General features: G+C 32.9%; 3 protein-coding genes across 3 annotated transcripts; 2 read left to right on the top strand and 1 right to left on the bottom strand.

Moving 5' to 3' along the window:
• The first annotated feature begins 21,565 nt into the window (after positions 1-21,565).
• On the top strand, positions 21,566-23,207 carry LOC120084488 (dormancy-associated protein homolog 4-like). Its single transcript, XM_039040284.2, has 4 exons — positions 21,566-21,798; positions 21,896-22,159; positions 22,379-22,457; positions 22,974-23,207. The coding sequence occupies exons 2-3, from the start codon at positions 21,904-21,906 to the stop codon at positions 22,453-22,455; spliced, it is 333 nt and encodes a 110-aa protein (XP_038896212.1). The 5' UTR covers positions 21,566-21,798; positions 21,896-21,903; the 3' UTR covers positions 22,456-22,457; positions 22,974-23,207.
• LOC120085517 (acyl carrier protein 1, chloroplastic-like) lies at positions 23,176-25,804 on the bottom strand. The gene is made up of 4 exons (XM_039041535.2): positions 25,579-25,804; positions 25,248-25,358; positions 23,587-23,706; positions 23,176-23,488 (listed from the first exon to the last, which is right to left on the bottom strand). The coding sequence occupies exons 1-4, from the start codon at positions 25,678-25,680 to the stop codon at positions 23,360-23,362; spliced, it is 462 nt and encodes a 153-aa protein (XP_038897463.1). The 5' UTR covers positions 25,681-25,804; the 3' UTR covers positions 23,176-23,359.
• A 19,128-nt stretch (positions 25,805-44,932) lies between these two features.
• ASIL2 (sequence-specific DNA binding transcription factor) lies at positions 44,933-47,839 on the top strand. The gene is made up of 2 exons (XM_039042982.2): positions 44,933-46,794; positions 47,569-47,839. Exon 1 carries the CDS (start codon positions 45,650-45,652, stop codon positions 46,772-46,774), a length of 1,125 nt encoding a protein of 374 aa, XP_038898910.1. The 5' UTR covers positions 44,933-45,649; the 3' UTR covers positions 46,775-46,794; positions 47,569-47,839.
• The last annotated feature ends 24,250 nt before the right edge of the window (positions 47,840-72,089 follow it).

Here is a 72,089-nt window from a genome sequence, read left to right as displayed (position 1 = left end):
ATCAGAATGGAATTCGAACTTCTATTGAATTCCAATTTGAATTAAAATTTGAAGAAGATTAATTTGAAATTTTCATTACAAAATCAAATCATTTTAGAATTTCAAATTTACCTCAAATAAAAATATGACACAATTCATTTTTGCCTCAAAATTTATGGAAAGTTTTATATTAAACTTTAGGCATATTTCAAATGTTATCCCCAAACTTTTTATGCATTTAAAGTTTACCTTAAATAATAAATTTTGGGCATACTTCAAATTCTACCTTAATCAAAGCTTGAATAGAATTTGGATAAAGTTTGAACCTAGCTTCACTTTTAAATTTTGAATTAAGTAGAACATAAACTTGTATTTTGATTTTAAACATTTCTTTTTCGAGATTCATCCACCCATACATGTGCATAAATCTTGAAAAATGGACATTTTTTAGTGTGAAATTGTGGACCAATCACAAATTGTCATGTCATTTACCAAATTATTGGCAAAATTATAAATAATTAAATTTGGGACTAATTAACAGTTGACATGTGTCCTAAATTGAAATTGAAGACATAAATTGGTAAATTTCGATGATGTCGCGTCTTTTCGTCATGACAATTGGATTCAATAAAATTAGTTTAGTCCAATTTGATATTATAAATTGGGCTAAAGTTTAATTGAGTTCAAAAATAAGTTTGACTTGGCCCAAAATTCTAAATTAGGCCCAAATCCAATTAATTGGACCTAGAAGTCAGGTCTATGAACCAACCAAGTCCAAGCCCACAAAGCGCACTCGAGAACTCTACAAATAGAGGAGTTCTTTTCATTTGTGGAGGTAAAAAAATTTAAATTTCAGAGAGCCTAGAGAGAATTATCTACAATTAGAAGACTCATTGACTCTAGAAGTTGACGACACTTGAAGACTGAAGTTCTTTGGAGATACAAGCATTCTTCCAAGACTCCAACTTCAAAAACATCCAAACGCTCTGCTTCCATACATCAAGTGTATGCATTTAATCGATAAAGAATCAAAAGATCAAGTATTAGAGATCAAACCACATCCACATTATTTCTACATCAACACAAGTTTAGCTCCATGAAGTACATTTCTCCGAAAGCCTCATGCGAACACTGATCCTCCAAAAAGATCATCAAGCTCAAACGTCGATCATCTAAGAATATCATCAAGCCCAAAGGCCGATCATTCAAGAATATCAACAAACGCAAAGGCCGATCATCCAAGAAAATCAACCAACTTAAAGATTATAGTTTATTTTGAAAGCATCAAAGGATTATGTATTGAAGATTGTACTCGCTATACTGAAATTCATACAAAAACCAAGTTCAACTCTACGATACTATTGGGGTTGATGCCCTAAATCTCGTAGGGTACTATAGTTTGTAAACATTGTATGAACAAACTCATTTTGTATTTAATAAAATATATGATATTTTATTCATTATCTATAAAATATGTGATATTTTAGTTGCATTAACCATAAAACAATAAACTAACATCCAAGGTTATTTTTGTAACTTAAACATGTATGTGGAGACATATGGGTGGATCATGTTTAATTGATAACTTAAATGGTCTATAGTAGATGGATAAGGTTGGGTACCTTATCCTTGTGACACTACGAGTATGACTCGCTTTGTAGGTTTTACAATTGTTGTAAAGTGCTACAAATGATCTGATCTGATCCTGATCATTCATGTATTAGACATGCGAGCGGGAATATTCTATATAAAGGAGTTTGTATAAGACTGACCACGAAATGTTTAGTCTCATTATATAAAATCATCCATAATAGAGACTTACATTTCACCAGGATGACCATAGGTAACATAACCTGAATCCAAAGTGAGTTGTGAACTCCTTCCTATGAGGATGGTCATTTAATTTGTATGGGTAAGAGTGGCAGATCGTCGACTCAAGCTTACCACTTTGAGGATTCGTCTGATTGGGAGCTGGGAACACAGCTACACAAGATGGAATTCACTCCTTCCCTAAAGTAGGAGTAAGTAGATAAATTGCTCCCCTAAGGGTTGATTCTGGGTCTTGAACAATGTGGCACTACACTCACTCCTAGACCAAGAGGGGTTTAGACATAGTGGGACTATGATCTATTGTTCATTAGAGGGATCAATGGTACTGAAGGAGTTAGATGTAATTATAGAGGAAAAATGGTAATTTGGCCTAGATATTCTTACGAGCAATTTGGGAAGGGTCATCGTATTATTGATTGGTTATATCCAATGGACACAGAAATATATCTGTAGTGTGAAGAGTGCATCTGTCGATCTTTAATGAAGTGTCCGACAGTTAATGGATGGTGAATAATGTAATTAAAGAGTTCAATTAATTAGTCATGTACTATTGAAGCTTCAAGCTACAAGTCCATGAAGTCCCCTTAGTAGCTCAAAAGGATTTAGTTGAGAATTAGTTTTTTGATTAATTTGAATTGTTCAAATTAATAAAGGGATTTAATTATATATGATACAATTAAATTGTTTCAATTATATGTGATATAATTGTCATAATGTATTTGATACATTATAGCTTAATGGGAGGAAATAAATATTTGAATGAGATTCAAATATATTTTTTATGAATGTGATTCATAGTTGTTAAATTTAATATAAATATGATTTATACTAAATGCCATATAATAGAGAAAAGAATCTATAATTTTTATTCTATGTGATACAATACTAAAACTATAGGTTATATATTATATTTTATATAACATATAATTAAATATAAATATAATATGATAATTTAGTTATCATATTTATTTATAATATATTATTATTATTTGAATAATAAGAAAGGGAGTTACAATTCCCTTCCCCATCTTTTCTCTCCACCCACTTTAGTGGGTGGTTATGTTTTTTATGGCAAAAGGAATAAAAAGAAAACTAAATTTTCTTTTTCTTCTATTGTATGATTGCTGTTGAACGATTGAAAGTGTTTTTACAAAAAAGTTCTGTGAGTTTGTATTGTGAGAAAGCTCTCAATCTTCTTCCTCCATCTTAAGACTTTTCCCTTCTAACCAAAATAGTCAGAGCCCACCACTCCTGGGTTCTCACCCTAAGAATATCGAGGATTCTATTGTGGTAGTGTCTAGTTTTGGTTTGAGTTCTATCTTGAAGAAGGTCTTCAGGTTGTACATGGTTATTCGAGGGAATGTCGCGAAGAAAATGTTCTTCAAAGGTAATATATCTTGAACCCTTTTCTTGTAAAAGCATGCTATAATTTAACTTTAAATGCATATCTGTTGTATGTTTTCTATAAACCTTACATTCGATAATTTATGGAATTTGGCCGATCTACTTTTGCTCAAAGTTCTCCTCACCAGAGTTCCTTCAGTTGGTATCAACGCTAGGTTGTTAGTTTTTTATTCCAAATTCCATTCTTGTATTGAATCACTTACAGTACTGGTGGATTTTATTATCTGCATTCTATTTATGTGATAAATGTTTGTGGATGGATTTGTTGATGGATGTTTCAGGATAGAAATCCCAGTTTAAGGAATGTTTTTAAAATTACAAAGTTGGTTTGTAAGGGCCCCTGCATTTTTTAGCATTAATTATTGTAATCGATTCTGTAAATTTATAAGTTTTTAGTCGCTCGTGGTGTTCTGGAGGCTTCAAAGAAGGGTTGCAGTAGTTGTTTCGATGGAGAAAATGAAACAGAGGTTCCAGATCGTGTAGCTAGAGCTAAACGATCGGGTAGCTTTTGTTATGTGCTTGTGTAGCATTTGCTAAACGATCACATAGTTAATGCTACGCAATCGTATAGAGTTTGCTACATGATCGTGTTGCGTTGGCTACATGATCGCATAGGTGCTTGCTTCCTGATTGATCGTGCGGTATTGGATACTCGTCGCATGCTTAAGTGCTACACAATCGCATAGACTATCATGCTTATCGCATAGTCGTTAGCTACGCGATCACATAGAGTTGCATACTCGACGCATAGTCGTTCGATGCATGGTGCATTTACTCACGATCAACTGTAAGGTGTTCTTTGAAGAGCGGTTTGGGTCGAGCGGTTCAAACCTTGATTCACCTATTCCGAACCGGTTGACTCAAAAGTTTGTAATAGATAGCCTTTTAATTTCTTGTTTAGAGAGTTCTTATCCCGGTCCATCAACTTTTAGTATAAATATACATGTGATGTATGTTTTTATTATATGTCATAATGTATGTCATATAGCTTTAAAACCCACCATAGGTTATGCATTTATTTTCATGCTTCATTTTATATTATAAGTGTTATAATATACTAGTATACATGATTTAAATTACATAAAGCACGCTCTTGCATCATATAATATAAGAGTTATAGTATATGTATGCATGCATTATAGCATATCCATGCATCATTTATATTATAAGTATTAAAACATATGGTTGAATGGTTGTATGGAATGTATGGAATGTATGCTATAACATGATTCATTACTTAGTTATATAATTGTTATATATTAGTAATGAATGAACATTACATGAAGCATAATATTACCTAGGTTAATTTATAAATGTTATAAATAACTTATGTATGTCTAGCATGCAATGGTTGGTTTTAATTGTTTCATTTATTTATAATTGTTATATTAAATGAAATTATAATTAAAATCAATAATAAAGAATTGCATGCAAAGATAAGCTATAATCATTTTTTAAAATTATTTTAAAATATGATCGAGATAGACCTAGATCATATTTCTAATGAGATTAGAAATCTAGGTTTAATCTTTTAAATTGGTTTAATAGGATTAAATTGATTCCTAATACAAGATTAAATATGTAACAAATGTATCTATAAGGGACCTTTTGTCTAAGGCGGGTTCTGGCTAGGCCGGGTACTTAAGTCGATGGAAACGTCGCACCCCTACCTGGGAACTTACCTGAAAAGGTGAATTAGATAGATTTACTACATGCACACAAGTTTGATGAAAGCCTATTAAAGAGTTTGATGAGACTTGAATCAAAATTGTTTAATCATGTAAGACAAGAGTTGTTTTTTAGCAAATTAAACAAACACTAAGATAAAATCAGTAGCCAGATTTTCCTAAGTTAATTAACCCTAGGTAGAACACTTAATAGGAGGAAAATGGGGTATATGATACTTCATTTTTGCCTCTACACGTTTCTCCCTAAAAGTTCATACTGTGAGATATACTTTTTGTCTCGAGGCACCATGGGGGCCCCCTACGGGTGGCATTTGGATAAGTCGATACTAAGGTGAATGAAGAGAGTGTTTATAGTAAGTAGGAGTGGGTGTGTGACAACACATCCCTTGGTCTCTCTCATTAGTTGAATAAAGTTTCATGCATCGCCTCGAGGCATCATAGATGACCCCCTAAAATATGGTTGTATTGCATGACGCTTTATTTAATCTCCAGAAAAGGGTGAGGTTGCTTTAGTCTCTTGTTCCAATCGGCTTTTCCCTACAGTTGCCTCATTGAGGCGAGACTCTAGAACTTAAAATGAGGGATTACACTTACACATAATTGTTAAGGATGTTAACAAATTATGGATTGAACAATGGTGACTATTAGTTATAGTTACAAGGAGCTGTTTCTATTTAATAGTTGAGAATGTCTCATTTGAGTGAAAGGGCACTTGATCACCCTATGGTGGGAGTCAGAATGTCTCGACAGCTTTGAACCCACCCACGACTCAAGTTGATGAGAAAGTGATGGAAGCAAGAATCGGAGAAGCTATGGCATCATCCCTAATGGAAAGATTACAATACCTGATCCATAGTGCCATGATAGGGCAAACCGTTTAGAACCAGACTTAGCAAAAGCGATGCCACAAGTTCAGTTATAGCAGACCCAGCCGGAGAATCAGAACATAGAGGACCTGTCCCTTGAGGCTAAACACTTGAGGGATTTAAGAAAGTTTGACCCCCGCCCCTTCGATGGATCGTTAAGGGATCCTACGAAGGTAGAGATGTGGCTATCCTCGATCGAGACGATCTTTCGCTACATGAGGTGTCTGAAGGAACACAAGCTCCGTTGTGCAGTTTTTATTTTGACCAACAACACAGAGATTTGGTGGCGTTCATCAGAGAAGATGATTGACACCACTGGGGGATTTGCGACGTGGGAGTAGTTTAAGGAGTGTTTCTACGAGAAGTATTTCTCTGCCAACACTCGACACAATAAGCAAGTTGAGTTCTTGAATCTGAAGTAAGGGGTTATGTCAGTGGAAGAATATAAGTATGAATTTGATAAGTTGTCCCTCTTTGCCCATTAGCTAGTAGCCACAAAAGCAGCAAGGATAGAGAGGTTCGTTCAAGGTCTGAGGAGTGAGTTGCAAGGTATGGTGCATGCCTTGGACCTCAAGACGTACGTCGCAGCATTACGAGCCATCGTGAGGATTGATGCTGACTCCCAGAGAGAGAAGAGTACAGGAAGTCATTTGAAATTGGCACTTATGTGGGTCAGAAAAGAAAAGCCAAGCTGAGGGCTCCCGAGCCTCAGTAAAATAGTCAGAATATTGGTAATGCTTCATGTCCGTGGGGGCAGCAGGACCCTTAAGCTACATCTATCAGGGAGGATAAGCTGGTCTGTTCAACCTGTGGTAGACGTCATTACAGACATTGTCTGGCTCGTACTGGAGTTTATTTTTGGTATGGTCAGAGGGGACACATGTCAGAGAAATGCCTAAGAAGGAATGCATCTAAGAACAAGGGTCAGCCTTCGAGCTCATTTAGGAAGGCCCAAACCGTCAATAATAGTAGGATAGAGTGTTTTCTACCACTCGGCATGAAGGCGAGACAGTTGTGATAGGTATGCTCCCCATCTTGGAATATTATGCGTTAGTTTTATTTGACTCTGGTTCATCGCACTCTTTCATATCTTCAGCATTTGTAAAGCACGCCATGTTAGGATCATAACCCTTACAGTATGCCCTGTCAGTTTCCACTCTATCAGGAGAAATCATGCTAGCTACTGAAAAAATACAGACATGTCAAGTAGAAATAGCAGATCATGCATTAGATGTGACCCTGATAGTTCTAAACATGCGAGATTTTGATGTGATACTGGGTATGGATTAGCTAGCTGCTAATCATGCCAGTATAGACTGCTCCCGTAAGGAGGTTATTTTTAACCCTCCTATAAAAACCAACTTTACGTTTAAGGGGACTGGAACCGTGGTCCTGCCCAAAGTGATTTCAGCGTTGCAGGCCAATAGTTTCTTTAACCAAGGTGCCTGGGGCATCTTGGCCAATGTGGTTGACACTAGAGAGGTTGAGGTCTCCTTTGTTGGGGATGATGCCTTAAAGTCTCGTGTCCTGTAGTTTGTAAACAGTTTGTACGAACACTTGTGATGTATAATATATGATATTCATTTCACTTCTTGACTTTGCACTTTTGGATGTTTTATTTGCTTTACCACAAAACAATAAACTAAAATCTCAGGTTGTCTTTATGTAACTTAAGCATGTATGTGGTGACATACAAGTGGATCATGTCTTAAGTGATAACCAAAGTGGTCTGTAATATATGGATATAAAAGGGAAACCTTATCTTGGTAACGCTACGGATGCAGCCCACTTTGTGGAATAGTTACAAGTGTTGTGACTTGTCACAGATGGTTTGATCCTAATCATTCGTGTAGGGGACGTGCAGGCGGGCGCATCCTATACAAAGAGTTTGTATAAGACCTGACCATGAAGTGTTAACGTCCCGTTATATAACACCGTTCATGACAGAGACTTCACTTCACTAGGATGGCTATAGGTAACATGACCTCAATCTGAGCGAGTTAGGAACTCCTGCCATTGAGGGCGGTCATTTGATTTGCATGGGTGCGAGTGGCCAGGCCGCCGACTCAAACCTACCACTTTGGGGATTCGTCTGATTTGGGAGCTGGGAACTCAGCTAGACAAAATGAAATTCACTCCTTCCCCGAAGCAGAGGTAAGTAGATAGATAGCTCCCTTAAGGGCTGATCTCGGGGTTTGAACGATGTGGCACAACACACATTCTCTTGGCCTGAGAGGTGTTCACACATAGTAGGACTATACTGTATTGTTCATCAGAGGGATCAGTGGTACTTAAGGAATAAGATGTAACTACAGGGGCAAAACGGTAAATTGGTCCAACTATACTTATAAGCATCTGTGAAGGGTTATCGTATTGATGATTGGTTATATCCGATGGATACATAAATATATCTGTGGTAAGAAGAGTTCAGAAGTCGGTCTTTAGTAGAATGTCTGGTAGTTAACGGACGGTGGATCTTGTGGCTAAAGAATTTAGTCACCTATTCACGTACCGTTGAAGCTTCGAGCCATAGGTCCATAAGGTCCCCTTGGTAGCTTGGATACAAGTTGAGAATCAGTTTTTGGGTCAGTTTGAAATGTTCAAATTAATAAGAGGGAGTTCGATTATATATGATATAATTGAACTGGTTAATTATATATGATAAGATTGACTAAATGTATGAGATACATTAATTTGGAAGAAATTGGATATAAATATGTTTTATATCAAGTAGAGGAGAAAACACTAAGGTTGATATATGATATCAAACTATAGATTATGAATATAATATGATTATATTTATTATTTTATTAATTGGACAGTTATGAGATAATTGCTTGACATTTTCTCCAAAATCATGCGTTAGTGGGAAGTTCAATTCATTAACTGAAGAATAAAATAAAAATTGGTTTCATTTTGCAAGTGATATGCATAATTGCTCACGGTGTGTTTTCCAATCGACCACATAGTACTTGAGAGCTTATACGATAGCGCATCGCGTTTACTAAACGATAGCACACCCGCATGTGCATTCTCTAAACGATCGCTTACCATTTCCTAGACGATCGCTTAGCGCTTGAGCTTTACAAAATGATCGTATAGACGATCGCCTAGTTTTTCCTACACGATCGTGTACCTTGCCTAAACGATCAAGCACCCCGACTATACGATAGTCTATCTCTTCTCCCATTTGCTTGATCTTTGTACACGATAGCCTTTCCTCCACACCTCTACCAAATCCGAACAAAGCCCACACTTTGGATTCTCACTCCGGGAATACTAAGGGCTCCGAGTGGTGGTATCGTCCCCATTTCCTGTTGTTTGTGCGAAGCCAATCGTGTAGACGACTAGGGTGTTGCTGGACGATTGCTTACTGGTCTAGCGAGAGCGAGAGGAGTTCATTCGTGGAGAAAGTGTTCAATTGGTATGTTTACTTGTTCGCTTGTCATTTATTCTTTAAGCATGCCAGTAATTTAGTGTTGTTAATACATATTTGTATGTTTGAATGAATATGTGGAAATTCTGTCATAATGAACTGGAAAGATCCGCTTCCGCTCATAGATACTCTTATATAAGAGTTTCTTCATCCTTGACTTCAGAGTCAGTAGTAAGAGACTACCCATATGTTTTTATAGAGGATTTCCCCAGCTTGCACCCTAGCGAGAGATAGATTTGCTATCGAGTTAGAGCTAGGCACAACTTTTATCTCTAAAACCCTGTACAGAATGGCACCAACAGAATTGAGAAAGCTTAAGACTCAGTTACAAGAGTTGTTATATAAGGGTTGCATACGCTCAAGTGTGTCACTGTAGGGTGCACCAGTGCTTTTTGTGAAAAAGAAGGATGGATCATTGTTTCTTTGCATTGATTACAGGGAATTAAATAAAGTGACCATAAAGAATACGTACCCGCTTCCCATAATTTATGACGTGTTCAACCAGTTGCATGGAGCTACCATGTTCTCCAAGATTGATCTCCGGTTAGGATACCATCAGTTGAGAATAAAGGACAATGATATACCCAAGACAACTTTTCATTCAAGGTATGGGCATTATGAACTCATCGTAATGTCGTTTGGTTTAACGAACGCTCTCGCGGTATTTATGGACCTAATGAATACAGTGTTTAAGGAATTCCTCGACACTTTTGTGATAGTTTTCATTGATGATATCTTGGTTTATTCCAAAACCGAGGCAGAAGATGAGGAGCATTTACGAAAAGTTTTGGAGATGTTAAGGGAAAATAAGTTGTATTCTAAGTTTTTGAATTGTGAGTTTTGGTTGAGGCAGGTGTCCTTTATAGGGCATATGGTGTGGAAACAAGAAGTCTCCGTGGATTCTGCAAAGATTGAGGCAGTTACGAACTGGCCCTGCCCAGCCACAGTCAGCAAGGTTTGCAGTTTTGGGTTAGCAGGATACTACAGGCGATTTATGAAGGATTTTTCTCGTTTAGCCACTTCTTTGACTCAGTTCACTAGGAAGGGGGCTTCGTTCGTCTAGAGTGAGGCTTGTGAAGGTAGTTTCTAGGATCTCAAGTAGAAGTTAGTTTTAGCCCTCGTTCTTACAATGCCAGATGGATCAGGTGGTTTCGTTATTTGTAGTGACGCTTCTAAGAAAGTATTGGGATGTTTGCTGATGCAGCAGGGTATAGTGGTTGTTTATGTTTCTCGCTGGTTGAAGAACCATGAACGGAATTACCCCACCCACGATCTAGAGTTAGTAGTAGTGGTTTTTTGCTTTAAAAATCTAAAGATATTATTTATATGGAGAGAAGATATAAATTTTCACCAACAACAAGAGTTTAAAGTAATTCTTCACTCATAAGGAGTTGATCATGAGACAGCGTGGGTGGTTGGAGTTAGTGAAGGATTACGACTATAGGATTTTATACCATCCGGGAAAGGTGAATGTACTGGCAGATGCTCTAAGTAGAAAGGTAGCTCATTCAGCAGCCCTCATTACCAAACAAACTTCTTTATACAAGGACCTAGAACGGCAGAGATTGTAGTAGTAAGTAGGGGCAGTCACGGCGCAGTTGTCGGTGCAGCCGAGTTTAAGGCAGAGAATTATAGATGCTCAGCAAAGTGATCCCTACCTGGTTGAGAAAGTTTGCAAGGTAGAGTTAGGACAGGCTAGTGAGTTCTCTGTGTCTATTGAAGATGGTCTTCTCTATTAGGAATGCTTATGCGTACCAACAAATAGTGACCTTAAGAACGAATTGTTGTTAGAAGTCGATAATTCCTTATTCTCGATACAACCCGAGTACCAAGATGTACCAGGACCTAAAGAGTTGCTACTGGTGGAATGACATGAAAAGGGAGATAACTGAGTATGTTAGTAAGTGTTTGTGTGTCAGCAAGTAAAAGCCCCGAGGCAAAAGCAAGTAGGCTTGTTGCAGCCCTTAAGCGTACCAGAGTGGAAGTTGGAGCATGTGTCTATGGATTTCATTGTGGGGTTGCCCCGAACAACAAACAATTTCACCAATATGGGTAATAGTAGATAGGCGCACTAAGCTAGCACATTTCATATCAGGGAAGTCTACCTTTTTAGTAAATAAGTGGGTGCAAATATACATGAAATAGGTGGTGAGATTGTATGGAGTACCTGTGTCCATTGTGTCAGATAAAAACCCTCGTTTTACATCCAACTTTTGGAAGAGTCTTCAGGCACCGTTGGGTACTCGGTTGGATTTTAGTACCGCTTTTCATCTGCAGACTGATGGATAGACAAAACGTTTGAACCAGATATTGGAAGAAACGTTGCGTGCTTGTACGATAGAATTCTCAGGAAGTTGGGATTCTCGCTTGCATTTTATGGAATTTTCTTACAATAACAGTTACCGGGCTACTATCGGCATGTCGTCATTTGAGGCCTTTTATGAAAAGAGTTGCAGGTCTCCTATTTGTTGGGATGAAGTAGGAGAGAGGAAGTTGCTAGGGCATGAGCTAGTACAAACCACAAATGAGGCAATTCAGAAGATCAAAGCTCGTATGGAAACGGCCCAGAGCAGACAAAAAAGTTATGTCGATGTTAGGGGTAAGGACCTAGAATTTAAAACTGGTGATAAGGTGTTCTTGATTGTAGCACCCATGAGAAGTGTTCTGAGGTTTGGAAGGAAAGGAAAGTTGAGTCTGTGCCTTTTAAGGTATTTGAGCGATTTGGACCAGTAACTTATCAGTTAGCGTTGCCATCGTTACTCTCCTCAATTCATATTGTTTTCCATGTCTCGATGTTGAGGATGTATGTAACAGATCCGTCACATGTGGTGGACTATGAACCATTACAGTTGAATGAGAACCTGAGTTATGGAGAGAAGCTAGTAGGAATTCTCTCAAAGGAGGTGAAGACGTTATGTAGCAAGGAGATAGTGCTTGTGAAAGTCTTGTGGCAAAATCACCAGTCCAAAGAGGCCACATGGGAGCGAGAGGATGAGAGGAAAGCCCGGTAAGGAATGAACTTTCAAGGACGAAAGTTCTTTAAGGAGTGAAGAATGTAACATCCCAAGCTTTTTATAATTAAAATTCTACATTTCTGCAAAATTCAAGGACAATTTTGTTATTTTCAAAATTCAATTTTGTTTAAAGGGAAGATTTAGAATTATGTCACAATAAATTTAATTTTCAGTAATCTAATTTTTAGTTAATGTCAAGAATTCAATTTAAATTTGGAAATTTTAATTTGATTGGAATTTGAAGAGAAAAAGTGAGAGTTTTAGAAATAAATATAGTCATATTTATATATTTGTATGGAAGAAAAGGATAAAATAAAATAATTTTAGAATAAGATATAATAAAATAAAATTTTATTATTTTTATTTATTTATTTTATAATCCCTTCTCCTTCCCTCTCCTTCCCCTAGTTAAAGCCAGCCGCCGCGCTCTATCTCTGTTGAAGCTGACGCCGCTGTTTGCTTGCCCTCGTCAGCACTGTTGAAGCTAGCCGTCAGGACCAAGCCGAACGCCAGCCCAGCTGTGCGTCAGATCTGCACTGCTCAACAGCTGTCGTGTCTCCTCCAGCAGTTCGTCATCAGTTTGGGTTCGTTCTAGGAGTGCCGCTTGCCTATAAGCCGTTTGTGGGTGTCGATCACGCTGCAGATCTAGACTGCAAAATACTGCCAAACTTCACTACTGACTTTGTCGATTGTCATTGCACCATTCAGCAACCAGTTTTTCGTGTATCTCGTTGGATTTTGGAATTTTGGGTAACATTTAATATTTTGTTTGATTCTTATCGAATAGGTTTCGGATGCCTAAAGAGTGTGTGCCTAATTTCATGTTGCCCATAATATTTGAGCTTTAGCTTTGATCTTTTGAAGAATCTCAGAGTTGAAAGCGGGCTGTCCAACACCTTCAAAGATTTTTTTTTTTTTTTTGTGGATTTTGGTGAGTCTTAAGGCATTGTCCCATTTTGGATTAAGATTGATTGTTGAATGTTTATTTATTAATTTCTGGTTGTGACCTCTATTCACTCTCATTAATCTTGAAACCATCTACAATTGAAGCAATGCAAAGACTGTGTTAAACTATCTTAAAATCCTTGTGTTCGACCTTGGACTTACCAGGAAGCCTGAGTTAGATTTATACTTAGATCTGATTTAGGAAAGCTTGTACGCATTACACAAGTGTGCTACATCCACTTTGATGCATCACCTACTATTCTCACATACAGATGCAATTCGTCATTCATTTTTATTCATCTAGTTATCATCTTTCACCCTCATTTATAAGCACTTTTAGATATAAATCACGAGGCGAAACATTTCCCTTGAGAGAACAAAAAGGCATAGAGCCAACAGGACAAGAAGGTCGTCAAATATGTTTGGTCCCACCATTCCTCTTCAATGTGATCACGAAACAAGTTTTCCTATTTTTCTGTCCAATTGCGATATCAAATATTCATGCCATCTAGGTTGTAGGTCGAACTGGAATGAGAAGTTTTCTTTCGCTTTCGACGAGGTGGCTTTTCGTATTTTTGGTCACCCTTAAAACAAAAGGAAATTCAATAACTGGTTGAAATATGAGAATGATCGTGAGCAACATTTAATAAGCGTGAAAAAGATATCCACAATTCTAGGGGAGATGTCTACCTTCTTGCATTGAGCCAGTCAACTATTCGGAGTAAGGGATGACCTCTTCTTAAAATCTTCATCTAATGGGTAGACCTCCCAAGTTCCAAAGGTCCCATAGGGAGATAGATAGTTCTCCACCTTGGGTGTGAATGGTGTTAGTTGTTGGACACCAAGCTTCGTAGAAAGCACAAACCATGTCATTGGTACGATCGTAAGTATAGAAGGAGGCCAACACTGCATCAAGTCGATGAGATTTATAGGCAACCTCTCATTGCAACCAACGACAAATTTTGACCACTCCTATGAAGGAAAATTTCCCATGAATGGTTAACACAGATCCTCATCGTGCAGCACCATCTATTATACAACGCCCAATGTTCACTCAGGGTTCAAATTGGGCCCTTGATTGTGTATCGAATACTTCAAAAACCACACTTTAGGAGTCGAGGTTGAGTTTAAGGATTTTCTTATGGACCAGTCTACTAAGAAAAGAAATCCATACAAATCGGGTCACCTGCCTGGAATATTACCTGACGAGGTTCCTCTATTAAAAGACTGACCCCTCTTCTTGCAAATTAATTATTATCTCCCAAAATAATTAAATGCCTCTTGGAATGATGAATACTTTCTTTAAAGTGCACCATGACTCTAAAAAATAAAAGAAAGAAGGGTTTAATTAATTTCGTGTTAAAAGAAAGGGGAGGGAGAATAAGATAGAGATAATGGTGAGTCTGTAATTTATTTTTTTTTATAAAAAAAACGCATAAGGGTGCAGTAGCTTCATAACAAAGGATGGGCTAATGTGTCCCACCCTAAGTTGGCATAAGGGAATACAACTCTACAACAAAGGATGGGTTAGTGTGTCCCACCCTAGGTTGGCACATAGGGATGTAAAAGCTTAACAACAAAGGATGGGCTAGTGTGTCCCACCCTAGGTTGGCATATGGGGATACAACAACTTCACGATAGATGATGGGCTAATGTGTCTCTCCCTAGGTTGCACATGGGGATGCAGCAGCTTCACAACAAAGGATGGATTAGTATGTCCATCCTAAGTTTGCACATGAGGATACAGTAGTTTTACAATAAAGGATAGGCTAGTGTGTTTCACCTTAGGTTGACACATAGGGATGCAACAACTTCACAACAAAAGATAGGTTAGTGTGTTCCACCTTAGGTTGGCACATGGGGATGCAACAACTTCATAACAAAGGATGAGTTAGTGCATCCCATCCTAGGTTGACACTATTGGGATTGGTGTCCTAAATCTCTTTATTCTTGTAGTTTGTAAACTCGTATAAACAAATTGTTATTAGTAAAATAAATTTTATTTTATTTGTGTATTAACTCAATCCAATAAACTAAGAGGTTATTTTATGTAACTTAAACATGTATGTGGTTGACATACAAGTAGATCATATTAAAGTAATAATCTAAATGGTTTGTAGTATATGAATAAGGTTGGGTGTCTTATCCTGGTAACACTACGGATACGACCCACTTTGTAATTGTTACAATTGTTGTAAAGTGTTACAAACAATTTGATTTTAATCGTTCATGAGGAGACATGTGATGCGGATATCCTATATAGAGAGTTTGGATAAGACCGGACCGTAAAATGATTAATCTCTCTTTATAACACTGTTACTTGAAGAGATTAACATTTCAATAGGATGATCATGAGTGACTCAACCTTAATCCTGTGTGAGTTGTGGACTCATATATATGAAGCCAATCCTTTAAGCTGTATGGTTGAAAGAAGCTAGATACTTCGACTCAATATGTCTACCACTTTGGAGATTTGTTGGAGTAGGGAGTTGGGAACATAGCTACGCAAGATGGAATTCACTCCTTCCCGGTCCTAGGGTAAGTGGAGAAATTACTCACTTAAGAGTTGATTTCGAGTCTTGAACAATGAGGGCCCTCACCCTCCCAATAGAGGAAACTAATTTATAATTGGACAATGACTAATTGTTCATTAGAGGGATAAGTGGTACTTAAAAAGTTAGATGTAACTACATGGGTAAAATGGTAATTTGATCTAGCTGCAATTATGAGCAATTCAGGAAAGGTTAAAAAATACATCTACAGTACAAATAGTGGAGTTGTCGATCTTTAATGAAGCAACCAATAATTAATGAATATTGGTTAATTAATTAATCTTGTATCATTGCAACTTCTGATCTTTAGGTTCATTAGGTCCCCTTGCTAGCTCACTAAGGATAAAACAAGGAATAAATGGTTTTAGAATAATTTAAATCGTTTAAATTATTTAAGGAAAATTTTATATTAATCAATGCATATTGATACATTATAATACATAGTTCATTATGAATATGGATTATTATTAATACTATATACAAAAGAGATAAATATTTGAATGAGATTCAAAGTAATGTAGATTGATACATTTTAATACATAGTTAATTATAAATATGATTTATAATGAATACTATATAATAAATTAGGATAATATATTTGAATAAGATTTAAATATTAATTATATGAATGTGATTCATATAAATGTCATAGGTTAAAATTAATATGAATGAGATTCATATTAAAACTATAGGTTATATAAGAGAGTATCATTGAATATGATTCAAATTAAATTAAATATATGATATTTAATTATTAATTAATTAATGTTATTAATTTGTTTATATATGATAAATAGGATTATTTAATATATATATTAAATTAATTAAAGATAAGAGTTACTATACATTAAAGGGAAGGGAGTTATGATAACTCTCCACCATAACACTTACTCTCACAGTGGTTTTTGGGATTTTGTAATGGTTACAAAGTGTGATTCCACACAAAAAGGAAAAAAAGCACTGAAGCTCTCAATCTCTCTAAAAAAAAAAAAAAAAAGAAATTGTCCTCTCCCAAAATTGAAAAGGAATCTCACAATTCTATATTCCTTGTCGAAGAATAGCATGGAAGTCGAAGTCATTGGAGAAAAAATTGGTGTATGTTGAGATCGTGCAAAGGAGTTAGAGGTTGTTCGAAGCTTGTAGAGGAAACACAGAGAATAGTGTCTTCAAGGGTAAATTTCCTCGTGATCTTTCTTCTTCTCCTCCTCCTCTCAGTAGATAGCATGCTTATAGAATTTATTGATGTTTATCCTATAAATGCATATTTGAGTGTATGTTTGCTTCTCTGTATTTTGAGTGTTTCAAAATTGAATTACGAGTTCATGTGCTTTCGGAAAGGAATTCTATACCTTCAGACACATGGGGATGCAACAACTTCACAATAAAGGATGAGCTAGTGTGTCTCACCTTAGGTTGACATATAGGGATGCAGTAGCTTCACAAAAAATGATGGACTAGTGTGTTCCACCCCAAGTTGGCATATGAGGATACAACTCTACAACAAAGGATGGGCTAGTGTGCCCCATCCTAGGTTGGCACATGGGATGTAGTTGCTTCACAACAAAGGATGGGCTAGCGTATCCCACCCTAAGTTGGTACATTGAGATACAACAACTTCACAATAAATGATGAGTTAGTGTGTTTCATCCTAAGTTAACATATGAGGATATAGCTCTACAACAATGGATGGGCTAGTGTATCCCATCCTAGGTTGGCACAGTGGATGTAGCATCTTCACAACAAAGGATTGGCTAGTGTGTCCCACCCTAGGTTGGCACATGAAAGGATGGGCTAGTGTGTCCCGCCCTAGGTTGGCATATGGGGATGTAGCAGCTTCACAACAAAGGATGGGTTATTGGCACATGGAGATGTAGCAACTTCACAACAAATGATGAGTTAGTGGGTCCCACCCTAGGTTGGCTATGGGAATGCATTAATTTCACAATAAAGGATGGACTAGTGTGTCCCACTCTAAGTTATAGCTCTACAACAAAGGATGGGCTAGTGTGTCCCACCCTAGGTTGGCACATGGGGATACAACAGCTTCACACACAAAGGATGGGCGACTATGTCCCACCCTAAGTTAGCACATGGGATTCAACAGATTCACAACAAAGGATGAGTAGTGTGTCCCACACTAGGTTGGCACATGGGGATATAACAACTTCACAACAAAGGATGGGCTAGCGTGTCACAAAGGATGAGCTAGTGTGTCCCACACTAGGTTGGTATATGGGGATACAACAATTTCACAACAAAGAATGGGCTAGCATGTCCTACCCTAAGTTGGCATATGGGGATGCAATTCTTCAACAAATGATGGACTAGAACATTTGAAATTGAGCATGAGTGTTTGTATGTACCTGCCAAAAACAAAAAAAAAAAAGTACATTATAAGAGGATAAATTCAGTTACCTTGGATTTACCTGTATCAAGTAGTGATTGGGCTTTCAATTCTCAAAGTAAAGAGAATCTACCAAAAAAAATGTTAATAAAAAATTTGGGGTCAAGAAAAGAAAGGAAAAAACATAAAAAGGAAAGAAAAAGGGAAAAAAAAGGGAAAAAAACGTAAAAAGGAAAAAAGAAAACCCTAAAAAAAGACAAACCCTATAAAAAAAGGAACCCCATATTTTCTTCCCACTTGGCCGCCGCCCCTCCCCCCTCAAAATTTCTTCTCTCTCTATGCCAACTCTCTCAAATGATGCTCGTTTTCTCTCTACGGTAGTGACCCCCACTGCGGCACCTAAGTAATGGCGACCACCACTCAACTTACCGTTGATCGGTGCTCCACCACTCAATTCCAGTGATATTCAACGTCGACGACAAGTGACTTCTCATTCCCCCTCGTTTTCGGCCAAGGAAAAGCCAAGCAAAGTTGTGCTTTACGAGGACAAAACAAAAAAAAAAAAAAAATAGCGAGGGGCTCCGGCTGCGAACACCGATGAAGGAGTAATCATGTAGGCGGATGGTGGCGGAGTTCACGACATCAAGGTGCAGAACAAAAAAAAAAAAAAAAGAAGGCAGTGTTTCCAATCCTAATTGAAGTTCTTGATGGCGGAGTTACCTTCCTCTTCTGTGGCTGCAAAAAAATTGAAGTTATTGGTCCAATTTATAGGGACAGCGTTTCCAATCCTAATGAGATTTGAAATCAAACTAAATCAAATAGGATTTTTTTTCCCAATCAAAGAATCTAATTATATATAAATCGGTTCATCTCGTTTGTTTAAAAATGAAAATATTTAAGGTGAATTCATGGGTTAGTTCAAAATCAAATTTAAAAGTTATCCAAATTTATTTAAATTTCATATAAGTCTGGATATATATACTAAATTTTATTTAAATTCAAATCACTCAAATTCAAGTTTTTATTCTCAAGCCAAGATAAATGAAGGATATGACGTCAAGTTTATCTCAAATAGATAAAATTCAAATCATCCAATTTAGATTCTTATCTCCAATCAGGTTAAATTAGAAATAAAACCTCTAATTTATCTCAAATTTAGATTGGGACATAATCTAAATTTTATTCTAAAGCAAAATGGAGTGAAATTCAAATTTCATATTCACATTTATTCCAAAGTTCAAGCCAAGCATTTGGATAGAGATTAATTTTGCTCCAAATGCAAATTTTGAGTTACGTAGAGCATGAACTCTACTAAAGTTCAGATCCAATTTTATGGCAAATAGAAAAAAAAAAAGGCAATCAAAACATTGACCCCAAATTCATGTTTTAATAAGTTGGCATAAAAAAAATGTGTGTCAAATATACAAAATTCAAATCGAACTTATATACCAAATTTATAGTTTGATTATTTTGACACATTAGATAGAGTCAAAATCAAGAGCAAATAACTTGTATTTTGATTCTAACTTTATCTTTTTCATGATTCATCTACTCATAAATGTGCCTAAATCTCAAAAAGGCAAATTACAAATAATTGAATTTGGAACTGACTAAAAGTTAACATGTGTCCCAAATTGAAATTGAAAACATAAATTGGTGAATTCTGATGATGCCATGTGTTTTAAGCATGAGTATTGGATTGAATAAAATTAGTTCGATCCAATTTATTATTATTATTTGGACTAAAGTCCAATTGAGCACAAAAATAAGCTTAGATTAGCTCAAATGCCAAATAGAACGCAAATCCAATTAGTTTGGCCAATGGGCTAAGTTCATGAACCAAGCAAGTCCAAGCCCACAAAGCCCACATAAGAATACCTACCTAAGAACTCTATAAATATAAATAGAGGAGTTTTCTTCATTTGTAGGAAATAAAAAATTATGTACTAAAGACTCCTAGACCCTATGAAGCACATATACTTCATATGAGGCAAAGAATCCATATTAGATACCAATACTTCCATACTTCCAGATACGTATCCGACACACGATTTGACGTATCTATTTCTACGCTTACATTTTTTTAATTAAAAAAAGACAATCAACTTATTTAATCTTTCCCAATATAAAACTAGGTAACCTATTTAAAAAGCTCACTACTCGAGTCCAAAACTAAAAGGAAAAAAATAAATAAAAGACCAAACCCTATAATCATCTAATCTTCATCTTCGAGTCCCCACAAAGTCCACCAAAATATAAATCATTTGGATATCTTCAACAATTCAATAAAAAAGTTCTTCATTTATCTTCATACTTCTCCCTTTTTCTTTGTAACATGAGTCACTATTCTATTGCATTTTATTAACTATTGTACTTCAACATCTTAGATGTTGTTTTTTTTGTATTGTATTTTAGTGTTTGTATTATATTTTGTGCTATTGTTATTAACTTGTATGCTAAATTTATCTATATCTTATATTTTTTTTAAGAAGAAAAAAAAATGTATCTTAAATGTATCAGTATCCTCGTTTTTTTAGAAATATATATGTATATTAAAAAATATATAAAACAAATGATATCTGTATCTGTGCTTTATAACCCAAACCCCTGAAGCTACAGATTCTTTCAAGACTCCAACTTCAAGAACATCACGCATTCCGCTTCCTTAAGTCAATTGCAAGCATACACATTCAACTGAGTATTAGAGGATCAAACACTAAAGATCGAACCACATCCAAATCAAATCAACATCAACACAAGTTCTACACTACGAAACACGTTTCTCCAAAAATCTCGTGCAAACAGTGATACATTATTTTCAATTAAAACGTGTTTTTTTATTTATGGTTGATAAAAAAAAAAAAAATTGGTGGGTGAGCTGTCCCATCATTCCTTTTAATTGTATCAACTAAATAAAGTTGTTTGGTAGGGAGACAATATTTCCCAAAAAAATCTCCTGTGATCTTCGAAATTTAAAAATGACAAGCATTCGGTCTATGAATTTTCAAAATGTATTGAGTTTTATGAATACATGCATACGGATGTCGAGTTTTTAAAGTACATATTTTTAATCATCAAGTTTTCAAAATATAAATTTTTAATCTTCAACAGTAGGTGTATATTATTGATCACAAACAACCTCATTGAGACAACTTACATTTTTAAACAACACAATAAATAATCAACATAATATGTCAATATTCGATTATTTGACTTTTACTTTAAAAAACAAAAATACATTGTCTTATCTTGTTACATTGGGTTCATTATCAAGTACTAAAACATGATAAGTTATCTAAAACATTTAGTTTCTATTTCATAAAATCTTTTAACTAATATGATTAAATTAAAAAATCACTTTAAATTGAGATTTGAAAGCTCGATCTTCCACCCTCATATTTATTTATTATACTAAAAAAATAGAAATTACTAAAAGATATGTACATATATTTGGTCAGAAAAAAAGGGAAAAACAAAATTTAAAAGGCTAAAAATCCAAAAGGAATTAAGATTAAGAATTTTAAGACCTCTCCTTTGGATAACCATGGTTTAAATAAAGAATTGCTATATTAGCCGGAACTGAGCAACCTTCGTTCTTCCTCCAATATAATTCCCTCCAAATGTTTTTACGGTTGTAAGGGAAGAACCCTAGAAAACCCTTTCTCCTCCTCCGTTGCGTTTTCTATTACAATTTCTTCGTCTTCAACCTCTCTTTCCGTAACCGTCGCAATTGTTTGCTGGTACATTTGTTTTATTTTCGATCAACAAAATTCTCCAAAACCTGCACATTGTATTTTATATAATTCTTTGTTTGCGTCTTCTGGTTTCTTGCTGCAGAGGAAATCATGACTACTTTTCTGCATAAGTTATGGGACGAAACGCTTGCTGGCCCTACGCCAGACACCGGCCTCGGAAAGCTTCGCAAGTATGACCCTGTTTCGGCCTCGGAATCGCCTCCGGTTAAGATTTCCGGTGACATTCCTGTAACTCGGAGCATCACCATTCTCACGAGGGGCAACTCCGGTTTCAGGAACTTCTTGGATGATCGTAATGGAAGGATGATCGATTCTGGAATAACCTCGCCGCGGACGCCTCTAACTCGTGAGTTTTCATGTTTTTTGGATCTATCAGATTGATCTTTTTTGCAATTAAATGTATGCATATTCAGATTTTAAATATTGCCTTCGGAAACCACCTGCACAGATTGTGTTTCCCGGAAAATTGAAGAAATAACGGTTAACGCTACCGACGGAATGAAAGTTATTCAGAAATTTGACCAGTTTGTTATATGTGTAATTCTGTTTCTTCTGTTCCATGCAGCGGGGACGCCTGAATGTGATCTGAAGAGATTCCCATGGAAAAGATCGTCGGCTGAATCATTGGAACAAGACGATTAGAAGTAATGAGTTTAGACATTTAGTTTCTTGATTCACTTATCGCCCGTTCACTTACAAACAATTTGCATCTACTGTACTCGGATTTGCATGCATCGTTTCTTCATCTTGATCGAAATAAGATTTTAAAAGATATGGCTTCAATTGATAGATTCCTCTGTAGAATATGATTCATAACGTTCTCTTTGTTTGAATCATACAATATAAAATAATTATGCTCATAATCTAACGAAAGGAAAAATGTCCGCAAAAATGCTTTTAAAAGATAAAGTAATTAAGTCTTAAGGATACGGTTTATTCATCTTTGAGTTACTAAATAAATTTCTTCCTTCTAGTTTTTAAGGAATATAAATAATAAAATATGTTTCTATCTTCGAAGAAAAAATTTCTGTTTCTTTGGAACCCTCTAGATTTCCTCTTTTGATAGAGATATCAAAAGGGTATCAAGAGTGTTCTATATTTTTGTGAATTATTATGGAGTCTGTATAAGATTAACGTTTAGTCTTTTGCATATATTGCAGGATCTCGATTAAGTGTCTTCGTATGGATTCGATCATTGAAGGGGAAGGGAAGCAGCCAAATAACTGTATATAAGATATAAATGTATATATACGTATATAATATCAACCAACCTGGCATTAAATATTCTTCACGGAGAGGGAGGTTGAATTTCTTAGTGTTCTGTTGGCTCTTAGTAATCTATAACAATAAACTTGTGAATTATGTGTATATAATGTATAGTATTATTTCATTCAGATTGCAACTCTTCTTTCTTTTGTTTTCCATGTCACTTTGAATCAGTTTTGAACCACAAACAACTTCCTTGAATTAAAGATGAACAAAACCATAAATCTAATGCAAAATTATTGGGATTTGAAGGCATGAATAGATATGTTGCTGTGTTGGTTTAACTTGCAGAGGATGCCTTGACTTTCTCGATCAAATCGACAGCGTCTTGAACGGTAGAGATGCCCTCAGCTCCACCTTCTCCAATGGACACTCCAAACTTCTCTTCCAAAGCCATCATGATCTCAACCTGTGAGTATTCCTTTCAATGTTAGTAATGGGTTTATAGTATAAGTTCGGTTGTTTTGTAATCGTCTGCTGTTGGTTTAAAATTTAGAGTTCACCCACGGTGTCAAGAGAATCAGCTCCCAAATCAGAAAACTTCGTTTGAGGGATCACTGCGCTTTGTTCCAGAGAGAGTTGCTTGGCAATTATTTCTTGAACAACTTGCAGTGTTTCTGGTTGGGCCTGCACATATATACATCACACCCATCTTAATTTCCACCCTTAACTAAAAAAACAACCATTTTTTGTTTTTGTTTTTTTTTCTCTCTCCTTTCTGTTATGTTCCCATTTGGTTCTTTTTGTTTATAACTTTTCATGCCCATTCATCTTCAGAAGCTTTTTCTTTTCCCTTTCTTTATTTTCTTATTATTTATTAATTATGGTAGCAGTAAATAAACAACTTTTTATCTCAGCAATAAGCATGGTTTTTAAAATTTCCATCCAATTTTTTATCGGGGAAATTTTCTTTTTACCCTAATTTCGATGAAATTTTCATATTATTTGGAGAATATTCTGAATCCCCCGAATCAATGAAATTTTGAGATTTCAAGAAAAATTCAATTTTTTTAATTGACTACGTTAGTCCTACACACAAATCTATAGTTTTATAGGATTAAGTCTTTTTTTATTGGTTACTTTTTCTAATTTTCAATTTTTTCTAATTTTTAGATTTATTTTCGATCCAAAATTTTCATTTATAAAGAAATTGAATTTAAACCTGATTCAAACTTTTTCATTAAACTCAATTGATGTGAGTTTTTTTTTTCTTTTATCTATCCAAAACTTTCATAATTTTTACATCATTTAACCTCAAAATAATCCTAAATTTTATATTATTTTGTAATTATTTTTTATTTCTTTTTTAAATTTCTGCTCTCACATCAACATTTACACAAACATTTGTAATAGACATCTAAATATTGTGGTTAAAAATGGTTAACTAGTCTAATTAAGTCAAATCAAAGTTCCATTATCTAATTATAACAATTTTCTGAAAATTTTCATAGATAAGAGAGGATTATTGGTCAGGGGGATTAGAAGTTTTTACTCTTCCGTTTGGTCCATTTTCTTTTATTTTTCATTAGTAAAACAAATTCATTTATTTTTTTATTTTTTTTATTTTTTGTAGTAGTAGTTTTTCTTTTGCATCTTTGTAAAGTATATTTGAAACTTAAATTTTGCCTAATATAAAATTAAAAGAATTGAAATCTTTAATATAATGAAAATTATATTTTCAGTTCTTTTTTTTTAAAAAAAAATATTAGATTGGAAAGTTATATAAATAATTGACTGATTTTTTAAAGTTCTTATACTTCAGTTAGATTTTTTAGTATGGATTATCTATCTATATATCTATATAAAATGAAAAAAATAGAACAATGACTTGTTTATCCAGATTCAATTATTTTGTTTTTAGATTCATTAAATCAAAGAAATTTATTAAATTATTGTTTGGTCAATTTGTATTGGGATTGCATTTAAATACACTGTGACCTAAAAGTGTAAATTTTGCAAATATCATAGCCATAATTTTAGTACTTCAAATTCTGAATTGTTTATAGAATTTAACCAATGGTTCAAAAATTTTTTGAAGAACGGTAAAAATTATAGTTAGAAAATAAGGAAGCCAAATACAATCATTATAAAACAGTAGATATGTATGTATATGTACATATGCGTATAATATAGGCTAAAAAATTAGAGTTGAATTTTAAGAAAGGTACTAGGGAGCAAGAAATATTTGATTTGAAGGTGGGAAGTGCAGATGCTCCTTTTGAAGCCTTTGCCATTCTCATGTTGGAAAACAGCCTCTGCCCACATAACAAAGTACCATCCTGCACAATTTCAACCCTACAATATTAAATCGGTGATAATTGATTTCGTTAAAGTACAAATTTGATCAGAAAATGTTGGAAATTAATCTCTAAAATTTATAATTAGAATTTAGTCCTTATGATTTGATTTATTATAACTCAAATTTGATCCACACACTATTAAATTTAAAAAATGAGAAAAAATAGAAGTTTATGTTTAATGTGAGGGGGAGAGACTCACTCTTGCAGAAAGACTACTCAAATGCAAAATAGTACTCTTATTTCTCGTCGAGGGGGTGCAGGGAAGCGTCGTGAGAAGTGGCAACGAAACAAAGGACGACATGATGGGAATGAGATGGATGGGAGGCTATGTGTTTTAATGATTTGAAAAGGAAGGTTAAAAAGAGAGCAATGAAATTGGGAGAGGGAAAGGAGAGAGATTTATAAAGAAGCTATTAAAATGAACTGTGAAAAGATTCGATGATAACGAAGGATTTGTTTGGCTGTCATTTTTGGCGGATGGCACTATGGCTCTCTCTTCTTAAATTAGCGGACCTCTCAATTCTTTTGCATAAACATCGAATATTAACAAAATTTATTCATAAGCTTTTACTTTTCTTCTGAGAATGAAATTACGGATGTATTACTAGAATCTGCGTGCAGACAGGGTTATTGAGATCAGGAGTTGTTTTGAAATTTAATTGGAGAAAAGGGGTGGATTGAAATTTAATTGGAGAAAAGGGGTGCATTGGAACTTATTTAGGAAAAAATGGGAGCTTTTTTTGTCCCCATCCCAATGTATCTCTTGAAGAGACTCATTCAGGAATTTTTTTTTCCATACGACGCATTTTAAAAAAAAGTAAACCGATCAGAATGTGTCTATTCAACAGACGCATTCTGACACAATACGCACGCGTCAAAGTGGGTTGTCAACTCACTCTGAATGCATCTATTGAACAGACGCATTCAAAGTGAGTTGCTAACGCGCGCGACAGACACATTCTGACCGAATTTGGCTTCCCCTCGTTTTAGCATAAAAAATCCCACTTTTTTTCTTTCATTCCACCATTTTCATATTCTCCTTTCATAAATTTCATCTTCCTTTATTGATTTCATCTTCTCCTTCACCGATTTCATCGTCTACTTCATCGAAACCTTCATTTCATCTTCCCCTTCATCACCGAAGCCCTCATTTCATCTTCACCCAAAACAAAATTTCCTTCATTTCTTCCACATTCTTCATTCAAATACCGATCATTTTCTACCTTTGTTTCAGTGTAGTATTTTATTTGCTAAGTTGATATATTTTTGTTATTTAGCTTTGAATTAAATTTTTGTTAATTTTTACTGATTTTTTTAATGTTTATTTTGTTGCTGTGGATATTATTCAAAGTTTTTTTTGGTAAGTTGGAATATTTGGTAAGGTGGAAAGTCTTTTTTCTTTTTTTGGTAGTGTGCAATATTTTTCTTTTAATAAGTTGATATATTTTTTTATAATTGGTTATCATAAGGGAGAATTACATGTGATTAACTAAAACGAATTATATTTTGTTGCTTTTCTAGTTAGTATTTGGTTGATATTTAGATTTTTAAAATATTACATCATAGTCTCAAATTATTTATGTTTAAACATATAAAAAAATCATTAATGAAAAAATTAATGTTCTTAATGGAAAAAAATAACTCTAAAAATAGGTTGATAGAAAATTTTAACGAATTCTAAAAATAGGTATTTAAATATGTTCTTGATGGAAAAAAATAAATCTTTTTAAATGTAAAATTTATATTTAAATCTTTTTTCATTTTGCCAAAATTTTAAAATTTATTAGTAGTTTTTAAGATAAAATTAAGAATATGTAGAGAAAAGAATAGTGATATTACTTTATTTTGTGGAGAAAAAAAAACTAAAATAAATTAAAGAAAGAATTTAAAGTTAATAGCGGTATTGGATTTAAACTAAAACATTCAATTATTTATGTTTAAACACATAAAAAATCATTAATAAAAAATATATTACATAGTAAAAATAATGTTTTTTTTTATTATACTTTTAGTAAAAGTATTCTAACAAAAATTGTTAAAAATAAAAAATTATCCTTAATTCACGTTGAAAGAAAATTTTAACAGAATCTAAAAATATGTATTTAAATATGTTCTTAATGGAAAAAATAGATCTTTTTAAATGTAAAAGTTATATAAAAGTTATATTTAAATTATTTTTCATTTTGCCAAAATTTTAAAATTTATTAGTAGTTTTTAATGTAAAATTAATAATATGTTTCTAATGGGGAAAAAAATAGTGATATTACTTTATTTTGTGGAGAAAAGAAAAAAAACATATAAAAAAGTTAATAGTTAAGAGTTTAGAAACATATAAAAAAAAAAAAAGTCATTAATAAAAATAATATAATATGTTCCTAATGACTATTAATATAAAATTATTAATATGTTCCTAATGTCTATTATTTTAGTAAAAAAAATATTACATAGTAAAAAAATATCCATAATTTTGTATTGTTTTTTTTTTTTATACATTGTTTCTGAGAAAACTCTACAATCAAGTTATTCAAAAGGTATGTATATAGTTATTTACCATTATTTGGAATGATGTATTCATTATTGAATGTTAATGTTATTGTTAGTAATATTGTGATGTTGTAAATTTTATGATGATTAAAGAACAAAGATTCATTTCAATATAAAAGAATATTTATCATTGATTTATGGTCAAATGATAATGCATCCCTTAATATTTTGTTTGTTTATTAAAAAAAAAACATTCCTTTATTTGTACATATTTTAAAAAATAGTAATAACACATTAATATAGTTGGCCTAATATATACTTGCAAATATTATGATAAATATCATATTGCATTTGCCAAACTACGATGGACATTGTGGAATTTTTATGATATATGCATGGAAATATTGTTAATGGGTCAAACGGGATAGAATATGATAGGCAACCATTTCTTCATATAAACATGCATCGTCAAGTTTGACTTCAACACATTAATCGATGAATTATGTGATGTATTATCCATAAATAGAGATAATGGGGTAGAGGTAATATTTAGATATGGTAGTTATGTAGCGGGATCTACTTTCTATATCCCCATCTCATTACGAAGTGAGACTGATGTACGGTTCATGATGAGCAACACTCCATACCCTCCAAATAGAGTTGAACTGTATATATCCCAATCCAGTGTCCCAAGTCCAGCATCAACGAGAGAATAAGTCGAAACTATTGTTGAGTTGAAAAGCCATGTTGTGGAGGATGAGCAGTGTGATCTAACTATTGCCACAAGCGACGAAGAAGTTGAAATAGACGATGATGATATTGATCTAAATCAACTACCTGGTCAATTTTATGGCGTACATGAAGTCCTCGAAACATTTACTGAGATAGACCTGAATGAGATGACCATTGAACCCGATTCGACAACGGAGGATGACAGTAATATGGGGTCTGATTCACTGCTTAAGGGGATGATATTCAATTCCAAATTGGATTTAGAACATGCAGTGAAAAACTATTCAATCATTCGACATCAAAATTTTGAAGTCATTGAGTCGAAGAAAACAACATGGGATGTCAAGTGTAAAAAAGATATGACAATGGGTGCACGTGGAGACTTCACGCTGTTTGCTGTGAAAAACATGGTAAATTTGAAATTACCCAGTACAATGACCCGCATTCTTGTGTATATACAAGCCGAGTCAGGATCACAATCAATTGGACTCAGATCTAATTGCATCTGAGGTAAGCAGCATAGTGAAAATAAATACGTCAGTTGACATCAAAACATTACAAGATATTATCTTGAAACGGTGTGGTTATTTCGTTAGTTACTGGAAAGTGTGGAACGGAAGAAGAAAGGAAATTGCGAAGATATTCGAAGATTGGATCGAATTATACAATTTGTTGCCCAAATGGATGAATATCTTGCAAATCACAATCCCCGGTACAGTCATCCATTAGAGGCTAAATGAGGTGGATTGTGATGAAAGGCTTGTAATGTTTAGTAGCATGTTTTGGTCATTTGGACTTGTTATCGAGGGTTTCAAGCATTGCAGACCGCTACTTCAAATTGACAGAACCCATTTATATGGGAAGTATGAAGGAACATTGTTAATAGCTACCTCAGTAGATACAAATAGTCACGTCTATCCGGTTGCATACGCCATTGTATTAGAGGAAAGTGCTCGTGGGGCTGGTTTTTTAGGAATTTATGGGATCATGTGGTGTATAGAAAGGAGGGAATGAGTCTAATTTCAGATAAACACAAAGCCATTATATCTGCAGTCAAAATCCCTAGCAACGATTGGGTTGGAGTACACCACAGATTTTTCTTGCGACATGTGGCGAGTAATTTTAACAACAAGTTCAAAAATAGTTTATTAGTTTGGTGTATAGGTGCAGAGTTTAATGATTGTATGGTCAAACTTCAAACAGCAAACCCTAATTGCTTACGATATTTTGTTTTCATAGATCCTAAACAGTGGACACAGTCATATGATGGTGGTCATCATTATGGATGGCAAACCACGAATGTGGCCGAAAGTACAAATGTTGTTCTGAAATGCGCCAAAAAGCTACCAATCACTGCACTAGTCCAAGCAACATTCTACAGATATATTGCTTATTTCACTGCTCGTTGTGTAGAAATAGAGACTGCTCTTGAATTGGGAGAGTGTTTCACGAGGTAAATTATTCAAATCTTAGTTACCCACATTTTTATACAGCTATCGAGGAGTAATTGTCGTATTTGTCATAGGTATGCGGTAGAGAAAATAAGTCTTTGGGAACAACGTGCAATCAAACATTCCATCAACATATTTGAACATCGAACAGGGTTGTGTGAAGTCACCACCTCAATCAGCCTAATAACACTAAAATGAGGAAACACACACCGAGTAAAGTTAAGTAAAAGAACATGCACATGCAATAAGTGGCAGAGTTTTGGAATCCTCTGTTCTCACACTATAGCTGCGTGTAAGACCATTGGGGTAGACTACTTTTACTACATTGAAGACTATTACAAAACTCCCACTTATTGGCATATTATTCACCCTAGTTCGAGCCTATCCTTGATAAAAAAATGTTGGCTTGATCCTAACTTCTCAACTATTTATCCAGACGAATCACAAGTTAGGAAGGTTGGCAGACCGTGTTCTCGCATGCAAAACGAGATGGATTGGATGGAACGTTACAAGACATGGTGCACAATTTGCAGACAAGAAGGGCATAATAGACGGAATTGTCCCAATCAAGCTCGTAATGCGACTTAGTAATTTATTTTTAATTCTCATTGTATTTAATTGATTGTAACTTCTTTTACTTATTTATTCTTTATTAATTCGCATTGTATTTAATTGATTGTATCTATTGATTGTATTTATACAATGAATGATGTATTCTTTATTAATTTTCATTGTATTTATTGATTGTATTTATACAATGAATGGTGTATTCTTTATTAACTGACATTATATTTGTTGATTGTAATCACATTGATTTTTACTAAATTTAATATTGTTTTTGTGGGATCAGATGGACGGAGATGTTACCACAGGGCCATACAACGACTCGGTTTTGTATTTACAGTGCAATCATAGATCCGAGGTTATTTGGGAAGACGAGCATATCGATGCAATGCATTGTCGATGAAGAAAAGCTATTATTCACAGGCACGAGACAGACCCTCGTATATTGAACTATCTACGAGCTGTCGGATTCTACAGAGTCTCTTGTATAAAATTTATACACGATGGCACCAGGAGACACAAACTTTCCACATGTTGCATGGAGAGTGTATAATTACACTTCAAGATGTAGTCATCCAATTTGGACTCCCGATTAATGGAAGACCATTGATCATGTCTCTAAATTATGACTAGGAACAAATTTGTGCCCTTCTTTTAAGCGTAACCACGAATGACGCCATTCTTAAGAGAGGTCGTCTAAGCCTGCCATGATGTCCACTCCCTCAACATTTGATTTTTTCCAACAACCCTCAGTACAATAAGCATGGAAAAAGAACAAACTTCACATGTCCATCCAAATATCTATGACCAGTATGTTACATATCGACAACGTAGTGAAGGTATACACTTTCCAGAGGAAAGTCAACCATCAAGTGTAAGAGGGTGTGACGATCGTGGACACTATGTCACTCAACATGATCGAGCTAGGCGTAATAGAGGTTCTTCTTCCAGTCGTGAATAAAGAACATTGTACATATGATTAAATTTATTAATGAAATCAATTACGAAAATGCACTTGGAGTCTACAACACATCCTAAAGAACCTTGACTATTATTTACAATAGTCGAAAGTTAATATCTATATTTTTGCATAAGTTTCTAACAACTTTAAACAAAAAAATAAAAGTAAAAATTAATATTGAGTATATCAATCAATCATAGCAATTTCTTAATCTCAAAGCAACAATATTACTATCAAATCAATCATAGATATTACTAAGCGATCGGATAGATATTACTAAGCGATCGGAGAGAATACTAAGCGATCGTTTGGCTAATACTAAGCGATCGTTTAGATAATACTAAGTGATCGGATAGATATTACTAAGCGATCAAAGAGAATATTAAGTGATCGTTTGGCTAATACCAAGTGATCGTTTAGATAATACTAAGAGATCGTTTAGCTAATTGTTACGCAATCGTTTAGATATCTATTACGCGATCGTGTACTAATTTATAAAGCGAACGTTTGGATAATACTAAGCGATCACTTAGGTTTTGTTATTCGATCATTTAGATAATACTAAGAGATCATTTAGGTTTTGTTAAACAATCGTTTATAGAATACTAAGCGATTGTTTAGCTAACTGTTCCGCGATCGTTTAAATATCCATTATGCGATCGTTTGGTTAATATTAAGCGTTCGTTTAAATAATACTAAGCAATCGTTTAGCTAACTGTTAGTTTAGATATCCATTATGCGATCGTGTACTAATTTATAAAGCGGTCGTTTGGCTAATACTAAGCGATCGCCTAGGTTTTTTTTATTCGATCATTTAGATAATACTAAGCGATTGTTTAGGTTTTGTTAAGCGATCGTTTAGCTAAATGTTACGTAATCGTTTAGATATCCATTACGCGATCGTGTACTAATTTATAAAGCAATCGTTTGGCTAATACTAAGCGCTTGTTTAGGTTTTGTTATGCGATCGTTTAGATAATACTAAGCGATCATTTAGGTTTTGTTAAGCGATCGTTTAGCTAATTGTTACGCAATCATTTAGATATCCATAACGCGATCGTGTACTAATTTATAAAGTGATCGTTTGGCTAACACTAAGCAATCGCTTAGGTTTTGTTATGTGGTCGTTTAGATAATACTAAGCGATTGTTTTCCTAACTATTACGCGATCGTTTAGTTTTCGTTTAGATAAATTTGTACTAAATTTGTAGAATACAATTGGTGTTGTACATTTAACTAAACAAATAAATAACTAAGAGAACGTTTAGATAAATTTGTGATAAAATTACATATTGTACAGTACAATTGGTGTTGTACATAATATAATTGGTGCTAAAATTACAAATTGTATAGTACAATTGATGTGTATATCAAACAGATCCGGATCAATATTCAGTTGTTGGTGCATCATAATCACTAATTCACTGACCGTTATATCATTTCTGACTTTCAGACCTTTCATATGACCACTAACATAATTTCTTCCAGACTCATCCCAATCCCCACCAAATCGTACAAAGATACGAAGTAGCGTCATTGATCTGCAATTGGATAAACAAATCATTGATAAATGAACGATCATGTATAAATTACTAAGCGATCGTGTATAGCCATTGATCTACAATTGGATAAACAAATCATTGATAAGTGAACGATCGTGTATAAATTACTAAATATTGAAATAGAAAAGAAAGAAATGACATAAGGAGTTTATGTGGAAAACCCTAATTCAAGGAAGAAAAACCACGATAGAAAAGATTTTATTACTTTAATGTCATGCATACAAGAGACCCCAACCTCAAATATAAATAGGATGAGGGGAAATTCTAATTTAGCAAATATAGAGTAAACTACAAAACCGCCCTTAAGGCTAATTCAACATATTCCAACACTCCCCCTCAAGTTGGGGCGTAGATATCGGCAAAACACAACTTGTTAATACAAGCTTCAAACGTCTGTCTCGATAACCCTTTTGTAAGAACATCTGCAACCTATTGAACTGAAGGTACATAGGGAATACAGATAACTCTACGGTCAAACTTCTCTTTAATAAAGTGCCTGTCAATTTCCACGTGTTTGGTTCTATCATGTTACACGTAGAAAAACTGATGGCAACCTTATTATCACAATAGAGCTTCATGAGACCCGGACTACACTGTTGAAGATTAGACAAAACTTTCTGCAACCAGATTTCTTCACACACTCCTAGACTCATAGCTCTATACTCTACCTCAGCACTACTTCTGGCCACTACACCCTGTTTTTTACTCCGCCAAGTCACCAAATTTTTCCTCACAAAGGTACAGAACCCTGAGGTTGACTTTCTATCAGTCATAGATCCGAACCAATCTGAGTAGGTATACGCCTCGATGCTTCGTGTGTCATATTTTCTGAACACTAAGCCCTTCCCAGGGGTGGACTTCAGGTATCTCAAAATTCAAGTCACTGCTTCCATGTGCTCCTCATATGCATTCTGCATGAACTGACTTACCACACTCACAGCATAGGAGATGTCGGGCCTAGTATGAGATAAGTAAATCAGTTTTCCTACTAGGCGTTGATACCTCTCCTTATTCACAGGAACTCCTTTCGAAATGCTTTTCAGTTTGCCATTGACCTCAATAGGAGTGTCAATGGGTTTGCATCCAGTCATTCCTATTTTCTTCAACAAGTCCAGAGTGTATTTCTATTGAGATACAGATATTCCTACTTTTGATCTTGCCACTTCCATCTCGAGAAAATACCTCAAACTACCAAGATCCATAATTTCAAATTCGCCTACCATTCTCTATTTCAGCTTAGCAATTTCTATCATGTCATCTCATGATAAAATGATGTCATCAACATACACCACCAACATAGCAATCTTTCCTAAAGGTAATTTTTTGGTAAACAAAGTATGATCAGAATGCCCCTGAACAAACCCTTGGGACTTAAACAAACACGGTGAACCTGTCAAACCATGCCCTAAGGGACTGCTTCAACCCATATAAGGACTTCCTGAGTTTGCAAACATGATTCCCAAACTTAGCTTCGAAACCTGGAGGCGGACTCATGTAAACTTCCTCTTCTAACTCACCATTTAGGAAGGTATTTTTTACATCTAGTTGATGTGAGGGCCAATCTTTATTTACGACAACAGACAAAAGAACACGGATCGTGTTTAACTTAGCCACTGGGGCAAAAGTTTCTAAATAATCAATCTCATACGTCTGAGTGAACCCTTTAGCAACTAACCTGGCCTTATATCTCTCGAGCGTTCCGTCAGACTTATACTTCACTGTGAACACCCATTTGCAACCAACTGTTTTATGACCTCTAGGGAGAGCTACTAACTCCTAAGTCTTACTTGTCTCGAGAGCTCTCATTTCTTCCATTACTGCCACTTTCCACTCGAGAACTTCCATGGCCGCATGTACACTGGTAGGTATTGCTGGAGCATCTAGTTGGGTAGTGAAAGCCTTAAAAACAGGAGATAAGTTACTATAGGTCATATAACTATGCAGAGGGTACTTTGTACCTGACCTGGTTCCCTTCTTCAGAGCAATTGGCATATCCAGAGTGGTATCATAATTGTTAATTTTCGTCGGTCTCTCTTCAGTATCAGACTTCTGAGACAATTCTACATCTTCTTGAGGATCTTCCAGCACCTTATTATCTCCTGAAATTTCAACCTTCTCTAAACTCGTCTCATCATTTTCTATGTTCCCAGACTTCTCTTCAAGAATTTCCTCTGAAACAACAGGATCTTGAACCTGAGCTGGTTCTGATGCTTAGACACTTTCCGATGGAACACCAGGGGTTTCCTGAGTTTCCTTTATGAGATTCTTCCTATAGTATGTTATCTAGGGCACTTGTCTAGTAGGAAGGATAGACACTAGAATAGTAGAAGCAGAATTAGGTTCGAGACTAGGTAGACTGGGTTTAGGAATATTAGGACTAGGCTCAAGATTGAAGCTAATAGGTACGGAGTATGTGGAACTGTTAGTCTCTTCACACGTGATCTCCCCCTGAAGATGACTAACGGGAAATAACGATTTATCTTCAAGGAACGTGACATCCATAGTGACAAAGTATTTTATGGAAGATGGGTGAAAGCATTTATAACCTCGCTGATGAAGGGGATACCTGACAAACACACACTTTTGAGCTCGTGGGGCAAACTTAGTCCGGTGTGGACCATGAGTATGAACAAAATCTGTACATCAAAACACACAAAGAGGAACCTCAGGAATAAGACGGGTAGACTGACAGAACTTTTTGAAGCACTCAAGAGATATTTGAAATTTTAGAACTCGTGAAGGCATCCTATTAATGAGATGGGTTTCGGTAAGAACCACATCTCCCCACAAGTACGAAAGGAGGGATGCTGAAACCATCAAGGAACGAGCAACTTCAATGAGATGGCGATTTTTCCATTCAGCCACCCCATTTTGTTGTGGAGTATACGCACATGAGTTCTGATGGATGATCCCTTTTGACGCTAGAAATTCCTGGAGGGTATGATTGACAAACTCACAACCGTTGTCACTCTGAAGAATGACAATCTCTGTGTGAACTATGTTAATATAGTGGTATAGAATTGTTTGAAGGTAGGTAGAACCTCGAACTTATCAGCAAGAAGATATACCCATGTAAGTCAGGTATAGTCATCGATGAAAGTTACAAACCACCGTTTACCAGACAGGGTAGAGATGTTTGAGGGACCCAAACATCACTGTGGATCAGATGGAAAGGCTGGATAGGTTTATAGGGCTGAGAAACAAAAGACACACGAGGTTGTTTAGCACGTATACAGACATCACAAGATAACAAAGAAACATTCACATTATGGAATAAGTGGGGAAACAAATATCGCATATATTAAAAACTTGGATGTCTAAGACGAAGATGCCACAATAAATAATCTTTTTCAGACATAGTAAAAGAAGATAAAAGGCTAGTCCTAAACAAGTTCCTGGAGGAAGCATCTTCAGAAAGGAAATAGAGGCCTCTGTCATATCGGGCAATGCCAATCGTCTTTCCTGAGCTCAAGTCCTGAAACAAGGCAGAATCTGGTGAGAAGAAAACTCTACAGTTCAAATATTTTATTATTTTACTTATTGATAACAAGTTGTAAGAAATTTTGGGCACATGTAGGACATTTTGTAGAATTAATCCCTGAAATGGTGACAGTTTGCCTTTTCCAGCAACAGGAGCGAAGGACCCATCCACAATTCAAATCCTCTCATTTCCAGCACTTGGATAATACGAGAGAAATCGATCGGATGAGCCAATCAAGTGATCGGTCGCTCCTGAATCTAGAATCCATAATTCATTCCCTTCAACAAGAAAACTAAAAGATTGAGGGTTACCTGATTGTGCAACTATTCCAATCCCTATGGTGCCTGAATCACCCGGGTTGGTCACTGGAGGCTATGTTTGAGGTTGTGTGGCCCCTCAACCAATTCACTCACTAGAGCACGACCGGATTTTGACTTGTCATTTAGAGGGCGACGTTTACCATTTGGAGGCCGACCATACAATTTCCAACACTGATCCTTCATGTGCCACTGTTTTTTGCAATGCTCACACACTGGGGGTGTTTCACTATTCTGCTTGTCACCATCAGATCTAGTGGATTTCACCCCAAAGGCAGTTGACTCTACAGTGGTAACACCCGACCCATTCATTGCACTTGATCTATCTTCTTCCAATCTAACCTCTAAACAGACCTCCATGAGAGATGGTATTGGTTTCTCGCTTAGTATTCGACTCCGAACTATATCAAATTTGGGGTGCAACCCTGCAAGAAAATCATACACACGCTCAACCTCTTCTATCTTCGAGTACTAAATGCCATCTTGCGGGCAGTTCCAGATGATCTCCCGACATAGATCCATTTCTTCCATAACAAAGACATCTTGTTGAAGTATGACGTTACATCCATGCTCCCTTGTTTGCATTCATGAACCTGTCTACGTAGAGTATACATGCGGATGTGTTCTGACGCCTCGAATATAACCGTCGGACTGCATCCTAGATATCTCGGGCAGTAGCTGAATAGAGTAAAAGTTTACGAATTTGTGGTTCCATGTTACTGATCAACATCGAGCGGAGCAATGAATCTTCTGCCTTCTAGACACGCTCTTGAGGATCCCCAGGATTCGTCATGGTATCTCTCCAATCAAGTATCCAAACTTATGGCGTCCCTTAAGAACCATTTTAATTGTTTGGGACCAAGAGAAGTAATTTTGTCCATTCAACTTCTCTCCCGCGATCATTCCTGCAGAGTTTCCTATAGTCCCAGATAAAAGATTAGTAGTAAACATTGATACCATATTTTCTGAATAAATCGGGGAAGAATCATGGCCATTCAAGCTGGCTCCAAGAGCGGCCATCTGTTGTTGGATACTGACCAATTGTTGTTGAAGTTCCCCATGAGATTCAGATCTGGGGTGTTTCTGTCCATAGGTCATGGAATTTTCTTCAACAGAAACACCCATTCGAAACTGAGGTTGAATTGGGTACACATGAGAAACCACCATGGTACTGTGAGGAGACTACTGCCGGAATCCCACCGGCGGAAAAATACGGCAGCCCGTGATCGGCTTTGCTCCTAAGTGGCTGCGATGGTGGGTAACGGACAGAGGGCTCGGCGATCGGCTGCGAGATTGAAGAAAACGTGCCAATCTGACCCGACCCAGCAACTGGAGCGAACCCACGACCGTCTGGAGCAAACCCAATCATGTGCAAAGTCGAAGGACCCCATCGACGATGTTCGACTGGTACGCTGCGTCTGGGAGCTGTTTGGCGCGCTGGTTGGAGCGAATCCACCAGAGCCCTGTGTCGATCGCGATCTAAGGCAAGTCTAAGGTCCGAGATGCACGCCGACTGGGTTATTGAAGTCTGGCAGCAGGGCTCCAAATGGGTCGAGTTGCGCTGGGTTTAAGATGGTTTGGAGATATCGATCAACGACTGCTTGAATCACAGCCACATTAGTCGTGTCTGCCAGTGTACCTTCACCTATCAAGTTTGATGACTGAGTTTCTTCTATTGAGGCTAGGGTTTCATCACCTTGCTCTGATACCATATTGAAATAGAAAAGAAAGAAATGACACAAAGAATTTACGTGGAAAACTCTAATTCAGGGAAGAAAAACCACGATAGAAAAGGTTTTATTATTTTAATGTCATGCATACAAGAGACCTCGACCTCAGATATAAATAGGATGAGGGGAAACCCTAATTTAGCAAATATAGAGTAAACTATAAAACCGCCCTTAGGCTAATTCAACATATTTCAACACTAAGCAATCGTGTATAAATTACTAAGCGATCATGTATAATTTATTAAGCGATCGTGTATAAATTACTAAGCGATCGTGTATAATTTACTAAACAATCGCATAGTAACTTATTAACGATTACTAAATAATCGTGTTCAACAGACGCATTCTGACTCAGTTTAATTTTTTTAATGCAGCGTATGGAGAAAAAATAATAAAATATTCCCGAAGACGTATTCGGATGGGTACAAAAAAAACTACCTCTTTCCCCTAAATAAGTTGGAAATCCTCCCATTTTCCCCAATTAACTTTCAAAACAACCCCCAATCTAAATAACCCCCAAAATTACGGCAGTGGAAAGTTTTTCTGACGTCTCAATAATGTATTTGTATATTTATCTATGCAATATTGAGGATATATCACAAAAGTGTTCGAGTTTTAATTGTTGAAATATAGTAATATTTTGAAAAATGGTCATAAACAACCATTTTTTAAGTTTCATCTTTCACAGCTAGCATTTTCTTAAATTGTTAAAATAGTTTTTCCGATCAAGATTGACATCGAATTTTGAATTATAAAAATAATTTTTCATCTTATATCCAAATATCAATTCTTTCGGACTTTCTCGGTACAATTTTGTCGGGGATGAACACCAAGATCATGCTTTGTCGGTGAAATTTTGCTTGAAATGAACATCAAAATTCACATAATTTTTTCAAATATTATGCAATCTTTCTATTTTTAAATTTTGGAAATATGAGAAAGGTTAGTAAGATTTGAGAAAATTATATCAATCTCATTTCTCATCTTGGCCGAGATTCCATCGAGAAAACTCAAAAAAATCGATAGTTTGAATATAAGATGAAAAAGTTATATTCAAAAGTTAACTTTTTCTACAAATCTTGGTGGTCAATCTCAATCAAGAATAATAATAATAATAATAATAAAACTATTTTAATGTGTTTAAAAAAAAAACGTGCTAGTTGTGAAATTTGAACTTAAATAATGTTATTTTTTACAATTTCTTCAATATTATACCTACTTCGCGATATATCGATGTCGTTTTACTTATCTAGTTTTAATTGTGTAGAGAATTCTAAATCATATTTATCTCAATCTCATGTCGCCTTAGTATATTCACTTGTATGTGTGTTGATAAGTACAGTAATATTTATTCTCAGGTCACGATCATATCATCTATTTGTTAAAAAATTGGAGGTAAAAGTCAAGTGTACAACTCAATTAGATTAGACATATATCATTGATACAAGTGGTCTCAAATTGGAACCACCATTCTCACTTGAACTCAAAATAATAATGAGTAAAATAACTATAAAAAAACTAAGTCCAAATGGTAATGTTTTCATTTTTCTTTTTAATTTTCAATATTATGGTGTCTTCTTTTCTAAAACCACATTAGAACTCTTCCTTGTGGGGGTTGGGGGTTATAAAACAAGCGCAATGGTATAATTTACAAGTATGTTTATGCCAAAATAAAATTAGTTAAAAAAATAGTAAGTTAAAATATCAATTTTGATCCCTACACTTTGAAATTTGTTTAAATTCACATACTTTCAATTATCCAACTTTAACTTCTAACTTTCAAATTTTAAAATTAGTCTCCTAATTTATTGACTTTTTTAAAAAAAAAAAAAAAAATTGTTATCTATTAGCATTTTTACTATAAATTGAAAAACATATTCACACATTGTATTTATTTATAAAATATTATTATTATAATTATTTAACCAAATATAAAAAAATTAATTTTGAAAGACTAAATTTAATATTTATTAAAAATACATAAACCAAAATCTATTTAAGACTAAGAGTTTGTTTGGATTGACTTGAGAAAAAAATGTTTTACTCATTTTTATTTAAACATTTTTTATATAAAAAAAAATAAAATACACTTGAAAAACTATTTTGAATGATTGTCAAACACTCCAATTTCTTTCTAAATGGCTTATTTTTTAAAATTAAACACTTGAAAATATATTCCAAATACAAAATGAAATAATTATTAGTAAATAGAAACGGCCTAGATGGAGGCTAAAATAGGTGTTTACTTCAACAACAAAACAAATAAATTTGAAAGAAAGTTATTTAAAAAAACAAAAACAAAAAAAACTAATGAAAAAATTTGTAAGTCTATTTTGTTTAGGGATGTACACGGGTTGTTAGGTTAGGGTGGGTTAAGGAGATTTTTTAGACCAATCCAAATATTCGGGTTGGTTGGGTTGGCTACCCGAATACGGTCTCCAACCCAACTATTAAACGTCGAATAAGGTTGAGTTGAGTTGTCAGGCTATTTATTTGGCATAACAACACACATGTCTCTAATAAAGACCCTATATTTCACTTTTGTCCAGCTTTTCCATTATTTTCAGAAATGTCCAAATGGTTTCTTAATCACATAAAAATAAGAATCTAATTACCTTTTTGTCCTCAACCTATAATCAATTACACATTTTTCCAAAAATGAAACTCAAAGGTTTCCTTAATTCACGATCACGTGTAGTTTTTATTTTAACCATTTTTTTTTTCCAAAACCCTCATTCTCTCTACCTCCCTCGTTCTCTCCATCTTTACAACAGCCCACAAAGACCAAATTGGTGATCAGTTCACTGGTGACCACACTGGACAACAAACAACATACAAAGAACGACAGATGCAGAGTGGAACTCGAGCGAGGAACGACTAACTTAGAGTGAAATAGTGAGCAACTCAGCTGGGCGGTGAACAATGACTCGGCTTGACGGCGGATGGCAACTTGACTTGGATGACGGTGCAGACATGGCTGATTTGGCTCGGCAACCTTGAACAATGCACAACTCGGCTAGATGGCGAACAACGAGTGACTTGGCTTGACGGCGGATGCCAGATTCGAATGATGGTGATAACGCGGCAGATGATTGAACGACGGTAGATGGACATGGACAACGAATGGTCAAACAACGACATAAATGATATATACTATGATTTATGTTGACAATTTTATGTTATATAATGTAATGTTGAAAACTTAGTCTATATAAGATTTATATATTGTGATATATTCTTTTGTTTATATTCTGACTGCTTTGAATGAATGATATATACTCTAAAATGGAATTTATGATATATACCGAGATTTATATTGAATATTGAACATCTAAATTTTTGAATGGTACAACCATTTATTTGAGTACATTAATATTTCATATATCGGGTTTAGATATATTGGTTATAATATTTGCAAACATATATTACAATGTTCTATGATATATATATTGTGGTGTAAATGAAATCTATGATATATATGTGATTTATGTTAAATATTGAGTCAATCTTTAATTTATATATTGTGGTATATTTCATATATTTGTTAGTCTATTTTCAAATACCTAACAAAATGTTATAAGATATATTTAAAATAACCATGAATCCGACAAATATACCAATAAGTTGATATGTGAAACCAACATAAACAGAAAATAAATTTTCATTAAATATATTTTCTGTCTCCAATTAAACAAAAAGAATAAAAAATTTTAAAAATAAATGCATTTTCTCTATCCAACATTAAAAGTGTTTCGGGAAAAAAAAATGCCATATTCTCTCTCTTGTCCGCCACACTCATGAGTATTTTAGTCTAAAAAATCCATTAAATCTTATATATGAAAATATCAAAAAATTTGAACATTTATGAAAATAAGTTTTGAAAAGGGATTGAATCTATAATGATCCCTTATTTATTTTTCTTATCTTTTTTATTACATTTTTCATAAAACTCAAATGTGAAATATCAAAATTCAAGATATCAATTACAAATTTTAAACAAACATTAAAAATATATGTGAGATGTAATATTTATAAGTTATAATATATGTTTTTTTAATAATATTAGAAATTCGAATTGAGTTTAGTCAACCCAAATTTTTGAAGGGCTGACAAGTGAAATAACAAATTTTAAAGTTTCATTTGAAAAAATGGCAAACAAATTTCATAATTATAAAAATAGCAAAACAAATTTATATAATACAAAATACTAATTAGTAAATGACAAAACAACCCTAAAACAACAAAATTTAGTATAAACGCGAATGCAAACATATATTATTTCAAAACCAACTCAAATACCACAAATACACTCTAAAATAACAAAATTTAGTATGAACGCGAATGCAAAGATACATTGTTTTAAAACCAACTCAAAATACCACAAATACACTATATCTAAACATTCTATAATCACAAATACACAATATCTAAATATTTCATAAACAAACAAAAATAAAAAATCACCCAATATAAGGTCCTCAATGCTAGATAAAATACTAATTAGTATGCGAAGGAAGATGACGACCAAATGGCGAGGGTCATTAGAAACTATGTCTACAACGATGGATTTCCTCCGACGTGAGAAAGAGCAAAGTTGATTGTACCGATGAAGTTGTTGTTGGCAGGTGAATATTTGAAATAATTGCAATTTCAGAACGATGTGACTACTAGAAATATGATTGCGTTTGACACCAAACCAGTTATAGAGAGTTTCATCATATTCATTCCATTTCATCATATTCATTCCATTTGACCATTTTGCTCATAAGATCTTAAAAGCCAATTTTAATTGCTATCAATCCTAGAACGTCATTGTTGAAAACAGAACGTCATTATTGAAAACGATAACGATGTTCAAAGTATAAATAAAAGTAGGAAACATGTGTGCGAGCGAAAAAGGTTGGCAGCCCATGAGATTAAGAAGGAGAAAATGAGATTTTGCGGGACGATTAAGTGAAAAAAATGAAGAATATGAGATATAATAATAATAATAATAATAAACTCTATGTGTGTCTAATTCTCATTTGATAATTATGAATGAAAAAAGATCAAATTAATTTGATAACAACATGTATAAAATAATGAAAATAATATTTAGATACATTTAAATTTGAAACAAACATTTAAACAAATTGAAAGTTAGTTAGATAAAATCAAATTTGATAACAAAAGATAAATTCAAATATAAATTAGAGAGAAAAATCAGGAAGTTTAGTTTATTGTAATTAATTCAATAAGTAATTAGATCAAATATAATTTGATGATGATGATAATAAACTCTCTGTGTGCGTGTGCGTGGGTGTAAGTCTGATTCCCATTTATATGTTTCTTTTTAAGTACAATAAGTCACTTTTACGTGTGAATGATCAAATTAATTTGATAACAGTATGTATAAATTAATGGAAAAAATGTTTAGATATTGAAACAAACATTTAAACAAATCGAAAGTTAGTTACATAACATCAAATTTGATAATAAAAGATAAATTTAAATATAAATTTGAGAGAAAATCAGGAAGTTTTGTTTATATTGATTAATCCAATAAGTAATTAAATGAAATCTAATTTGATAATAAACTATAAATTCAAATCTAATTCAGTTAAGAAAAATAGAGTCTGTTTATTTACAATTATACTATATTCATAATTCCATTTTCATTTAAACTTCAATAATTACACTGTATTTATAACTCATCCAACCACAAAACTAACATAACTCATTGTAGAGGCATAACAAAAATAGCAAGATCGTAGACGTGAATACTTATTTATTTGTCAAAAAGATAAATTAATGGTATAGTAATATAATTAGATGATAATGAATAAAAATTGATTAAAAAAGTACAAAAAAATATCAAATTTAAATGAAATATACAGTTTGATAGATAATAATATGTATAAAATATTGAGTAAAATTCTAATTAGGATAAAAATTTTGAATGCGAATTTTAAATAATAAAATAATATAAATCTAAAGATGTATTATAAATTAAAATCAAAGTAGTGATAAACAAATTAAACATTGATTAATTCTGAATATTTTCAAAATTGGTTAAATCAAATCAAAATATATATGAAATCATTGATTCAAATTTTAAAATGAGAGAAAAATTTGGTACCATTATCTATTGAATCGTTGAAATCAAATGTATTTATTTATATTGTATTTCTATTGACAATTGATATAGTCTCATAACATATGATTCCATTAAAACTGTATTTCTACAGTACTCGAATAAATTATTAATCGACCATATCAGGGATAATTTAGAAATTTAAAAAATATATGTCATGTGCATAGTATGTTTTTGTTCTTGACAAAAATCAAAAGACACCTATAATTTTGCTATTTTCTCCAATCTTCCATTTTTAAAAATGTAACATAGAACCAAACCAATCCGAAAAAAATATAAGAACATCTCAACCCAACTCTAACTCGAAATTAAAATCATCCAACCTGGTGAGGATAAAATTGTAATTAATCAGACATAATTGGAGTTTTAAGTAAATTACTTGTACCACATAAAAACAGCGATGGACTACCTACCCGAGGCTATGCCGGCAGCGTCATCACGGTCACTCCGGTTATGAAAAACTCCCGGTACAAATTACCGCCAATCACGTTTTGCCACGTCGTCTATCCGGTTCTAATTTATCGCCACGTATCCCCTTCCCAAATTACTCCCTCACCGACGCCGTCAGTTCCCTTCTCCCTGTTTTTTCCGTCAACCAAATTAAACTCCCCATTTTTTCTTCACAGAAATTATGCCATTTTCGCCGGTCAACCCCAAACCCTAACCCTAACCCTTTTTCTCTCTCTCGGATCAGACATTTGCATTTCACATCGCGGCATATCTCCGGCTCATGACGGTACCGGACCGATTCACATGCGCCGGTGAACCAACATCACGTTCTTTCCATCTAGTTGCCAGATCGGTGCGTAACATTTTCGGATCGGCGATTTTTTGTTCAAGATTGGACCGGATTCCATGAAGGAAGACGATGAGATTCAGTCCTATCCGTCACCGGGAAGTGGATCTCCTGCTTCGCCGATCTCCAACGGCCGGATTACCGTAACGGTTGCGGCGGCGCCTCCTCCTCCGCCTTCTTCTCAGAACATGATAACCTTGGCTCTGCCGAATCAGCAGTCCAAGGGCGGCGGTGGAGGAAGCGGCGGTGGCGGAAGAGAGGATTGCTGGAGCGAAGGTGCGACGTCGGTGCTGATTGATGCTTGGGGAGAGAGGTATTTAGAACTGAGTAGAGGGAATTTGAAGCAGAAGCATTGGAAAGAGGTTGCTGATATTGTGAGTAGTAGAGAGGATTATACGAAGATACCGAGGACTGATATTCAGTGCAAGAATCGGATTGATACGGTCAAGAAGAAATATAAGACTGAGAAGGCTAAGATTACTGCTGGAGGAGGCCCCAGTAAGTGGCCATTTTATGATAGATTGGATCAACTGATTGGTCCCGCTTCGAAGAATTCTGCTTCTAGCGCCGGTGTAGCGACCGCTGTAAATCCGCCGCTGCAGCAGAACCAGAAAGTTCCTCTAGGAATTCCTGTAGTGAATCGATCGTTAATTCCGTATCAAGCTCATCATAATCACAGTCACCAACAGCAACCAAAGGGGCCAAAAGCTCAGAAGATTCAGTACCACAAGCGGCCTCGAACTACTGATTCCGATTCCTCAGGCTCCGACCGAGAAACATCCCCAACTTCGAGTGATAGTTATCGGCAAGCAAATTTTCAGAGGAAAAATGTTAGGGTTCAGAAGGAAGCGGTGAATCCGAATTTGGGGCAGGTGGGGAAGGCAGAGAAGGGAAGGAATGGATCGAGAGAAAAGGGATGGGGAAATGCTGTGAGTGAATTAACACAAGCAATTCTGAAATTTGGCGAGGCGTATGAACAAGCAGAGAGTTCGAAGCTGGAGCAAGTAGTGGAAATGGAGAAGCAGAGGATGAAATTTGCCAAGGATCTGGAATTGCAAAGAATGCAATTCTTTATGAAGACACAGTTGGAGATTTCGCAGCTCAAACATGGGAGAAGAGTTGTTGCTGCTGGTAATCATCATTGTAGCAACAACAACAACAGTAACAGCGATAGCAGCAACTAGATGATGAGATGCAGAATTAGGTAACTATTTTTCCCATCTTTGGAAATGTTTAGTCTGTATTAGTTTACTTATCTGTATCCTAATTTATCATTTTCTCTCATAAATTAACTTGATCAAGATGTTCAAAGCTTAGTAATTGGCAGTCAGTCTGTTTTACCCATTAGAATTCATCATCATCCACCTTTAGTTTTCTTCATATTGGAAGAAGGGGAAATAGTTTCTCTATATAAAACACTGTTAATTAGAGGAAAATGATGTGGTGGCAAATCCATTTGGAATGAATGACTGTTCCTTCCTACTTCTCTTTTTTGGTAACTAATAGATAAAGATGCCAAATTGTGGTCAGACCCAGATTCTCAATTTACAGAGATGCACTTGTCATCGATTGATTCGAACAAAATATAATAAAAAATAATTATAAAAACAGAAGGGACCAGGAGAAATCATGCCCTGACTTTATATGACAAACACAGTCTCCCTGATCCTCTCATTAATTAAGGTTAACCTTCAATCAATTAGTGGATGAGATTTGAAATTAATAAACTATATTTTTTTTTTGGCAATTTTTGTTGGGAAGAAAAGTATGTGATGATAAGATTGATTGTCTGGTTGTTGAATCTGATACCATGATCTTTTTTTGTCAACAATATAAATATTAACTTTGGATAGGATCAAATCCATGTGGGGTGTGTGTGAGAAAGTGCAATACTTTTTAAGTTTTACTGTAAGTGACCAAAGTCATTTGATTGATCTAATAATACTCAATACTTACTTTTTCATATCCCCACCAAAAGGAAGAACAGATTCAAATGGTAGATCTTGGATAGATTTTCTTGCTTCCACAGGCATTACAACCGTAGGATTTGAAGCCAGAGAACTAAATCTGTTGATTTATTTTGGGCTAATTGAAAGTTTTTCGAATCTATTATTTAGAAACGATGGGAAGATGTGTTGTTTGAGTTGCCATTTTCTTATGATGTTCTATAATCAACTTGAAAACAAAGCTGGATATGTGGATTTGAGCTTCAACCTCAATGGAATTGGCATATGTTAATGACTGTTGAACTTGGTTCAATTCGTCGTCCCACATAAATAGTAGTTACCTGTGACAAAAGTTATTTTAATAATTTCGAAATCACTCTCAATTACACAATTAGCTGTTTTGAATCCATTCTCAATACTAGTTTTTAGTTTTTGAAAGTTCATTTAAAAAACATATACAATTATGTTCAAATTTTATGGCCTACATTGAAAAATGAAGGATGAACAGTCAAGCAGTAGGGTCAAATTTTGGTCTATAAATTTAAAATTATTTAAAATATGGTGTTTTTAAGCCATATCTCAAGTGTAAGGTTAAAAAATTTGAATTTATCCAAAAAAGTGTGATTTAGAAAGCGATTGAAATATATATTTTAAATCAACATTCTATCCTTAACTCGTGTTCCCATCGATAAAAGTATCTCTACTTCTTTTCCTTTTCTTTTTTTCTTTTCTTTTTTTCGGAAGAAAAAAGAAAAGGAAAAGTGAGGTTGGATACATGAAAGGAGGGGCTGATGGTTTGAATTAAAGAGAGGAAATTGGTTCATTCATGTTTGGACTTTGCTTAAAGAAAGTAAAATGTTTAATTTTTGAAGGAAAAAATTCAACCAAAAAAAAAACATGTTTAGATAATTGAGTTTATTGATTTTTCTGAATTTTGATTTTTTTTTTTTTTTTCTTTGGCATAAAGTATAGGTTTAACTTTAACAAACTGGGCAAACTACTACTAACTTCTTTCTTTTTTAGTATAACAATTGCAAAGATGGAGAATCGGCCCTCAACCTTTAGGGAGGATGACCGTGTTAATTACCATCGAATTAAGCTCATTTTAGCTTGAGCAAACTATATCTAAATTGTAGTATTTGTTACAATTGTATCCATAAATTTTTAATGGTAAAATATACAATTGAACAAAAATATGTTTTAGGTAGACAAGAAAATTAAACATTAGTATTGCACATGTGAAGTTTCACTTACTCTGAGAGTTACAATTTGCCTGATTGACTTCTTCGATGTAATCAACTAATAGTTGTCAAAGAAAACATAATAAATTAGGTTTATACTCAAAAACATCTTAGCATAATTGGTTTCATAGAGATTGTTTCAGATCTTCGAGTTTCAGTCAATCTAATCATAGTCGACTTATTTATGCATATGTTCTTGATTAAAAGATAAGATGTTTGATTTCTTTCATTCCATATATAGGGTTGGAAAAAAAACATATAATTCAACTACTCAATACGTTACAATCACGATCAAGATGTGAGAGTTTCAAATTACACCTCTGGACTCTTAATTTGATTAATCATCCTTCTAAACAATATAGTTTCTTAACAATCGGTCACACCGTTTTCTCCAATCGGTGTGTTAGGTCAAGGGATCGAATCCTACTAAACAATTTAGTTCTTACAAGTACACTCTTGAACTTTTAATGTGATGGATGAACCCCATATTATTTGTTATTTAGTGCAATCAGTCTCTCAATTAGTTTTAACATTGGTATATCTATAAAATTAAAAATTTGATATGAACGTGATCAACAATATTTTAATTATTGATTTCGATTCATCTTCAATATTAATGTTGAACCTTAAATTTCAAATGTCACTTCAATTTTTTTTAAAAAAATCAAAATGTATTTGTAACTCGCTATCAAGGTCGAATGAAAAATAATAATAATAACAAACTATAGGAGTCGATTGTAACAATTAACAAATTGCATGAACTAATTGATTAAATTAAGGGTGTAATTGTAACAACCTATCTAGTTTAAGACTAGGAGTGATTGATCAAATAAAATGATCGAGAGTGTAATTGTAGTAAATTTTATAATTTAGATGTGGTTTGTATAATTAAAAAATAAAATAAAATAAAAACATCTAAGTTTCTCGACAATAAAAAGCAAATTATTTCAAATAATTTAACTCAATAATGACGGGAAAGAAATAATTCAAATACGTTTCCTATTTCAATCTTCTATTAATGCACTTTCTTAAAAGGCACTCAAAAAAAGAGGAAAAAACAAGGCACTTTAAAATAAAACTACCGCCATAATTCTGACCGCAAATCATCCTTCAAAAACATTCTCGACTCTTGTTTGTTAAAACTATTTTTTTTTAAATTAACAAAAAAGAAAAAAAAAATCTTTATATTATTATTAGTACTATTTATTTGTTTATTTATTCGAAATTAGACTATTTATCCTAAAAAAGATAATAATTAGATACAACATAGGTTGCATCTAATCATGTGCATCTTCTTTTTTAGGCACAGATAAAAAAAAATTAAAAATCATTTTTTATTTTAAAAAATTGCCACATGATTTTATTGGATAATTCCTGCATATATTTTTTTTATATATATTTTTTCAAAAATATAAAAACATGCATCCAAAGGAACAAGGGAGTGTTGGGGTTTTTATCTCCTAAAAATGTGTAGGTGAAGGTTCGTTTCCGCCTTTCTTAAAGGTTGAATTTTATTTTATTTTTTTATATATTTTTTAAGGGACTTTTTGAAATATTAAAAAATTAAAAGTATTTATGCTTTATAGCAAAAGTTTCAAAAAATATATGATACTTTTGAAACTTTTTACTATAAAATATAAATATCTTTTAGGTTTTTCTATTTATAAGAATTTCTTTTTTTTTAAAAGTTTCAATATATCTTAAAAGCAATTATATTCGCAAATTCATAGTTAATCCTTTTAATAGATATTTATTATGAGTATTATAATAATAAATATATGATCATTGCTTATTGTCCCAAAAGTCATGTGTCACCCTTCATATTGACCATATGTCTTGTAGTTATTCATGTTTGGTGTCCATGTAAGTCCACATCCTACTTGCCACGTTGTCTATAAATAGTGGGATTTTGTGGATCTTAAGAGCACACACCCATTGGTAAGAAATCCACTTCAAATTCCACTAAATTTTCTATTATCCAATTTTATAATTTTAGTTATTTTGTGATTTTAGTTATTCTATATTTTATTTATTATTATTATATTTTTCCCATATCTGTGTTTCAATTGTGCTCCTCAATTTCAGAACACGTTATCAGCACAAGCTTCTGTCGTTTTCTCCGCTAAAGGTAGGTCTTAAAGATATGTCGATTTTCCCTCTTCGTTATAATTAAAAAATTTGATGTTATTTTGCATATTCAATATCTATTAAATTTCTAATATAAATACAAAATTAGAATTCGCAACCCTTGACATTAATGGCAATAATTATTTGTCACGGGGTGTTTGATGCTAAAATTCACCTAGATACCATGAACTTGGGAGAAACAATTAAAGAAGGAAAATATGACATCAATTCAGACCAAAGTAAAAGTTATGATTTTCCTTCGTCACCATCTTCATAAGGGATTGAAAATGGAATATCCTACAATAAAAGATCCTCGTATCTTGTGGGAAAATGTAAAAGAAAGATATAATCATCGAAAGTCCGTTATTCTTCCTAAAACTCGTTATAAGTAGATGTATTTGAGGCTACAAGATTTTAAATCAGTAGGTGATTACAACTTCGCATTAATTAAAATCAGTTCAAAATTGTTGTTATCGGATAAATAATTACTAATGTTGATATGTTAGAGAAGACATTTTCTACGTTTCATGCCTCAAATATGCTCATGCAGCAACAATATCGAAAGAAATGTTTTAAACAGTTTTCTGAATTAATTTTATGTCTTATTGTAGTCGAACAAGATAACGAGTTATTGATAAAAAAAATCATGAATCTCGACCAATCGAAACAACATCATTCCCTGAAGTCAATACTGTGAATTTTAATAATAATCGTGGTCGAGGTCGAGGTCGCAGTCGAGGTCATGACTGTAGCAAAGGAATAAATAATTATTATTTTTGTGATGCTCGTTTTAATCATTCAAATTTCAAATGAACAACACAAAATGATGATCACAAAAGAAAAACTCCACAAGATAAGAGTTAAAAAAATGTTGAAAATAAATGCTTCCGATGCAGAATGACTGGGCATTGGTCACGTACCTGTCTTACGTCAAAACACTTAGTTGACCTCTATCAAGCCTCCTTGAAGGAAAAAGGGAAAAATGTTAAAGCAAGTTTTGCATACCAGGATAACGATATATTTAACCCATCCCATATAACAAATTTGGATGTGACGAACTTCTTTGAATCTCCTGAAGATATGATTGACGCAGTTAATAGAACATCAAGTGTTTCTTTTGATTTTGAGAATATCCAGACTTAATGTTATTATTTTCTTTTATCTATTTTTATTTTTTTTTTAGTAACTTTGATATATTTTAAGTGTTGTTTTTCTAATTGTAATTTTTTTTTTTTATGAAGAAACATAGATCATTTTCATATGTTGGGTGTTTAAAAAATGAGCAAATAAGATCTGTTTGGCAAACAGTGCAACCACACACAGAATGCTTACAAATAAAAAATATTTTTTCAAATTGACAATGCTAAAAGCAAAAGTAAATGCAATATCAAGTTCTGCTAACTTGATCGGAGGTTTTGGAAAAGCAAATATTATTTTGCCTAGAGGAACAAAATTTACAGTTGACAATGCATTGCTCTCTAGTCCATCAAAGGCAAATCTTCCAAGTTTTAAAGATTTACGTTGCATTATTATCATATCAAGACTGATAGTAAGAATAATGTGAAATATCTATATATCATATCCACTGTCTCAAATGAAAAACGTATATTGGAAGAGTTGTCTACTTTACCTTCTGAATTGTATTATATTCATATATGAGTAATTGAAACATATGCAACAATGAACATGAAATTCATGAATTCAGACATATTTACAATTTGGCATGACTGATTGGGTCATCCAGGATCTATAATGATGCGGAGAATTATTGAGAATTCAAATGGACAATCATTGAAGAACTAGAAGACTATTCAATCTAATGAATTATCATGTGATGTGCTCTCAAGGAAAAATGATAATTAGGCCATCACTAGCTAAAGAGTGGACTGAATCACCTGAAATTTCATATTGAATTCGTGGTGATATATATGGATTCATTAACCCACCAAGTGGATCATTTAAATATTTTATAGTATTAATAGATGCAATAAGTAGATGGTTACATGTGTGTTTATTATCAGGTCGAAATCTTACATTTCCAAGATTACTTGCTCAAATAATGAAGTTAAGAGCACAATTTATTGATTATACAATTAAGACCATTCGTCTTGCTGAATTTACATCCCAAGCTTTTGATAATTATTGTATGTCAATTGGGATAAGTGTTGAACATCTTGGCATTCATGTTCATATACAAAATGGTTTAGCATAATCATTTATAAAATGTTTGCAATTAATTACAAGACCATTACTTATGAGAGCTAAGATTCCTTCATCTGTATGGAGGCATGTTGTTTTGCATGCAGCGTTACTTGTATATATTAGGCCAATAGCTTATCATAAGTACTCGTCATTACAATTAGCTTATAATCGTAAGCCAAATATTTCCCATTTGAAAATTTTTGGTTGTGCAGTATATGTTCTAATTGCTCCACCATAAAGTACTAAGATGGGTCCTCAAGAAGAGTTAAGAATATATGTTAGATATGATTCCTCATCAATTATTAAATATCTTCAACCCCTGATGGATAATGTATTTACTGCACGATTTTTTTATTGTCATTTTAATGAGAAAATTTTTCCAACATCAGGGGGAGGAATTAAGAAATTGGAAAAGGAAATTACATGGAATGCATCGTTATTGTCTCATTTCGATCCCTTGAGCGGAAGCAGGTCGACCAAATTCCATTTTACAGTAAACATGAAACAAGATATGCATTTAATTATAAATTACAACATGCTAAATAAAGGGTTTCAAGAAACATCAGCTTTGAAGACCTTTCTTCACGTTTTACCTCAAACAGTTCACGAACAACTTGAAGACTTTCTTCAAGATTAACCTCGAACAAGAACGAATACTATCACGAATGTTTCCTCAGTATTTTCAGGATGAGAACCCAATAATGGTGGGCTCTGGCTATTTTGGTTTTGAGGAAAAACTTCGTGTAGAAGAGGAAAGATTGAGAACTCTCTAAAAAACTCAAATACACAGAACTCTTCTATTGTCTTTCTCACTTTTTCAATCAATTAACCTTGGCTAAGAAGAAGAAGAAAGATTTATCTTCTATATGTCAAATATATCCACCACCCACTTACGTGATTGGAGAGAAAATAAGGGGAAGGGAGTTGTAACTCCCTTCCTTATTATTAAAATAATAATAATATAAATATAAATATGATAACCGACTTATCATAATATATATGTATGTATGTATGTATATATATATATATATATATATTAAATTATATGTTATATCAAATATAACATATAACCTATTGTTTTAATATTGTATCACGTATAAAATAAGCTATTTTTTCTTTTTTCTTTTATATGTAAATCTTATTTATATAATTTAACAACTATGAATCCAATTCATAGAAACTATATTTGAATATCATTCAAATAGTCATTTCCTTCCATTAAGCTATAATGTATCAAATATATTAAAACAATTATATCACATATAATTGAAACAACTTAATTATATCATATATAATTAATCTCTATATTAATTTGAACAATTCAAATTGATCAAAAAACTTATTTTCAATTAATCCTATTGAGCTACCAAAGGAACCTCATGGACCTGTAGCTTGAAGCTCCAACAATACATGAATAACTAATTAAACTATTTAATTACATTATTCATCATTTGTTAACTGTTGAGCACTCCACTAAATACCGACAGCTACACTGTTTGCACTACATATATATTTCTATTTCTATTGGATATAATCAATCAATAATATGATGACCATTCAGAAAATTGCTTGTAAGTACAGCTAGGCCAAATTACCGTTTTGCCCCTGTAGTTACATCTAACTCTTTAAGTACCACTGATTCCTCTAATGAACAATAGATCATAGTCGAACTATGACTAAACCCCTCTCGAGCTAGGGGAAGGTGTGGCGCCACATTGTTCAATACCCGGAATCAACCCTTAAGGGAGCAATTTATCTACTTAACCTTGCATCGGAAAAGGAGTAAATCCATATTGTGTAGCTGTATTCCCAACTCCCTAGACGAATCCCTAAAATGGTAGGCTTGTTGAGTCGGAGATTTGGCCATTCTCACCCATACAAATCAAAGGACCTCCCTCATAAGCACGAGTTCACAACTCACTTAGGATTCAAGTCATGTTACCAACGTGTCTTAATTTTAGGTGTCAAATTTGGGCATTTTTTTTAGGATAAATTTTAAGTCTTTTATGTTGAGTTGCAACAGTTTTAAACAAATCAATGTTATGGAGGGCTTAGTTGTTGACGGTCTTAGCACATAAAGATTCTTTTCCAGTTTGTAGAATAAATATTAACACCATTATTGGAAATAAACACTTTATTAGAGAGAAAGTTGATATCATAATTATGTTCAAGCAAACACTTTACATAAACTAAGTTCATTTTTAAATCGAGAACTACAAATAAATCTTTTAATATAAGAAATACGTTCTATAAAGTCAACCGAAGACCTCCCACTGCCACAGTCGAGATGACGTACCCGGTTCCAACTTGCATCATCATCTCACCAGTATCTAGTTGCCACCAGGAACTACCCTGAAATGAATAATAAACATGGTTAGTGGCCCATAGTCAATAATCCAGACAGAATCATCATTCTACATTGAACAGGTTTCCAATACAAGTAAATCATATTTATCTTGTTTGGATTTCTTCTTTTCTGCCAAATATTTAGGGTATTTCCTCTTCCAATGACCATTTTGGTTACAGTATAAACATTTTCCTTTGTTAGCCTTTATGGGTTATCTACCCTATGAACAGTAACTACGAAGTTAGCCTTCCTCTTTCCACCATTATTCTTCTTCCACTTTTTCGTGCCGGAGGAAGAAGGTACATATTTAGTTCCAAAGGTCGAACCTTTATGTAAATTTTTAGAAGATTAGGCAACATTTGCTTCACTCTTCTTCTCCTTGCTTTACAACAAATATTGGAAGGTTTGTAGCTCATTGAGTAGAGTAGTCAAGATGTAGTCAATCCTGTTGAAAACAACATTGCTACGGAAATGCATAAAACTTTCAGATAAAGACTCAAGTATGAAGCTAACCTGATTAGCTTCATCGATGCTTGACACATTCATCTTCGTCACGTTGAAGTAGATCATCGTGTTGAGAACATGTTCTCGAACAGATGCTCCTTCTTGCATACGAACATTGAAGACGTGTTTCAGAGCGTCATGCCTGAGCCATGCAGACGGTTGTCCTAACGTTCCCCTCGGGGACTCCGTGTGAAGGAAATCTAAACACAGATGTCCTGTGAGCAACGGAAGTGGATCGTTCTAAATCCCATTGAGAAAGAACACACAAACAATTACAGTCTAAACAGAAACGAACATATTATGTATAATCAGAAATTACAGCATGCTACTTATAAAGGAAGATACAAAGGGATAGAGTATGCAAACCTTTGAAGAACTCTTATTCACATATCCTTTGATTGTTCAGCAAAATGTTCAATCAACATGAACTCGAACACAACGATCAAACTCAATCTCAACAAATGTCTGGATGCACCTCGATCATAATCGAGTTCAACCTGATCCTCGAACATAACTAAAACATCATCGCGATGGTTAACTTGGTATTCTCGATGTGAGAATCCAAAAGTTGTGGGCTCTATATGATTTTGGATTAAGGAAAGCAGGAGGTAGACGATCGAATAAGTGGAAGATGAATACTATCTATCATATAGATGATGTACTCGATCATTTAGAAGATGAAGCCTATCGTATAGACTTTGCTACTCGATTGTGTAGTATCGAATAAGCGTATAGTAAACTCGTAGCTCCATCATATATGCTCTCTATGATATCGCTTAGTAAAACCTTTTTACTTGAAAGCCTTTTGTAAGATTTTTCCGAAATGAATCATCAATCTAATTTTGGAAAACCATTTTCCTTTTTATCTCACAGTTACCATAAAACTTCCAATAACCTTCCATTCAAATCGGTTATTAGTGAAAAGGAATAATTAATATGTTATAAATAAATATAATAACCAACTTATCATATTATATTTATAACTTATAGTTTTAATATTTCATCATATGTAACATATAAACCATAGTTATTTTTCTATTTCATAGTTTTTAATATAAATCATATTTATATTAATTCCTCCAATTAATGTATCTAATACATCATATCAATTATATCACATATAATTGAATTTCCTCTTGTTAATTTGAACACTTCAAATTAATCCAAAATCTGATTCTCAACTTGAACTCATTTAGCTACCAAGGAGATCTCATGGATCTGTAGTTTGAAGCTCCAACGGTACGTGAATAACTGATTAAACTCTTTAATCACGAGATCCACCATCTGTTAACTATTGATAACTCCACTAAAGACCGACAGCTGCACTCTTCACACTACAGATATATTTCTGTGTCCATATGACCAATCAACGGTGCGATGACCCTTCACAAATCGCTCGTAAGTACAACTGGACCAATTCACCGTTTTCCCTATGTAGTTACATTTAACTTATTAAGTACCACTAATTCCTCTAATGAACAATAAGTCATAGTCCTACTACGACTAAGTTCTCTTGGGCCAGGAGAGGGTGTGGCCACTATGCTCAAGACCATGAACCAACCCTTAAAGGAGCAATTTATCTACTTACCTCTATTTCGGGGAATGAGTGAATTCCATCTTGTGTAGTTGAGTTCCCAATTCCCCAATAAGACGAATCCCCAAAATGGTAGGCTCGTTGAGTTGGCAATCTGGCCACTCTCACCCATACAAATCAAAGGACCGCTCTCATGAGCAGGAGTTCCCAACTCACTCAGAATTAAGGTCATATCACCTATGGTCATTTTAGTGAAATGTAAATCTCAATTATCATCGGCGTTATATAAAGAAACTAATCATCTCGTGGTCCGGTCTTATACAAACTCTTTGTATAGGATACCCCCGCTCGCATGCTCCACATGAATGGTCAGGATCAGACCACTTGTAGCACTTTACAACACTTGTAACATCTATAAAGCGGGACGTATCAGTAGTATCGACAGGATAAGGTATCCCTCATTTATCTATCTACTACAAATTATTTAGGTTATTACTCAAGGAATGATCTACTTGTATGTCTCACATACATGCTTAAGTTACATGAAATAACAACGGATCTTAGTTTATTGTATTTTGAGTAAATGCATATAAAATATTTATTTTATTGATAATAATATGTGTACAAAATAATTAATCAACATAAAAATTATTAATTAATTAATTAAACGACTACATTAAATCATATTTAATATATAATTAATCAACATATAATTATCACATACACATATAATATATAATGTTATTCAAATATTTTGCATTCTTAATTATAGATCACATCTATAATTGACCATATTATATTAATCTCATTAATATGCGATTGATTTGAATAATTTAAACCATTCCTCTTATATATCATTTAGTGAGCTAACAATACGACCTTATAGATATATAGATTAGAAACTCTATATAATATTAATTAATTAAACTATTTAATTAAATTATCAATTTTCATCAACTACTAGTCATTCCACTAAAAATCGATAGTTGCACTCTTCACATTGTAGATTTATTTATGTGTCCACGGATATAACCAATCAACAATGAGTCGACCATTCACAAATTGCTCATAACTATATATGGGTCAAAATATCGTTTTACCCATGTAGTTACATCTAACTCCTTAAATATCATTGATGCCTCTAATGAACAAACAGTTTATAACAGACTATAAATTAACACCTCTCGGGCGAGTGAGAGGTTCAAGCCTCAATGTTCATGACCTGGAATTAGCTATTAAGAGAGAAATTTATCTATTTTTCCTAAGGTCGGGAAAGGAGTGAATTTCATCTTGTGTAATTGTGTTTCCAACTCCCTATTCGAACCAGTACCCAAAATAGTAGGCTTGTTGAGTTGGCTAATAAAACCACTATCGCCCATACAAATCAAAGGATTGTCCTTATAGACAGAAGTTTAAACTCACTCAGGATTAAAGTTAAGTCACTTATGGTCATGCTAGTGAAATGTAAGTCTCTTATAGCAACGGTGTTATATAGAGAGACTATTCATTTCGTGGTCCGGTCTTATACAAACTCTTGTATAGACCCTGCTCACATGTCTCCACATGAAAAATCGAGATCAGATCATTTGTAGTACTTTACAATAATTGTAACATCTACAAAATACATCGTATTCATAGTATCACCAAGATAAGGTACCCAACCTTATCCATCTACTATAGACCGGTTAGATTATCACTTAAACGTGGTCCACCTATGTCTCCACATACATGTTTAAGTTTCATAAAATAAACTTAGATCTTAGTTTATTGGATTGATTTAATGTAGTCTAAACATTAATAAAATGCCTCTTATTTTATTAGACATATAATTTGTTTTTACCAACTATAAGATACACTCGATTTAGGACATTAACTCCAACCTATGCTTATTCATATGGTTATGACGTTGAAAAGGTACTAACTTTTATTCCTATGCTTATACTTTCTTCGTCATGGAATTTATGCCATCTTAGAGGTATTCTTGGTATAAATAAAAACATTTTTTTTTTTATTCTGTACTCATTTGCAATTTTCTTTTCAATTTTATAGAAAATTGTAAGGCAAAATAAAATGAAATAAAATGTGAACCAATTTAAAATTATAAATGAAATTATAAATTGAAAATTAGGGAATAATTTATTTTTTGTTTTTCTGTATATACAACTATATTTATAAAGATTAATTTTAAACTATATTTATAAAGATTAATTTTATGTATTTATAGCTATTCTTTGTATAAATAAAAACATACGCCCAAAATGACGAGAAGCTAAATCAAAATAACAACGAATCCAACGAAGTACAGAGCTAATAACAATCGAAAAATCAAACATGTAAGAGCGAATTGGTATATGGGGGAGTCTAGACATGAACATACAAATCTTAAGTCAGAAACCAAATATTCGAAAAGGTTTTAGATCTAAAAAAAAGTTAGATCTATAAAAAAAAATCGTTCATATCTACTAAAAAAATAGTTAGATCTACCAAAAAAAAAAGTTAGAATAATAATAAAAAAAAAATAGTTAAATCTACCAAAAAATTGTTCATGTCTATTAGATCTAAAAAAACATTCATACAAAGAAAACCGAAGAAGAGAAACACAACATTCAACAAGAAAATGCAAATGTAGAATGAAGTTTGATGAGAATACAACCCATACCCAAAGGGAAAAAAAAGAGACGAGATGAAAGAAGACAAATCGAACAGTGAAGAAGAGAGAAGATGAAAAGTGAGTAATAAAACGCGTGATGGAAAAAGAAAGATATAAGGGGGAAAGTGATTAAAATGTTTGGAAAAACGAGTTTGAAATGGGGGAGAGAAAAAGGTAGAGTAAAACACTGGGTTTATAACCCACCATTTTCTTTTAAACGGGCAACAAACATTGGATGAGCTTTTTAATCCCCCAACAAACTCTACTGCTTTATCAAATAACCACTAAATGTAGGTAAAGTTGATTTGGTATATTTTACAAACTCACGACAACTCTCGCTTCTTCCAATATTTTTAATGTTCCACCCATTCGCCTGTCGACATCTATCACTACCAGACTCTGGGCTCTGACAACCACCTCTGATGACAACTCCGACAACTAATTTCGAGCTCCAGCAATCACCTCCGATGACTAACTCCGACACCACCTTTGTAGGCTCCGACTGAAGGAACTGTGAAATTTTATAACAGACGTGGGGATCAACCCAATTTTATTTCTATAGAACAAAAATTTTACAGAACATACAATTATGCATTAATGAAGAATTTACAGCATGCATCTTTTAAAAGAAAAAAAAAAAGCTGGGGGAAATACGTACCCTTGAAGAAACCAATTTCTTCACGAAATTACTCCTCGAACAGTCACGACCCAAAATAGCCACCACTACAAGTGAGACCTCCATATTCTCTTTTGGGATGAGAATTTCTTTGGATTGTGTGGGATCTGAGATTTTGGAAGAGGGAGAAAGTTTGAGAGAGAGAAAATAGTTTAGCTGTAGGGAGTCTTTTGTATGCTTTTTCTAGAGAGAAAAATTGAGATCTTCTGTGAAGAAGATGAATCACCCAAAAAACAAAACCACCCTCCACTCCCACATTTGATGAGAGAAAAACTGAGAACTTTTGAAATTTAAAATTAAATTTATAAATTTAATTTAATTAATATATATATATATAACACATAACCTAAAGTTTTATTATCTCATACATATATGATATTTAATATAAATCACATTTATAATAAATTTAATTATATGAATCTCATTCATGTGATTAGTATTTGAATCATATTCAAATATTTAATTCATCTCTATTGAACTTTATATGTAATTATATCACATATAATTAAATCACTCAATTAATTTAAACAATTCAAATTAATCCAAAATTAGTTCCCAATAATCCATATTGAGCTACACATGAGACTTTATGAACATGTAGATTGAAGCTCCAATAGTACTTGAATAATTAATTAAACTCTTTTAATTAAATTATTCAACATCCATTAACTGTCGGTCACTTCACTAAAGACCGACAACTGCACTCTTCACACTACAGATATATTTCTGTGTCCATTAGATATAACCAATAAACGTTGCGATAACTCTTCACAAATTGCCCGTAAGTACAATTAGGTCAAAATTATCGTTTTCCCCATGTAGTTACATCTAACTCTTTAAATACCACTGATCCCTCTAATGAACAGTAAGTCATAATCCAACTATGACCAAAATGCTATCAGGTCAAGAGAAGGTGCAGTGCCACATTATTCAAGCCCCATAATCAGCCTTTAAGGGAGCAATTTATCTGCTTACCCAAATATTAAGGAATTGATGAATTCCATCTTGTGTGGTTGTGTTTCCAGCTCCCTAATCAGATAAATCCTCAAAATGGTAGGTTTATTGAGTCGACGATTTTCCCACTCTCACCTACACAAATCAAATGATCGCCTTCATGGGTATGATTTCAACACTCACTTATGATTCAGGTCATGTCACCTATGATCATCCTAGTGAAATGTAGGTCTCTATTATGAATGGTGTTATATAATGAGACTAGTCATTTCTTGGTTCGGTCTTATACAAACTTCTTTGTATAGAACACCCTCGCTCACATGTCTCTACATGAATGATCAGGATCAAATCATTTATAGCACTTTACAATAGTTGTAACATCTACAAAGCGGGTCGTATTCGTAGTGTCACCAGGATATAAGGTATATAGCATTATCCATCTACTACAGACCATTTGGACTATCATTTAAACATGATTCACCTGTATGTCTCTATATACATGTTTAAGCTACAGAAGATAACATTGGATATCAGTTTATTAGTTTGTGAGTTAATGCTACAAAATGTCGAATAAAACATCTCATATTTTATTAAATAAATAAAATGTTTGTACATTACAATTATAAATTACATAACCCACAAGAGTTAGGGTATCAACCTCAACACCGACAACCACTCTCGGCTATAAACTCTGATCATATCACATTCGATGACCACCTTCGAGCGCATAACTCCGGCGATCGACTCGGGCTTCGACAATGACTTCCAACGACAAAATTTTGACAACCAATTCTAATACCACCCTCATGCGACCAATTTTGAGCTCCGACAACCTTTTCCAACTATAAACTTTGACTAAAATCATCTATAAGAATCAACTTTAACAACCACCTTCATGCGACCAACTTCGACGGTCAACCTTAAGGCTCCAAAAACCACGTTTGACAACAAACTCCAGCGACCAGCTCCAATCCCACTTTCATAAGACCAACTTCAAGCTTCGACAACCGCCTCTAACAAAAATCATCTTCGATAATCAACTTTAACAACCACTTTTGACTATTATAAGATCGACGACTGTTAAAGTATGTTGTAGGGTTGTTGATTATATAAAAAATAGTATTTTTCTCTACATTAAGTACAATATTTATATGTAGAAATTTGTAAGATATATTTGTATTTAATTGAATTTACATATCAAATGAGTATTAATAGTATTTGGAAAAGTATGTATATAGTTTAATAGTATGTAACATATAAAAAAAATGATGATTTTTTTCCTGGAACATTTTTTGGCAAGAAATAGTAAAAAATGGAAATTTATTTACTGATGATCATCCAAATTTAGAGGAATTTAAAGTGAAATTGTCGAAGAAATCTAGTGGCATTCTATTGGCTATTAAGATGATTGGGGAGATTCAATTAAAAAAATTATGTCGGAGTAATTATACAGAGCAACAACAGGAAGAATAAGAAGAAAAATAAATGATGATGTCAAAATTCATGGAGAAAAATTAAAAATCAAAAGTTTTGATTTCTCTTTGATTTTCCATTTTGTTTAACATTATTCCTCCAAAAAATGTAGTTGGTTAATTATTGTTCATTGCTCAAAAAAAAAAAAAAAAAGATAAACTTTAAAAATTAAAAGAAAAAGATTGCAATCCATATTTTATTTAATACGAAGATAGGTAGTATTATTGAATAAAAAAATTTCAAAACAAAAATAGTCATCATAAGACGAGATCATTTAAAGTTCAAAAAACTGTACCAGATATCCTAGACGTGTATCCTCAACTTTGCAACCCAGACACAAATATATGAACTTAGATTAAACAACTCTACACTTAAAACATAGACATATGAACTCTACAAATATATGAACTTCAGTTATCATATATCAACTCAGTGTCTCAAATAAACTCTGTGTATGAAAAGACCAGGGAAGATAAACTCAATATCAAGTGGTTTGGGGATGAAATGAATCCAAGTATTGAGTAATTATTAATCTAATATGACCCAATCCAAAGTTATAATTCATGTCATTATCTTTGTAAATGCATTAGTATAACTCCACACAAGAGATCTTAATTTGGAACTAGGGTTAGCAACGGGACCAGGAGAGGTGGGGGATTTTACCTCCATCCCCACCATTTGAAGGCAAGGACGGGGGCAAGGATTCCCCGTCGCAAAGACCCGTTTCCCTGTGTTTCCCTTTTGTTTCCCCATAGAGACTTTTTTGCACCCCCCCCCCCCCCCCCATTTTTTATCCTAAAATTCTAATTGGTTTGGCTTGGACACTTTAGATTGGGCTAAATTAAAAACTAGGCTAAATGTAAACAGTTAAATACCTATATATATATATATATATAGGGACGAGGACGGGGACGGGGCAAGGATTCCCTCCCCATCCCCGATTTGACCCCATCTCCAGTCAATTCGGGGATTCTTTGTCCTGATCGAGACGGGGCCCCACGGTGAATTTTTCCAACCAATTTGGAACTTAAGTCGGAAGTTTGTAGCTCATTTGAAAATCCACATCTCAATTATAAATATTATTACAATCACACCCTTCGAACTTTTAATTTGACCAATTGTCCATTGTTGGCTTCAGATTTTTTTTGCAATGAAACTCGTCAATATTACAAAATGCATAACCATCTACCAATATAAATGTCGTTCCAATCAAACTTTCAAACAATAAATTTACACCAATTTTTTTTCAACTGGAACGGACAACTAATTTATTTAATGTGGTTAATATTTAATTTATCAAGTTTTATAAGGTAAAAGGATACAAAATAGTTTGATGGTGTATATTTTTTTGGACAATAATTGTCAATACCTAATCTCATGCAATCTTTTTTTATACATCGTAAAATATAAATAAAGATAATTATTTAAAAAAATTGGTGCAACTTAGACTATATAATAGATGAATGTAGTCGAAACTGCACTTATTTTTTTTTCAAAATTTTTAGTTCAAAAAGTTCATTAAAAACAACCTAATGCAATCAAAACAGTTGGTAGAAGTTTCTATATTTTTAATGCATCAATGATAATTTTTTTTTACATTTAAATTGAAGTTTTAGGGTGTGATTGAAACAATATATTACAAATGTGAAGCTTTGATTTTTGGACAATCTGACTTGAAAACCATCTTCCTTAAGTGGATCATACCGTTTGTTTTCATTCATTTTGTTTTTAGTTTCTCCTTATTACCATTATACTTTTTCTTTTTTTCAGATCTAAATAATATATATACATACACAATATATATATAATCTTGAATTTTTTACGAGAGAGATAATAATAAATTTCATGATTTTTTTTTAAAAAAATCTGTTTTTCTTTATTCTTTTAAAGTTCGATAATGGGTGAAATTAATAATTTTGAAGGGAGCTGGATGAATAAATATGTTACCATTCTAGGTCAAATGGTTCAATCTTGCTTTCTATATTTGAACTTAAAAAACAAATCAATTAATAGATTTAATTATAAGAAACATTATTATTATTAAAAAGATAAGGAACATTACTTTAGCTTTTTAAATGGTAGGATTTAGATATTAGAGGTGGTAATCGGTACAGTTTTATTAGTTTTTGGGTCAATCAAGAATCAAGCCAAATTAACTGATTTTTATAAAGAAGAGATCCAAACCGTTGTCCAATAAAGAACAAAACCAATTAATTGGTTTTTATTTGGTTCAATTTATTATTGGTTTGGTTCTCGATTTTTTTTTTTTCAATTTGGTTTTGAATTGGTCATTTTTACTAAGTTTAAATTAAAATTGGGTCTATTTCTTTCCCTTTTTTTTTTGTATATATTGAAATTGGACATTTTAGTTTTTTTTTCTAGGAACTTTCTAAAAAATATATACTCACTCCATAATAGTTGGTATTTTTTTAAAAAAAACAATAAATATATATATGCCATAGTAATTAAAACAATAGAAGATGTCTAATGTTAGAATTTATTTTTAAGGATATATATACATTCGATTTGGTTCGGTTTTGTTTGATTTTTCCAATCAAAATCCAATTTGAATCATTTTTTTAAATACAAATCAATATATCTATTTTAAAAAAAATCAAAACATTAAATTGATTTGAATTGGTTTAATTTTTCGATTTTTTGTTGCACTCTTATTAAATACCCCTCCACCCATTGTATAAGTATAACTAACAAATAAATAAATTTGTTGAAAAACTGTACTTGCAGTTGCAGCTTGTCCACAAGCTTTTCAACGACGTCGTTTTGGTCTTGAAATGACAAGTCAATAGAAGTGGAAAATGTGACAATTCTTCTCCCCGCGTCTAGACCGTTGGATCTACCTCGAATTCCAAGTTCTAGCTTCCCGTCCATTAATTACAAAATGTCGCCTTCTCGTGGGTCCCAGTCAACCAGCTCTCCAATCCAACGGTCTAGATCGCGCCACTGTTTACACAGCAACCGTTGAATTTGCTAACGTAATCTAGTTTAGACTAATATTAATTAGAATAATTTTATCTTGATATGAAATTAGTTTAATCGAATAAAATCGAAGCAATCACATCATGATTATTTAAACCTGGTAAAAAGGTAAAACAATGGAATAAAAATAAATTAGACCCTTTCTTTTTTTGCATTTTCTTTTCTTTAAAATGGACCACAAGGAAGGGTTGAGGGCCCAGTTCCCACGTGTTGAGAATGATACGTCATCAATCAGCATATAAATTGGTGTGACGTGTCGACATAGGAGTGGTTGAGAGGATGAAATTTCGTCAAATTTAAAAGTAGATGAAGAACATGGCGAAAGCTGACAGTTGGGCAAAGAAAGTCGATGTTCCACTAGCATGTCAATCAAAATTTAAAATATCGATATTAAAAAGAAAATTGATAAATATACCAACAAAATATTAATTTTGATAAAAATTTCTAAAAATTTTATAAAAACAAACGATTTTAAAAATAAATTCAAATAGTAAATAGATATTTTATAATTTTTAATCAAGTTAACATGTCTATTATTTATACTATGTTAATATTAGTGACATTTTGTTGCTTACTTTTTATATTTTGTAGATTTTTCTATGATATAGTGAAAATATCAATTCACCTCTCATGTCAATATAGAACCCACAGAAACGTAGAAATACCGATAAAAATATCGATGAAAATTTAATACTATAGTATCAACATTCAAAAGGGGACTAATTTTAATATTATTGGAAGATATACTTGTTTCTCTTAAAATTTTTTGTACATTGTTAGATAATATTTATGGAAAATTTTCATATTCTTGCCCTAGGAATAAGGAAAAATAAAATTTAAAGAGAGAGATAATTTACATGAAAACTTCAAAAATGGAGAAAAAAGAAAAATCTTAGAAGGTGGTATTTCTAAGTGGTATATTCTGTATGGTGGACTAATTTATAATTGTTTGAGTTGATAATTATGATGGTCGTTGAAGATAATGATTATAGCAAAATATATGTATTATTCAAATATCTTGCCATGGTAAGATTTGTTGAGTTTTGGCAAAATATGCCGTTAATCACACATCTAAGATATTCAAGAAAATCATGGACTTAAAGGAAATATTTTTTTAAAAAAAAAAAAAAAAAAACATATGCCTTTGATTTCAAATCATCCAAATTTGAAAACACTATAAGCTTGTTATACTAGATCAATTGGGTGAGTGATATAATCTCTTGAAAGAGTGCTCATGTAGTTCGGATCGGGAGAGATTTGTGTGACGGTAATAAAATTTCAATTAAATATTTTTTCTTCGTGGGTTTTTCTTTGGTTTGGAGTTTTTTCATATTAATTCTCGTGTTCCCAATTTTATTATTATTTTTAAATTTATCTATTTTTTTTTTTTACTTATTCATACAGTAGCAGTGATGGATTTTTTTTCCAACAAACATATTATTTTAATTCCTAAGTTACATGTAATTTTTTTTAATAATTTTATATGGTAAGCAATGAATAAAGTAATTTGGAAAATTTTTCATACAATTTTCGTACTAGATAATTTTCTAGATCACGATGCTCCAAAAATACTTAATGAGCTTATAAACCATTTACTCAAACTCCTTCCCACTCAAGGGATTGTTGGTTGGTTATTGGGTCGTTCTAACAGTTCTTTATGAATATTCGTCTAAAAAAACTCCTCCCCGTTTCTTTCAAGTTGGAAGTTCAAAATTTTTGTACATTTACATATTTTGTTAAAAAAAAAAAAAAAAAAAAAAAAAAAAATTCCTAATATTTTGATTTGGGCTAATTTTCAATGATTGGGCGTTTTTCTAGTCCATATTTTAACACATCACTAAATGATATATTATTTTATTTTACCAGTTTTTTTATTAATTTAAATTGTTGCTTTATCATTGTACGATTTTTTCCCTTAAATTTAATAAAATGGTAAAAAAAAAAAATGTACTTAAAATTGATAAACTTTTAACCATTGATCATAGTTTGAATCGTAAGAATAATCTATAGATTGTAATAGCATTTCATGCTTTGTAAATGATTTAGTTAATCTAGTTTAAATGCACACATTTGGTCCAAGCAACCCATTAATCTACCTATAGGCAATAAATGGTCATAAATTTTAAAATAGAAGAATAAAATCATTAAAAAATTTAAACTACCTAATATTAGATTGTTATTAATTAAAGTCTACAAATTAAATCATTTATAATATTTAAACTACAACAAATAAATTGTACAATTTTTATAGATTAAATAGACACATCAAGAAAAGTACATTGCTATTTAGTTTCAATTTTAAGCACATTAATAAGACGGCGTATTTTTAACTAGAGTTCTATTTTATGAAAATCCATTAATTTGATAACATGATTAACATGTTAATACAACACATGACCCGTGATCATCAATAATGTTCGCGTACACATGCCTCGGTTTACAAATTTATATGGGATTAGTTTACGTTTGAAGAATAAGAAATTATTTATAAATTATGGGACATTATTTTTTTTATTCTCTAGTATGTTGTTTATTTTAAGGTATAATACAATGTAGTTTTTGTTACATTTTTATTTTTTTCAATTCGTGGTCAACGAGAAAAACTTATTTATATGTGTTTATTTGGGAAACGATTAAACATTCATTTTTTTTTGTTTTTTTTTTCTTTTTTAAATCACGATAAATACCAATATAATTTATTTTCATATTTTTCTCTCATTTTCTCATTTGCTCTTCTAAGAGTAATTGGCCAAAAGATGAATATTCTTAGTCGTAGAGCTTTGAACTCAATCAGATTGTGCAGAGTAATTAGACGGGGGACATGCTATAAAATATCTACTACATTAGGAGGGAAGATAGAGACGACTTAACCTAATTGTTTATGTGTTTGTTTCTCAATATTTATTCCATTATTTTTCATTATATTTTTGTTATTTTTCAAACATCAACAACACACAATTGTAAAGAGAAACTATTTCATATTTAAAAAAATGATTGGTGGATCATATTTTACCATTGTTATTATTTTGGAAGCAGACAACATTTGCTATCAAATTCTAAAATAGAACCCTTCCCTCAGTGAATATAACATAACATATATATATATACACACACACAAGCACAATCTATAAACTTTTAATTTGGATAATTACTTTAAATAAAAAAAAATACGATAAATATTTTTAAATATAACAAAATAATCTATCAATGATAGATCTATCCGTATCAGTGATAGATACTAATAGTTGTCTATTTGTGTCTATTACTGATAGAGAGTAACATTTTGTTATATTTATAAATAAATTGATTTATTTTCTATATTTTAAAACATCCATTTTAATTTTTTTATTATATATATATATAATTTTATAACATATTAGACTCAAACTTGAAAGTACAAAGTCCATTTGATCACTTCTTTTATGTTAAAAAAAAAAAAAAAAAAACTTTTAGACACATTGTAAGTTTAGCATATTTAAAAGTTTATAAATTTAATATATAAGTTTGGGGATTGTATGGAAATTAAGAGATTGAACTTAAATCTTGATTTTGATTGTCATGCCTTTTAATGTACAAATGAAGTACCTAAGACAACTCAAAGATCCTATAAGTCACTATTGTCCCACCAAATTTCAAGGGTCAAGAGATTGAAGCAATTAATAGGCTTAGGCTTCTAAAATATTATTCAATTTGCACATGAATGTGATTGAGGGCTTCAATTATTTCAAATCCAATTAGGTGTGACAACACACAAACTTGGAAAATAAAACAATAGGGTTTGAAAAATAATGTCTTAAATTATTTACTTCCAACTTCTAATGCTTTTTTTTGTCTATTATATTGTTTTTCTAAATTAAAAAAAAAAAAAAACTAATTATATATATATATATATTTTTTTTTTTTTAATTTTAGATTTGAATTTAATAAAATTATGTCTCATTCATCTAAATTCAAACATTTACCATAAATTTCTAAAAGAAAGAAAGAAAAAAACATATATGATATCACATTGCATTCTTCGTTATTATAAGTTAGATTTAAAACCATTGAAAAATGATGGTCCTTTGAACATGAGTCTAATCATTTCGAAAATTAAAAGAAACAAAAACAAGAAAAACCACATATTTATTTTATCATACCCAATCAACGTATACAATCTTCAAAAGAATATGTTTTATTCTGTATTTGTTTTTAAAATTTGACGTTGACAAATGTGTAGATTTATGCTATGATTGTTTGATTTGTTGTTTTTTTGTTTACTTGAAAAAAAAAATCACACTGACCTGTTTCCATGTTTTTGGATGAAACATTTGAATTCAAATATAAAAATATACAAATAAAATTTTAAAACTATATTTTCAACCTTCTGGTAATTATTTAGTTTTTAATTTTTGTTTTTTAAAATTAAACTTGTTTCATCCATATTTCTTACCATAATTTTGTATATTTCTTAAGTATAATGATTGAATTCTTAACCAAATTCTAAAACACAAAAACAATTTTCCGAAAACAATTTCTTTTTTTTTAGTTCTTAAAATTTAACTTGGTTTTTGTAAACCATTAGTGAAAAGTAGATAACAAATGAATAAATATAGAGGTGAAAATAGTGTCAATTAGTTTAAATTTTAAAAACTAAACGATGACCATACGATACCTTATTTTGATGTTTAAAAAAGTCTCTAAAAGTGCATAACCCATCTCATTTTTATAAAAACAATCAAGTTTATGTGCTTTCAATTTCCTACCTAGATTTGCACTTTCTTCAATCAAAGAGCTTGAATTTTTAGCTAAATTTTAAATAACAAGTAAAATTTAAAAAATTTATTTATTTATCTTAAAATTTTAACTTTATTTTTTAAAAATATTAATAAAAATTAGTCAACAAATCAATACATTTAGAAGTAGAGTGAGTGTTTATAAGCTTTATTTTCAACAACAAAGATACTAAAAAATAGATAGTTACCAAATGGAGCTTAAACAAATAAATTAACCGTCATTGACATTTCTTAAAAATATATAACAAATGGAGGTATGACGATTCAAACTTTTGACCTTAAAAGTACAGTTACATCTCAATTACAGTTGAGCTATACTCACTATAATACTCTTTAAATCTCAAGACGCATATGAGATGCTGAATTAATTATCATAGTTTGTAACTATTATGATCCACTCCACCGACTTGACAAAAAAAACCCTTAAATAAAAATGGAGAGCAAGGTTAAAAAGGGAATTTGGCCAAAATAATAGAAAATGAACACCTTTTTCAATATTTTACGACGAGTGGCACAGAACGGATGAAGTGGAGTAAGGACAAAACAAAATCTGTGGCAGTGTTTTGCGGAGGGGTAATATTGTACATTCACCTTCAATATCTTACATGCAACCCCTCCCCCACAACAATATTATATCTTTAATTATTTCCACTTACATCTCATTCCCAATAGAATTTTTGTAACTTACTAAACTAAACTCTTATTTTTATTTATTATTTTTTAATCTAGATTTTTAAATTTTATACCTTACTCTACTTTATTAAGTTTTTTTCTTTTACCAATTCTTAACCAAAACTCAAACTTGCTTTCCTTAAAAAAGAAAAAAAAAAAGAAAAAAAAAATCAAATTAGCTTTAAAATGTCTAACTGTTACGTGACAATTACTTTTAAATATAAATTTTCGAAAATATTCATTCGTGAAATATAATAAAAATAAGCCGTTCAAACTAATTTTAAAAAATTTAGTAACAAAGGTTAAATTATTTTTTCTATTAAAAAGTTTATGAAGTGAACAAAAATACTAGATGAATTATTTGTTTTCGCTTTTAAATCTCAAGTCTAACCCTAAATTAT

Source organism: Benincasa hispida, chromosome 9 (assembly GCF_027475165.1).
Source record: "Benincasa hispida cultivar pf3 chromosome 9, pf3_genome.v1.1, whole genome shotgun sequence".
In the NCBI taxonomy this organism is placed as follows: Eukaryota; Viridiplantae; Streptophyta; class Magnoliopsida; order Cucurbitales; family Cucurbitaceae; genus Benincasa; species Benincasa hispida.
Note: the sequence above shows the minus strand (reverse complement) of the source record. Positions and strands in the feature narration are given on the sequence as shown.

What these genes read in the sequence shown, in the direction of transcription:
- LOC120085517 (XM_039041535.2), bottom strand. Translation starts at nt 25,680, where the DNA reads ATGTCGTCCTTTGTTTCGTTGCCACTTCTCACGACGCTTCCCTGCACC. An exon ending in TGAGTAGTCTTTCTGCAAGA is followed by an intron (nt 25,359 to 25,578) that starts GTGAGTCTCTCC and finishes GAAATTGTGCAG; the next exon opens with GATGGTACTTTGTTATGTGG. An exon ending in CAAATATTTCTTGCTCCCTA is followed by an intron (nt 23,707 to 25,247) that starts GTACCTTTCTTA and finishes ATATATGTGCAG; the next exon opens with GCCCAACCAGAAACACTGCA.
- LOC120084488 (XM_039040284.2), top strand. Translation starts at nt 21,904, where the DNA reads ATGACTACTTTTCTGCATAAGTTATGGGACGAAACGCTTGCTGGCCCT. An exon ending in GCCGCGGACGCCTCTAACTC is followed by an intron (nt 22,160 to 22,378) that starts GTGAGTTTTCAT and finishes TGTTCCATGCAG; the next exon opens with CGGGGACGCCTGAATGTGAT.
- ASIL2 (XM_039042982.2), top strand. Translation starts at nt 45,650, where the DNA reads ATGAAGGAAGACGATGAGATTCAGTCCTATCCGTCACCGGGAAGTGGA.